Raw genomic sequence first — 72,089 nt, 5'->3', positions numbered from 1 at the left:
TACGGTGACCCGGCGATGCCGCTGGGCGACCACCTCACCCCAGCTACTAGGGAGCGTATTTTGAGGGGTGAGTATGTGGACGTTTTTAGTTTATTGTACAGGGAACTTGAAAAGAAAAGCAAAGAAGAACTTGATGAGAAGGAGAAGGAGAAACTCAAGAGGCGTAGGGTGGATAGAACCTGGGCAATTGGCTGCCAGGTTTCCTTATTTACGCAGGGGTTATTGCCAGGGCGCAGCCCAGTCGGGCTGCCCCTTTGTTACAGTACTGCGATATTATTTACCGGGCTTACTCTGACTTTGCGGGGTCCACCTGGTTGCAGTACGACGAAACGTTCCGGATGAGGGCGGCCATTAACCCTCTACTGCCATGGGATCAAATCAATCAACAGCTGTGGCTGCAGTTGATGGCCCCGGCTAAGCCCAATCTGGGGGACCGGGCTGATAGTGGGCATCTGGAACATAAGCAAGCAAGCACTTCAACAGCCCGCTCTACGGCGGGCCAGCCGGTTCAACCCCGGCTGTTGTATTGGGAATGCACTTCGCAAGGGGTCTGTTCAAGGAAGGCTTGCAAATTTAAACATGAGTGTCCGCTATGCGGAGGGACACACGCCTTTTCGGCATGCAGCAAGGCAAAGCCAAAAGGCGGACCTAAGCGCCCCGGGGGCAGTGGCGGCTCCCAGCCAATGGGAAAAGGGCCCCAGCCCCATTCGGCTGAAGGTCCTTGAACAATTCATTCAGAATTACCCGCGGGTTGTGGACAAGTTTTATTTGTTGGAAGGTTTCACGTTTGGTTTTCGCATTCCGTATATGGGACCCAGGGTCCCTTGCGGGGCTGCCAATTTGCGTTCTGTTACCGGTTTGGAGCACGTGGTCAGGCAAAAGATAGCCAAGGAATGCGCTGAAGGGCGAGTCATAGGCCCTTTTCCCGTGCCCCCTGTTCCTAATTTGAGGGTATCCCCTTTGGGGGTGGTCCCTAAGAAGGCGGCGGGTAAGTTCCGTCTTATCCATCATTTATCTTACCCTGCTGGTGGGTCAGTTAATGACGGCATTCCTGACCAGCTGTGCTCTGTCCGTTATACGTCATTTGATCAGGCGGTTGGAGTCATCCGGAGCTGCGGGCCCAGAGCGGAAATGGCGAAATGTGATATAAAGTCCGCATTTCGGTTATTGCCGATCCACCCTGCTGACTTCGAGTTGCTGGGTTTCCAGTTTGAGGGTAACTTTTATCTGGATAGGGCATTACCAATGGGATGCTCGGTATCCTGTGCAGCCTTTGAGCGTTTCAGCTCCTTTTTGGAGTGGCTGGTCAAGCACAGGTCAGGCTGCCGCGAGGTGGTGCACTATTTAGATGATTTTCTGTTCGCTGGAGCGTCCGGTTCTGACAGCTGCGCCCGGCTGCTAGACCTCTTTACTAGGTTGGCGGCCGAGTTGGATGTTTCACTCGCGCATGAAAAGACTGAGGGCCCAGCCACATGTATCACTTTTCTGGGTATAGAGTTGGATACCGTGCAACAGACTTCCCGGTTGCCTGAGGATAAAGTTTGCCAGATCAGGACCAGGCTCCGCGCAATGAAGGACAGGCACAAGGTATCACTCCTCGAGCTTCAGCAGCTCGTTGGGTACCTGAACTTTGCATGCAGGGTCGTCGCCCCCGGGAGAGCTTTCATCCGGCGCCTATGTGACGCTATGGCGAACATCCGCCTACCACATCATAGGGTCAGGATAACGGAGAGTATACGTGGCGACCTGGAGGTGTGGGAGGAGTTTTTGACCTCATTCAATGGCATGTCCTTTTGGAGGGATGATCTGTTGCTTGAAGCCGACCTCCAAATCTCCTCTGATGCGGCAGGTTCCATCGGTTTTGGAGTCCTGTTCAGAAACCATTGGTGCACCGAGCCATGGCCTGAGGAGTGGCTCCGCAGCGGCATTTGTAGAAATTTGACTTTACTATAATTTTTTCCCATAGTTGTTGCAGTTTTTATTTGGGGCGAGCAGATGGCGGACAAGGTTGTGCACTTCTGGTGCGACAACCTGGCTGTTGTTCACGTGGTTAACTCTTTGACTTCTAAATCCAAGCCAGTTATGTCGCTCGTTCGAGTTTTTGTTCTGCGCTGTCTGCCGTTAAATATCGTATTCGTGGCCAGACACATACCGGGCGCTAATAACGGGGTGGCGGACGCCCTGTCTCACCGGCAGATGGAGCGGTTCCGCCTTCTTGCCCTGGAAGCCGATGCCCATCCGTCTCGGATGCCATCCCACCTTTGGCAACTTGGCAGGCCGAAGCCGGTAGGGCAATTCTTCTAGCGCTGGCCCCGAGTACTTGGAGGGCTTACGACCGCGTGGCATCGCTGTTCAAGGTATTCCGCCAATCCGCCGGGCTGGGTGAGGTATGGCCCATCCCGGTGGCCCATTTGATGCAGTTTTGTGTAGATCAGAAGTCTAAAGGTATGAAGGTCAAAACCATCAGGGGCTAGTTGGCGGCGTTGTGTTTTCTTAGCAAAGCCCAGGGCTACCCTGCCGCTGGGGATGATTTCAGAATTAAGAAGATGCTCGAGGGTTGGTCCAGGGAGCAAGGGTGGAGACTTAATACCAGGGAACCCATATCTCCCACCATTTTGCGGGGGTTTGGGAGGTGAGTGGCCCAAAGTTTGCAGTTCGGACTACGAGATTGTCCTGTTTCATGCTGCTGCCCTTTCAGCTTTTTTCGGAGCCCTGCGTGTTAGCGAGTTGGTCCAGTCCTCATGGAGGGACACATCGGACACCGCGTTACAGAAGGGTGATGTGCTATTTAAGGGAGGGCATGTGTGGTTGCAAGTGCGTAGGTCCAAAACGGACCAACGGGGCAAGGGCACTACGATCAAGTTAGGCCCTTGCTCGGAACCTGGGCTTTGTCCGGTTCAGGCGCTTCGAGCATACTGCCAGTTAAGAGGTTCGGAGTCTGGACCTCTTTTCCGGCATGAGGGCGGTGCTCCCCTCACGAAGTACCAGTTTTGGGCAGTGACTGCCCAGGCTTTGGGTAATCTTGGTCTAGGGGGTTTCCGCTTCGGGACCCATTCTTTTCGGATTGGCGCGGCTTCAACGGCCACAGCTATGGGATATCTTGGACCGGCAATCCAACGGGTCAGGCGTTGGAGATCCCCGGCTTATCGGTCCTATGTTCGCCCATTGTTGCTCCCCTAGTGCGTGGGAGGAGAAGGTTGGGTTGTTGTCTGTACTGACTTTATTTTCTTGTTTCAGGTGCTGTGGCTCGACATGGGAGGCTGAGGATCCTCGTATGTGGTCACGGCATGGTCTTTTGGGCGGCCCATTTCGCAAGAAGTTCGTCGCTCGGTTCTCAGCTCGGGCTGAGCGAGTGGGCCACGGTTGAGTGGTTGGGGCGAAGGGGGCTTCGATGGGCCCAGTTGTTGTCACTGTTGTTTGACAGTCGGCCCCGTTCCCCCCCCCCATTTGTTAGTTATTCACCTGGGTGGGAACGACCTGGGTCTTTTGCAAGGCAGGGCCCTTTCCTTGCAGGCGATATCGGACTTGCGGGTCATCGCGAGGAGGTGGTCCGGAGTCCAGATCATTTGGTCGGCAATTTTGCCTCGGAGGTACTGGCAGTCCACCTGGAACCCTGCTGGGCTTGAGCGGGCTAGGAGGAAGGCAAATCGGGCCCTGCAGTTGGCCCTGGAAGGAGGTCTGGGCACCTTCCTTCCGCACCCGGGCATTGATGTGCACAATGTGGAGCTTTATTGGCCAGATGGGGTCCATCTGTCCAACGCCGGGAATTGGGCCTTTTTGACAGAGCTGAGGCAAGGTCTTCGGGAGGCTTTGGGCCTCCCAGGGGTCGCTAATGCCTAAGCAGAGGCTTGGCATTGCGGTTTGCGGAATTTGCCAGGGATTCAGACCTTGCCGGCGAGCACTCTGGCCTCTGCACCGTGGTTGTGCGTGCGATCCGTACGACAGGCAGATGGGCTTTACGGCTCAATGTCCTGGGATGCGGATCGGGTGCATGTATCCTCTTTTGGCGCCCCTTTCTGGTGATTGGGGTGGGCACTAGGGGATGACATGTTTGGTCTGCCGCCCGGTTATAGCCATCTGGGTATGGCTACGACCGGGGGTTGGGTGGCTCGCCCTTGTAGGACTTGGCGGGGTCAGGGGTGACCCCAGGGCTCGTCCTCACAGTTTTCCTTGCCTGCTTTGTGTTCAGTTAATAAAGTGGCCCATTTCCCAACAACTGTTGTCTGCCTCTTTATTCCGTCTGGGGTTGCAATTCGGCCCCACCCTGGCCGTGCCGCTAAAGCGGCTGCGCGCCGTGGGGCCGCTTTTTGCAGCCCCGCCAGGATCAAAGGCAGCTTTCCCGGGCATCCGGGAGTTGCGTGGGGGCAGGGGCAGAGGCTTTAAGTAGCCTCGGACCCAAATCTCTCCACGCAGTCTTGTGGAGTCGTTGGCCCGCCCGCCCACCCTGCAGTAGTACAGGTTTTACCGGTCGCCTTATTAGGGGCCAGGTAGGAATTTTTCCGCATCACCTGAATTGGCCGATGGTGATGTGTTTTTCGCCTACCTTGTACTGCCAGCAGTGGTGTGGAATTTGTTAGGTAGCTAATTCAGTCACTTTGCGGAATTTGCAAGGGATTCAGACCTTGCCGGCGAGCACTCTGGCCTCTGCACCGTGGTTGTGCGTGCGATCCGTACGACAGGCAGATGGGCTTTACGGCTCAATGTCCTGGGATGCGGATCGGGTGCATGTATCCCCTTTTGGTGCCCCTTTCTGGTGATTGGGGTGGGCACTAGGGGATGACATGTTTGGTCTGCCGCCCAGTTATAGCCATCTGGGTATGGCTATGCCCGGGGGTTGGGTGGCTCGCCCTTGTAGGACTTGGTGGGGTCAGGGGTGACCCCAGGGCTCGTCCTCACAGTTCTCCTTGCCTGGTTTGTGTTCAGTTAATAAAGTGGCCCATTTCCCAACAACTGTTGTCTGCCTCTTTATTCCATCTGGGGTTGCAAATATGGAGCAGAGGTCCATCAGTGGCTATTAGCCGCAGCATATTATTGGATCTGTCTGGGGCAGTGATGCTCTGTATTCTTGGTGCTGTGGGGGGCAAAGTGGAAGGGCTTCTAGCCCCACTTGTGAACCTCCTTTTTTTGGGCCGTTGGGCCATTGGCCTGATCCAACATGGCTTCTCTTATGTTCTTATGTTCTAAAACTATATGAAATTATGCTAATTTGAAATTACATACAAATAATCCATATGATAACCTTTGGTGTTCTTATAGCCATCGCAAGCAAGACAGATCTGATTTTTTAACATCTCTATGGTGGAAAGTGCCATCAAGTCACAGCTGATTTATGACAGCCCCATAGAGCTTTCAAAGCAAGTGATGAACAGAGGTGCTTAGTCATCATTGCCTGCCTCTGTTGTGTAGCAACCCCGGACTTCCTTGGTGGTCTCCCATCCACAAACTAACCAGAGCCAATCCTGTTTAGCTTCCAAGATCTGACGAGATTGGGCTAGCTTGGGCCATCCAGGTCAGAGCAGTAAAAACTGAATCATATCTAGTTCTTTTTAAATAAACTGAACATTACCTCTTGTGCAGTTGTCTAAAACAATGTCCTAACTGTGAGCCTTCCAAGAGTAGGATAACAATCTAAACAAAATCTTTTTTCTTAAGAAGTAGCAGCTCTACCTCCCCATGCCCCCATTTCATCTATACATTATAATAATTTATATTTTTGCTAAATCAGGAGGATGAGGGTAGTTTACCAACACTTTTTTGTAAGACACTTTTGCTCAAATAGTATGTTAAGATTTACAGGGGGGGAAGTTTTAAGGCTGTGTTATGCTTCAAAATCTAATTCAGGATCATCTTTATCTTGGAATTATCCTTTTAAAAAACTGAAGATGCATATGAAACACAAATTGATCATCCTTATTGAATCAGGAGTAAATTCAGTGTTTCCTATAGAGTTGTTCCAGAGTTTTACTAGAGTAGGCAAATCCTGAATCTAGTTCTTTGTGAAATGGACTAAGTGGTACTTTATTGCAAAGGGCAGAAACAGGAAAGAACTTTATCTGTGTAATGTAACACTATACACGATAGACAGCTTAATAGCTAAACCTCTGGCAAGTTGGCTTATTTGGCTTTTAAAGTTCCTGAAAGGACTCCTTGGATGTTCTAATTCTTTGGAATCCGAGCTCCTGCTGTAATGGATTTAAGGGTCTTCTGGTCTCTGTTATACAAACCTACCCTCTCCCCAGGTATTTGTGTGAAAGCTTAACCATGGTAAAATTGCAACCTGCCTCAGAGACCACCTCAGCTGGAATTGGAAAAAAAAAGATGCACATGTTCTGGAGTCACAACCAAGAGTGTGTCTTTTCCATAAGGCTCAGAGAATGTAGTGATATGGACTGGTGTCTGTGAAATCAGCAGGAAAACTACAGCTATAAATATGGAAAAAATCATGGAAAACTCTCTGAAAAGCAAAGAAAGCCACTCAAATTTTAGAGCTGAGTTAGCTTGCGGGGGGAGGGGGGGAAGTGTAGATGACTGGGGAAGGCAATGGAAAACCACCCCTTAAAAAGTCTGCTGTGAAAACGTTGTGAAAGCAACGTCACCCAGAGTCGGAAACGACTAGTGCTTGCACAGGGGATCCTTTTGAAAATTACTGGCTTTTCATTTCTTGCACTGCAAAACAAATTTCCCAAATAGTCTGCTTATTGGATATTATTGCTATCATTTTGCTATCACAATAAGTCACTACTGAATTTCCCTCTGTGACCAATACAATTCTACTGAATTATTGCCATAGTACAATATCCAATGGTGCGTAGTTGCAGCCCAGCATAAGGCAGGTTTTCTACGGGTGCCTTTCCTGGATGGTTGCAATGTGACCTTGTTGAGCTGACTGAATGGATGATAGCTCTATCATGGATTTAGAGGAGTTCCAAATAGAAGTAGAGTGCACCAATGTCACCGCCTAGACAAGCAAGGTTTATGGCTGAATTAGATATGATGGCATCTGAGCTCTTGAAAATGGGCAGGGGAAACAGGCACCCTGTCCTGCTATGCTATGGTCCCAATTAGGATCAACCCCCCTCCCCCAAAAAATTTGTGAATAGAGAAGATTTCATCCCTAAAATGACAGGACTCAGGGATGCCATCCTATGTAGAGCCCTGAGTATATCAAACATTCTTTTCAAGTAACTGCCACCTAGTGGTGGCAGCAGCAGTAGCCAGCAAACACAATTCTGTCTTTTTATCTGCATCTCCGATTTCCTTGCCCATTTGAAAGAGTAGTTATGGCATACACAAAAGCTAAGGACTCATTTCATTTTCCTATATTATTTGCAGTTTCCAGATGACAGGCCAGAGATATTTCCTGTCCTTTAAATACATGCATCCAGTTGGAACACTTAGAAGTGGGGACCAAGGGCATTAAATAATACACACACAATTCCCAGTACATAAAAGGCATTAATACCTTGTTGATGGATGCCCTAATATAAAATATAAAAAGAGAACCGACACCCAGAGAGGACTTAATGCTGAGATAAAGCCTACAGTTGCTCTCTAGCTTTAGCCTTAAACCAGCTCCACTCTCATGTACTTTTTGGAGAGGAGTGGAGTTACAAAATGATGTTGTAAGACAATCTGTGATGTAGGAAAGTGAGAAGGGTCTTTAGGAATAAGCCCTATGCCCAGAAAGTATCTCTGGCTGGGAAAGGATTCCTCTATGAGCTTGTCATGGGATCTTCCTTCATTTGAATGCAGTTTCCTTTACATTTCTCTCGCAGTGAGTCTGTCAGCCCAGGCTGATATCTTTCAGCTCTAGAACTCATTGCATTTCTAAGAAGACGCAAAGGAAGACACAGGACTTGACATCTCATTGCCCTGTCCATCAAACAGGAATCTTTTCAGCAAAGAAGAGAAGCTCCCATAAGACAAGTTCTGGGGTTGGCTGAGATAGGGAGCTGTCCATTTCCTGCAGCTTCACAGGCCTGCAGAGGGAAATGGTAGGGACTTTAAATGTCATGCCAATTAGCAATGTCACTTCCAGCACAAATCCAGGAAGTGATGTCACTACACTAGGACAATGCTCTAGGATTCACTGAAAACTCTGTGGTTTAACCAGAATTCTAAGAACATAAGAACATAAGAGAAGACATGTTGGATCAGGCCAATGGCCCATCCAGTCCAACACTCTGTGTCACACAGTGGCCAAAAAAAATTATATATATATATAAACACTGTGGCTAATAGCCACTGATGGACCTCTGTTCCATATTTTTATCTAACCCCCTCTTGAAGCTGTCTATGCTTGTAGCCACCACCACCTCCTGTGGCAGTGAATTCCACGTGTTAATCACCCTTTGGGTGAAGAAGTACTTCCTTTTATCTGTTTTTACCTGACTGCTCACCAATTTCATCGAATGCCCATGAGTTCTTGTATTGTGAGAAAGGGAGAAAAGAACTTCTTTCTCTATTTTCTCCATCCCATGCATAATCTTGTAAACCTCTATCATGTCACCCCGCAGTCGATGTTTCTCCAAGCTAAAGAGCCCCAAGCATTTTAACCTTTCTTCACAGGGAAAGTGTTCCAAACCTTTAATCATTCTAGTTGCCCTTTTCTGCACTTTTTCCAATGCTATAATATCCTTTTTGAGATGCAGTGACCAGAATTGCACACAGTATTCCAAATGCAACCACACCATTGATTTATACAGGGGCATTATGATACTGGCTGATTTGGTCTCAATTCCCTTCCTAATAATTCCCAGCATGGCGTTGGCCTTTTTTATTGCAATCGCACACTGTCTTGACATTTTCAGTGAGTTATCTACCACGACCCCAAGATTTCTCTCTTGGTCAGTCTCTGCCAGTTCACAACCCATCAACTTGTATTTGTAGCTGGGATTCTTGGCCCCAATGTGCATTACTCTGCACTTGGCCACATTAAACCTCATCTGCCACGTTGACACCCACTCACCCAGCCTCAACAGATCCCTTTGGAGTGCCTCACAATCCTCTCTGGTTCTCACCACCCTGAACAATTTAATGTCATCTGCAAACTTGGCCACTTCACTGCTCACTCCCAACTCCAAATCATTTGTGAACAAGTTAAAGAGCATGGGACTCAGTACTGAGCCCTGCAGCACCCCACTGCTTACCGTCCTCCATTGAGAAGGCTGCCCATTTATACTCACTCTCTGCTTCCTATTAATTAGCCAGTTTTTGATCCACAAGAGGACCTGTCCTTTTACTCCATGACTCTCGGGCTTTCTAAGGAGCCTTTGATGAGGAACTTTATCAAAAGCTTTCTAGAAGTTAAGGTAAACAACATCTATTGGGTCTCCTTTGTCCACATGTTTGTTCACCCCCTCAATGAAATGTAACAGGTTAGGATCGATTTTGGGTTGATCCTAGAGCATTTTCCTGATGTGATAATGTCACCTCCAGTTTTTGTGCTGGAAGTGATGTTATGTGTTGGTGCAATACAGACAAAATTGTCTCCACTCCCAAAAGCCACCACTGGATTGCCAGCTACAATTCTGAAAATCTGTGAGAGCCCCCAAGGTTGCAGAAATTCTAAATCTGACCCCCCCCCCTCGAAAACCTGGGTCAGGGGCTGAAAATAAAAGTTTTACATGCAATGTTTGCTTATGCACAGACAAAAGTCCAGATGTCAAAATGGTTCATCAAAGTGGATGGCGGTCAGGAGGAGAAAGAGCAGGAAGCCGTGACCAGTGGGAAAGCAAGCAAGGAATCCGGAGCTGAGCCAGCATGGGAGGGAGATGGGATTCCTTTTCTTCTGTTAGCCCTCACATATTGCCCTCTTATTTATACTTATTTTGGGGAGGGGCGGTGGCTCAGTGGTAGAGCATCTGCTTGGGAAGCAGAAGGTCCCAGGTTCAATCCCTGGCATCTCCAAAAAAGGGTCCAGGCAAATAGGTGTGAAAAACCTCAGCTTGAGACCCTGGAGAGCCACTGCCAGTCTGAGAAGACAATACTGACTTTGATGGACCAAAGGTCTGATTCAGTATAAGGCAGCTTCATATGTTCATACTTAGGTTTAAAAATGTGGTTAATCAGTAAAACCTGAATTTGAGAATTAGCTATTTGAAAAGTATTCAGATGATCAGCTTGTTTTATGTCTTAGCCCAAAGCCAGCATTAATAAATGAGTACAGCTTGAGACAATGGTTTAAATTAGTGAATGAGCATTTTGATCATTTGTTGAATGCCTCAAAGCCAGAGGATAAAAAAGCAAAGATGATAAAAGACATAAAGAAGCTATTATTCATTTGTTAAGAGCAAACAGTAAGTTTCAGCATTAAGGCCAACATTCAGTTTAAGCTATAACTATAAGGAGTTTCTTTTTCCCTTTAAAATATATATTTCAGAATCAAATTACTTCACTTAAAAATCAATTGCAATATATTAATTTTTCCTCACTTCCTCAAGTATCCACTCTAGATTACCATTCCAAAAACATACACATTAACAAGGACAAGTAAATTGTTTTGGCTGCGCACAGCAATTTGATTGCTACATTTTTGTTCTGTCTTTTAAAAAAAGTCTGTAAAGCAGATTTCACTTGGTATGCTGTGAACACTTCTATAGCTTCTGTCAAAAGGGGCTTAGAAAAACCTTCCTTCCTTCCTTTGTCTCTTAGCTGCACTGCTGAAATATTTGATGGTTACAGTTGTTTTACTGAATGAAATTCAAGCCAGAGGAACATGCAAAGAAATGAATTTATAGCTATTCAAGCCCCTTTTTTCTGTCATAAGATCCTTAAAGTCAACACAGAACTAAAGAGGATAGCCTGTGGGCTATTGGGAGAAACCACAGCGCTAGTGCAAGAATGATACAATTATACCAGAATTCTCATAAGGTCTGTTTAAAAAAAAAAACTTCACATCATTTCCTCTTTTTAAAAAGGAGGAGGGAGACAGAGTGGTTCAAGAAGGTATGAGACTGGAAGCAGGGGGAGGGACGGGGCGGGGGGGGGAAATCATTCACAGCACAGAGAGGCCTCACACAGATCTTGTATGTGTATCCAAAGAATGTGATTGGTGAGCCTCAGTAAAGGTTTAGCCAATGAGAACCCTGAGATACCTGGCCATTCATGAAAGCCAGCATGGCACTGTTTTGTTTAAAGAACAGGAAGTGTGGTGAGGGGGGAGAGGTGGAGGCTGTCTGTTATCACTTTTCATCAAGGTTTCCATTGTAGCTAAGCAAAACTCTGAACTTTACATTCTAACTTCATTTACTCAAGACATCAAAAAGCTCTGTTTCTTGAAAGGTTTCTGGAATAGAGTTCAAGCAGCATTTAATTCTAGGGGGCCACTTGTTTGTATATTGGAAATCAAATTCTCTCTTTGCCAGTATGCTCTTGACATGAAGTCATTTTTTTGTGCTGATTGAAATCATCTGTTTTCAGTTCTCTGACAAATTAATTGAACTTTCCTCTGACTCAGGGGCCTTCTGACTTTTGAAGCAGATTTTGTCTACATGCTGTCTCCCAGACGAACACAATTTAATCTCCTAGACTTTAAATGAACATTATGTTTCCAGAAAGCCAATGAAAGAAGCACTTGTTCTGGTGGTAGTATTGCTGCTTTTGCAAACAGGGAACAAGAATAGAGGTTTATAGAATATTTATTTTACCACAACTGATAACTAGTGCTAAAACATGTTAAATTAGATCCTGCAATGCACAGGGACAACAGTGTTTCCAGTTTTGAAATGCTTGTGTTAAATACAGAAAGAGTATTCTGTAAATGACCAAGTCAACTGTTCTGGCACTCAAGTGGAGCAGCTCTTTAAAACCAGCAACCACCTCATGGTGGAGTTCTTTTCAATTAATCAAATTAAATCTACAGAAGTTGAGAGTTAATGTCTGGGAATCCTGCTCCAAAATGTACACAAATAAAGGCTGATTTATGGTTTGAGTTTTCGAATTGGTTCTGAATCTAATATTGTAGTTTAGAGCTGTTGTTGGCGAAGTTCAGGCTTGCTGCTACCACAAAATTTCTAAATGATGGCTGTTGAGGTTTTAACTTTGCTGAAACCAAAATGTGAGTGTGCTAGAATCTGTTATGTTGAAGGAGGCACCCTGCACATGCTTTATAGCACTTTGTCTCTCTCTCCCCCCCCCCCCCCACCGAGTATTACAAAAAGGCTGCAGATCTATGTCCTGATGAACATTGGCTCAAGATAACCTGATGGGTGCCTGCTTGGAAGTCAAGCAAGCTATTTATATCTCTCAGCGGTATATGCCATGAGATTACTGCCAGAAAGCCGCCCCCTGGCAGGCAAATAAAGCTGAGATATACCCCTTGGGTAGTGTAATGTACTGAGAACCGAGACGGTTTGAAGGCAACATAGTTTATTCAGTAGCACATTACAAGAGAGGGAACAGCCCCCTCATCCGACCAGGCCAATCCTGGTCAGTCAAACTTCCCGCCACAGATCTTGATATGGAGCGACTAGTGAGCTCCATCTGGGGACCCAGGGGGTTGCCTTCAGTAGCGGTCACCATGCGGCCGGGTAACTTATGTTCAATACATAACACTCCTCCCCCCTAGCTCAGGACACATAGTCCCGCAAGTACATGGGGGCCGTGCGCTCCCGGGTAGACTGCCTTGAGATGGCTGGTAGAGTCGGGGCGGTCGCTGGAGCTGCTGGGGCCACGGCCTCTGCTGCAGACAGGGCGACGGTTTCCCCTCGTGGGAGCACCGCCATTCTGGAGTTATCTGCACCTTGCAATGCGTCTGGTGTCCCTGTTCCCTGGGAGTCACCCTCACTACGGTTGGGCTCTACCTCCCGATTGGGTGGAGCGGTCAGCGGTGTTGGGGTAGATTTCTGTGGGGCCGCAGCTGTGAGATCCTCTTCGCTCCGTATTGCGGCCGGTTCTTCTGGCAATGTGCGGCGACATATTTGGTCTATATGCCTCCACAATACATTGCCTCCCACTGTGGACACCTCGTAATGGCAGGACCCTATTACTCGCAGCACCCGGCCTTCTACCCATTCGGGGTCGCACCCATAGTTCCTAGCGTATACTGGATCCCCTGGGAAAAATGCTCGGGCTGCTTCTCTGATCTCCGGGGAATTGCGGATGTTGGTGGCTCGGTCGGGGTGCAGCCTATCAAATCTAGTGATTAGCTTTCGTCCCATTAAAAGCTCAGCTGGGCTTACCCCTGTGACTGGGTTGAGAGTTATCCTATTGTCGAATAGGAAGGCGGCTAGGCAGTGGTCCCAGTCCCCCTGCACAATGTGGCCCAGTGCTTCCTTTGTGGTGCGCACCATCCGCTCGGCTTGGCCGTTGGTGGCCGGATGGAAGGGGGCGGACCTGATGTGTTGTATCAGGTATCTCTGCATGAACTCCCAGAATTCCTGGGAGGTGAAAGCAGTCCCGTTGTCCGAGACTATAGTGTCCGGAATGCCGTGTGTGCTCAGGGCCCTTCGTAGTGCCCGGATCGCCGCCGCCGTCGAGGTTGAAGCTACCAGGATAACTTCCAACCACTTGGTGTATGCATCCACCAAGATGAAGAATGTTTGGCCCTGAAAGGGCCCTGCAAAGTTGATGTGTAATCTAGACCACGGCTTCCTGTGTGCTTCCCAGCATTGAGCGGGGGCGCTGGGCAGTTCGGGTCGAAACTCCTGGCAAGTTTTGCACCTCCGGACCCACCCCTCTATTTCTTCGTCCATCCCCGGCCACCATACATAGCTGCATGCTAAGGCCTTCATCCGTACGATTCCTGGATGCGTTTCATGAAGGGCCCCCAGCACTTGCTTCCGCAGCGGGGGGGGGGGGACCACCACCCTGCTCCCCCATAACAAACACCCCTTGTGCACGGATAGTTCTTCCTTGCGTGTTGTGTATGCCCTGAACTCTTTGCCCTGTTTGCCCTCTGGCCAGCCCCTCACCACCCAGTCGAGGACCCATGCGAGTACTTTGTCTCGCCCCGTGGCTTTTGCTACCTCTGCTGCGTATAGGGGTCTCTCTGGCAGCATTTCGATGAGCATTACATGGTGGGCTGGGGCCGGGTCGGGGTCTATGGAGGGCAGCGGTAGGCGGCTGAGGGCGTCTGCATGTCCCATCGCCTTGACCGGCCGGTGGACCAGGGCATATGTGTAGGAATTGAGGAACTGATTCCACCGCAAAACGCGCTGTGAAAGAATCTGGGGCGTTTGGCGGTCTGGGGCTAGGAGACCCAGGAGCGGTTTGTGGTCTGTGGCTATGGTGAAACATCTCCCATACAGGTAGCCGTTAAACTTGTGCACCCCTGCCACGATCACTAAGGCCTCTTTATCTATTTGGGCATAGTTCTGCTCTGCTGGGGTCAGGGTCCTCGAGTAGTAGGCTACTGGGACCTCCCTCCCGTCTGGGTGTTGGTGACCCAGGACGGCGCCCACCCCGTACGATGACGCGTCACAAGCTAAGATCACCGGTAGGCTCTCATCAAAATGGTGGAGCACATTGTTGGATACAAGCAGCCCTTTGACTGCTTGGAATGCTGCATCCTGCTTCTTTCCCAAGACCCACGGTGCATTTTTGTCTAGGAGTCTGTGGAGGGGTTCTGCTAAGGCGGCTTTGTGGGGTAAGAACGAATGATAGAAATTTAATAACCCCAAGAAACTCTGTAGCTCCACCTTGCTCTTGGGGGTGGGGGCTTCTACTATGGCCCTGGTTTTGTCCGGCATCGGGTGGATCCCCACAGCATCCACCATGAACCCCAAAAACTCCACCCTCGTACCCCAACTCCACCCTTGTACCCCAAGGGAACATTTTTCAAGCTTGACTTTCAGACAGGCCTCTTGGAAAAAGCAGAGGACTTCTCGCAGCCGGTTGCTGAATTCCTCTGCGTCAGGTGCGGCGATCAAAACGTCGTCGAAAAATGGTTGCACCCTGGGAATCCCTTTGAGGAGAGAATCCATCAGGCTCTGAAACACCCCCGGGGCCACGCTCACCCCAAACTGCAACCGCCGCACCTTAAACGCCCCCCTGTGGGTTACTAAGGTTTGCGCTTCTGCCGTGGCGGCGTCCACCGGCAGCTGCTGGTACGCCTGAGCCAAGTCAAGTTTCTCAAAGATTTTGGACCCCGCTAGCTCTGCCAGAACATGGCTGATTACTGGAATGGCATAGGGGTTGTCCTGTAGCACCTTGTTGATGGTGCACTTGTAATCGGCACATATGTGCACCTCCCCGTTCGGCTTCACCGGGGTTACTATTGGGGTCTCCCACGTGGCGTAGGCCATAGGCTCCAGCACTCCCTGGGCTGTGAGGCGGTCCAGCTCTGCTTCAATTTTTGGTTTCAGAGCGAATGGAACCCACCTGGCCTTCAACCTTACGGGTTGCACGTGGGGATCTAGGGGTAAGTAAATGGGAGAGCCCTTGTAGCACCCCGGCACACATTTTCGAATTTCCACAGGATTTTTTTTTTTTGAAAGTCCCAAAGCACGAAGCTTACTGGTCGCAGTCTAGGCAGGCCACGTGGGCACAGTTTCCTTAAGGACTGCTCCGAAATTATGGAGTTGGAGGAACCCGAGTCCAGTTCCATCAGGCAGGGGTTGCCCTCGATCCTCACCGAAACCTTGACCTTTTGGGGGGTATCGTTGGGCAAGTTCATTACCTGCATGGAGGTTGAGGCAATCGAGTGGTCCTTGGTCGACTCCTGGTGGGTGGCCTGGCGGCGGCAGGTACTCTTAGCCCTGCAGGCCCTCGTGATGTGGCCCATCTTGCCGCAGCTTCTGCAGACCACGTTGTGGTAGGGGCAGTCCCATCGCTCGTGTTGGTCTCCACAGCTGGCGCACTTGGTGGCGGCTGGTCTGTCAGTCGCTGGGGGTCACTGGGGCACTCGTGGGCCCATCCCCGTCTGGCAGCGTAGCTGGAGTGCCTCTTCCTCATCTGGTTGGCTGGGGCCCATCTCTTTCTGATGGATGGCCTCGGCCCTCGTTTTGGGGAAGGTCTTTGTGGTCCGCTCGAACGCAACGGCCTCGTTGAAGGCGCTCTGGAGGGTGAGCTCTTCCCTCGCGAAAAGCTTCTGTTGCAGTCTTTTGTCCCTCAGGCCCAGGCGAGATGGTCCCTCAAGGTCTCTTCCAGCTTTTCGTAGCTGCAGTTGCCCACGATTTGGTGGAGGGTGGACACGTAGTCCGCTGCCAATTCTCCCGCCTCTTGATCCCTCTTGTGGAAAAGGAACCAGCGGGCGACAAGTGAGGGTTGGGGCAAGAAGTGCCCAGTGAGGAGTCTGATTATCTCCTCATAGGTCTTCTCCATGATCCTTGCGGGAGCTGAGAGATCCTTTGCGATCTTGAACATGGCCTCTCCGCAGACGCTCAGGAGGACGTCCCTCTTCAGGCTGTCCTCCGTTATCCTGTTCACTCGCAGGTAGCACGCGACCCGCTCCGTGTAGGTCTCCCACCTCTCCGAGGTAGCGGGGTTGAATTCTTCGAGCCGGCCCGTGGTTCCGCTCTGGTTAGCCATGGTGGCTGAGGCGGCAGGCGTGTTGGTCTACAACCGCTTGCCTTTGACGTCTCCGGCCGGATCTGCTAAGCCCCTCTGGAATCGGCTAGCAAAAATCCCACCTTCGTCGCCACTGTAATGTACTGAGAACCGAGACGGTTTGAAGGCAACTTAGTTTATTCAGTAGCACATTACAAGAGAGGGAACACACGGGCCGGGCCCCGCTTATATACAGTACCCGGAACAGCCCCCTCATCCGACCAGGCCAATCCTGGTCGGTCAAACTTCCCGCCACAGATCTTGATGGGCGGGGCGACTGGCGAGCTCCATCCGGGGACCCAGGGGGTCACCTTCAGTAGCGGTCGCCATGCGGCCTGGTAACTTATGTTCAATACATAACAGTTAGTATGTCTGGAAGCAGGTAGCAGTCCAGTGTGGCATATTACAGATATATGGAGCCGAGAGTATTTAGCACTTCTCTTCAGAAGCCATAGTGTTAGAAACATGGAGAGAATCTGGAGAAGTGAGCAGCCACAACAGAGTTTTCCAGGGCCTTTTTGTGTCCTGCTTCTGTCAGGGCTTAGCCAGTGAGCACAAGGATTAGCCATACTAGTCAATTATTGATGTTATAGCCCTGACCTGGATAGATAAGGCTGGCTTGACCTCATCAGATCTCGGAAGCTAAGCAGAGTTGACCCAGGCACCTCTGAGACATCTCTTGGCTTTAAAAAAAAGTCTAGTTTGCCATCTAGTTGTGTATAATGCTAAAAGAGCTAGAACTTCCGGTTGCCAGGCAATCTTAGGATCTCCTGGCTATACTACACACACTACCATATGATGATGATGATGATGATGATGATGATGATGATTGATTGATGGTATAGAAGACCCTCTGGGAACTTCTGTAAGCAAGGAGAAAGATGATGGAAAGGGTGTTGCAAAAGACTGCAAACACATGAATTCCTGAGCTTTTATAAAAGTAAACTGGTATAAACAGGGCAGTAATAAATGAAAACTAAGTTCCTGCTGGGCTTTTTTTTAAAGGCCCTGGCCACCTTCATATATTCCTCAGCTACAGAGATGTCTATCGAGAGCAGAGGTAATGAATCTGAGTAAATGAGAATTTATTAAAATACATCTTAACTAAATGCTAAGATTAACATAAGAAGTATGTTTATAATGTCCAATGTACTCAATATTTCTAGTATATCCATGGTCTCACTTCCCACTCTTCCACTGTGCTTGTTTATTTCACTTTGTAAATAAGTCTTGTTTTTGTTCTACAATTCATGCCCTGGGCTGTGAGAGTTCCTATTGCAAAGCCCAACGTGGCTTTTTTTTTTTTTAAAGATAAGGGAAGATTGCTGGAGTGGGGGAGGGAATTCTCAGTAGAATGCCATATTTTATGCTGACCAAGTGGATTGCTAATTCATTTGCACAATGAGGCTGGTAACAGTATTCCCTTTCCTTGCATGAGTTTTCCTGCATTTGCTGTCCCCTTCCAGGTTTGTCAAACCCCATGTTAGAGACTGACCATGAAATCTGCAGCTGTTCATACTTTTTACTCTCATGTCACAGTAGCTATTAAGGCACACTAGGAGCTCAGCCGAGAGCATGCTGTTAGCCCAATGAAACAAGGCAATGTGACAAACCAACATTGTTTTAGACTTATCCACAATATCTTGCAATGTTAAAACAGTGTCCTGGATCCACCTCTTTTTAACCACTTTGGTAGAATAAAATAAATGCTAGAAAACTATTTGTGTTCTCATTCATAATTGCAAAAAAAAAGGGAGGGAGGGAAAGAAGCAATCTGATACAAGGCAGGAACTTCAAATTCAAGAACATAGATTGAAGAAGATACAAATATCATTTCACAGCAATTGCCCTATATAGGTCCAACTAAGCTTAATGTTTTGGATCAGTTCTGATGTAACACAAAACTAACATTTATTTTTGTTTGTGAAGCCAGGATTCAGCTCAGTGGAAAGGAAAGGTCCCCTGTGCAAGCAGCAGTCGTTTCCGACTCAGGGGTGATGTTGCTTTCACAACGTTTTCACGGCAGACATTTTACGGGGTGGTTTGCCATTGCCTTCCCTAGTCATCTACACTTTCCCCCCAGCAATATGGGTACTCATTTTATCGACCTCGGAAAGATGGAAGGCTGAGTCAACCTCGAACCAGCTACCTGAAAATCCAGCTTTTGCTGGGGATTGAGCTCAGGTCGTATCACTCAAATCGTAGTTTACCTCAACAATTACTAGATTCATTACCTCTGCTCTCGATAGACATCTCTGTAGCTGAGGAATATATGAAGTTGGCCAGGGCCTTTAAAAAAAAGCCCAGCTGGAACTTATTTGCATATTAGGCCACACCTTCTGATGGCACCATAGTTTTGCACATTGCTTTTTTGTGGAAAAAGCCCAGCGGGAACTCATTTGCATATTAGGTCACACCCCCTGATGTCGAGCCAGTCAGAACTGTGTTCCTGTTTGTTCCTGCTAAAAAAAAAAAGTCCTAAAGGTGGCACAAAAGAACAAGCTAGGATTAAGCCACAATTTCTGTGTTTATATATTACACCAGGTTTAGACTAACTGTGGTTAAGCCACATGAAAACATGGTTTCAGTTCCTGATTTGATGGACCCTGCACACAGGTGATCACATTACCCATAGTTAAACTATGGTTTCATATTATGTCAAAATGGAATCTTACTGATTTTCAACATTAAAATCAAAGATTTTAAAATGTCACTGGTTGCAATGGGGAAGGTTCAATCATATGCTTACCATACCAAATAAAATGAATTGGACTTAAAAGAATTGAACTACTACAGTTAGCCCTGTATTAGTGATGAGTGATGTCAGTTAAATAATGTAGGAAATAGAAGTTCCTTTTTTAGAGGAACTTCCTGTACATTGATTTCCTGTAGCTAAACCACAGAATGCTGTTGTTTATGTCCTGGTGTTATCTTTACAAGTATTGGTCACTATATTTTGTCCTTAGCAATTCTTTAAAAATCGCTGGCACAAGAGGGAACAGTTTGGTTTTTCTGAGTCCGTGAAAAGATTTGGTGAATTTTGTCTTTATCACTGAATGGATGTTCAGTTCCATGAAGTCTTGTGTTTCCAGGTTCCAGCCAGGACCAGAAGCAGAAGTAATAGAATACAATCAAAGGGGGAGGGGGTGGAAAGCTATTCTTGTGATACTTCCGGCTATACTGGAAACTGCAAGAACAGGATATCGCATTAAAAAACCCAGACTTCTGTTACATAACTTCCAACCCAGTTTTGCAGGAACAATCATCTTGGCTCAGAGAAGCTTTGCAGTAAGACTGTTTGTTTGCACAAAACCTTTTGGGGATTCACTTATCACTAAATAGTGTTTGCACTCAGATGAGACAACTGGCAGAGATGCAGAAGAAGGCATACATACAGCTCATCTTGAAGAGATCAGACAGCTGCATAAGTACAAAGCAATTATTTCAAAGAACATTGAGAAAACCGATGGATTAGACCAAAGGCCTAGCTAGCCAACTGTCCTTTTTCAAACAATGGCCAGCCAAATGCCTCCATGAAGGTTCCATGACACTCCCATCCCCCTATTGTTTGTGAATCACCCCTGAGACTGAGGTAGATAAATGGAATCCTCAGCTTTATATTTATACTAGCCTATAAATAAGTGGTTCCATGAAGCTGTCATGATCAACAGCCATTGATAGACCAATCCTTTACAAATCTGATTAAGTTTTAAACATTATCTCAATGGCTGGACATTACCATGTTCTATGGTAGTAAATTCCATACTGGTACTTTGTAATGTGCAAAAGAAAATTTTGTTTACTCTGTTCTGAGCTTACTGTCAAATAATTTGGTTGGGTGACCGTGCTGCAAGAGAAAAATGTCCTGCTGGCTACCAACTCATTTGGCTGCACAATGGATTTAGATAATGAAGGTATAGTTTTGAGTTCCTATCCTAACATGAATGTTCCTTTTTAAGCTACTGCTGGACACTGTTGCCTATTATACATGTTTGGCATGTGTTCTATCTGACCAATTTTGCACTCAGCTTACCCCGCTGTCACATTCCTTTTCTCCGTACAGCGTCCTTCAGATTTCCACTATCTGCTCCGGAGCAGTAGCAAACATCGCGGTTTTCGTGGGGCAAACAGAAACTGGTTTTACCAAATGTGTTATTCCAATCTTAACTGTATGTATTGCTCAGTTATCTTTAGTCTAATTAGTCCTTCCTGACAACTAATCCCCCCCATATGTAATAGTTGAGGATGTCTTGTTCCATTGTATCTGAAAAAGTGTGCATGCACATGAAAACTTGTATCTTGAATAAAACTTTTTTAGTCTTAAAGGTACCAGTAGACTCTAACTGTATTTAAAATAGTGTTCTTTCTGGTCACCTCACCTTGCAAACTTGTGGATCTATAAAAGGAGTAGAAAGCTGTAATCCATAAATTTCAAGGGGCTGGGGTGCTTTGTAAGGAAAGGGACTTTTTAGTATTTCAAAAAGAAAGTGTGGAGGACATAACAGAAGCTAATAGAAATCAATGTATGGTTAGAAGCTTCTTAATACTTTATATTTTCTGTAATAATCTAATATGAGTGAGCACTGTGTATCTCACTCATATATATTCTCATTTATATAAATTACTGTTGTGGATTGGAATCATCGGTAAATTGCCTAGGCTATGAAAATATCAATAGAAACTATAAGATTGCTCAGAAATCCTCCAATGACTTTCTGATTAAATAAAACTTGCTCAATTACTGAAAAGAGGATTTTTCCAGTCTGCAAAGAAATTGAGGCAATACAATGTTGAGCCAAGCATTACTGGATCACCTCCCTGGACTCTTGTATAATATGTGCTCCACTTGAGTATGCTAGGGTGGAAGAAAGCAGGCTTAAGAGGAAAGGGGTGGCTAAAGAATGTGTTTTGCACAAGAAGTCCAGTCAACTCTTAGTTTATAATCTGGTTTAGAAATGGTTCCTGCACCTTAAGAGGCTGGAAGTATTTTATCAAGATAACAGAGGATTCTTGAATATACATATTAATTCTACATAGTATTTGCAAAGATATGCAGCAGAACTGTGGTGTAGTAGTTAAAGAATCATACAAGGCTCTAGAAAACCAATACAAGTTAGTTGCTGCCTCTAGAATTTATCTTGCAGGATAGCTGTGAAGCTATGAGTAGGTAAGAGAACCTCCTCAGAAACTAAAGGGAAGAATAAATCGTTGTCTTGTAATGATTAATGCAGAAGATTCTTTCACAATATTAGTATTCATGATGAGTTATAGGTCAGAAGGCATCCACACAGAGACTTAATTTAATATTACTGTTTCCAGTAATAAATAAGACTGGTTGACTCCATTGTTGAAGCTAAATTCAGAAAGTATAAAGCAATTATGCATATCATTAGAAAATAATTAGAACCACATTATTTTCTCAAAAGATTACTAAGTATGCCTCTAAGTGCATGAGCTCCCATGAGCTCCTTTCCCATACACACTTCTCCATAATCTCACAGATCTTCTGACTTGGCTCCTAAACAGCACAAGGACAATTAGTGGAAGGCAATTTCCCTGCACTCTTCCCCTTACTGCTGTGTTCTGTTCCCCCTGGCATTGTGCTCCTGTGGGTCACAGGATAATATGGGGAGCACGTAGGGACTCTGGAAGAACCATAGGGTTGCCAAACTCCAGGTGGTTGTTGGAGATCATCACCTCCCAGAATTACAACTGATCTCCAGGCTACAGAGTTCAGATCCTCTGCAGAAAATGGCTACTTTGAAAAGTGTATTCAGTGGCATTATATCCTGTTGAGGTCCCTCCATTTCCCAAAGCCCACCCTCCCCAGGCTCCATCCCCAAAATCTCCAGGAATTTATTAACACAGAGCTGGAAACCCTAAGGAACCAGCAAAAATCTGTTTTCCCTCTCCCATAGACTGAACAGTCATTCCACTGGAGGAGTTGCAGCTACCCTGATGGAATGGAACCTTAGGATGCAGTCCCTTATCCACTGCCTTGTCATTTGCCTGCTTTGGGAGGGAAATCTCCCACAGGTCCAATTTTCCCACTCATCCTTGTTTTCAGACTAGTGTGAATAGGAAGAGGGGGGTGGACATGACAATTTATTTATTTATTTACGTTATATTTATATCCCGCCCATTCCATACAGACTCAAGGCGGCTAACAGCATAAAATAGACAGTAAACAAAACAATATTAAAACAATAAAACAATCAGATAATAACAATGGTGCTACTTCAGGCAGATCATATAATATTTTCTTTCTCATGCTAGCAGATCCTGGGCAGTTAGTAATCAAAGCGCTCTGGATCCAGATGTGGTGGCAGCCCTCTCCCATTAGAAACAGTTCAGTCTTGCAGGCCCTGTGGAATGGCGATAAATACTGCAGGGCCCTGATGGCTTCTGGAAGGGTGTTCCAAAGTATTGGGGCTGCAACCAAGAAGGCTCTTCCTCTGGTGGAGTTGAGCCTAGCCTCCTTTAGCCCAGGGACAGCCAAAAGATTTTGAAAACTCGATTGCAGTGCTCTCTGGGGAACGTGTGTGAAAACCTGGACATTACATAATTGTAATACCACATCTGGTATTACAATTATGGTATTTTTTTTGGGGGGGGGAGAAGTCCAGAGTATCAGCTGATGCACTGACATCAAGTCTGGGTTTTCATTTGGACATGACATAGATGAGTTTGGTCATCATGTCTGCCCCCTGCCCCAACACAAACCTTCCAGGGCTGGCTGGTGGCCTGGTAACCCTATAATAATGACAGTTACTCTGACAATTAAAAGGTGGTCTCTCATTTTGTGTCACCTTCCTCCTCCTGCTCACCCTCCCCCCCCCAAAAAAAAAACATTACTACAGCAGCATTCAGGGCACCGGGGAATCTGGAAAATACATCCCCCCCCCCCTTCTGAGTTTCATCCCCATAGCAGAAAAGCAGACTTTCCTGCCACAGTTGCCTTCAAGGGATTTCTCTATTCATCTAAATCTCTATTAATCTATCATTAGGAGTCTTTGAGATTGGTACTCCAAACCAAGGAATTATGAATTTTGGTGGCTTCACTAGTAACTGACCATGAAAATCAGACAACAGAGAGCAAGCGAGCTGAATGAGATCAATATCCAACTGCATGCCCTGATTTCAGTGACACTGAACTACCAAGAAAGTATGCAGCCTTTTTTTTAACCTCTCCATTTGCTTTGGAGTTACTATGTAAACAACAAGCATGTGGTTTCTGTGGCTTCATACTGAGAAAAGGGAGTTGTCAGTAATTAAAACAACTCGGGTTGAGAGTTATGTCGGGTCTGCTCCAAACCCCACTGGAGTCAGTGGCATTCTTCTTTGTCAATTTGTGTGATCTCTGGATCTTATGCACAGTGACTTGGGACCTTAAAACAACTCTGCAAAAAGTTTTACTGAAACTTTCCGGTTCAGTTTGAAGATGGACACACATGCTGTCAAAGCGGATGACTCAGATGTAGGGCTTCCTGCAGTGTGGCTCTTGAGAACAAATGTCTTCCCTTTCAGTAAATGATACAATATTTCTGGCCCAGCAACTGCAAGACCAGATTGCATTTTCAGTATTCCTTTGGCAGAGGAGGAACTTTTGTTGTAATGGTCTGCTGAAACACTCAGGGTCTAGCAGGGCTGCCGTAATGGAGCTGCTGTTCTTTGTTTCTCTTGCATGCCTTCAGGATGCAGTTTTTTCACATGTGCAACACTCTGGGGTGTTAGGAGAAGGAACGGTAACTGCTCAAAGCTGTTTGGTTTGTCACTTTGGATTTGTTACATAAGGCTGTGCTAATGTGAATAGGGCCTTCTGATTATACAGAACAGACTGTGGGAGAAATTCTCTGATGTCTGCCTGAAATAGCAAGCAGACCCCTTGATTATTAACATATTGGGGGTTTTATTCCTGTTTCAGGCGTTAGCATAGAAATATGGGAATGGCTAGGAGACAAAACAGGGGTTGGGGGTGCGAATTTGCAGATCCAATCAGAGCTGGGGGGGGAGAATGGAAAACAAAATATCTTGTGTTCTTAAATTGCACTTTCCTTTATGTAAAAAGTTGCTGGATTTTGATGATCCTTGGCAGGCTCTATATTACTCCTGTGTCCTACTGAAAACAATGAAAATTTGTTATAGTCAGTAAAATGAATTTGAGAATTCTAGACATTCACTGATGGGATTGCCAGCTCTGGGGATTCTGGGGATATAGCCTGGAGAGTGGGGTTCAAGGAGGGGACAGACCTCAGCAGGGAATGCCATAAAAGCCCACCCTTCAAAGCAGCCATTTTCTCAGGGGAAGTGATCTTGAGCATCTGGAGATCAGTTGTAATCGTGGGAGATTACCAGGAGCCACCTGGAAGTTGGCTACCCCATTTTCATCAGAATGTGCAGTTAAGGATACCCCACCTGGGAACCAGGTGCTAAAGGCTCTGTTTGTGTTGTGTACCTTGGACTGTAAAACATGGTTTCAAGCACGCAGTAACTCAAGGCAAGTAGGTTTGTAAAGCTTTATGGATCACAAAGTGAGCAGATATACAGCTAAAATCATATCCATTCCCGGAGCTACTCTCTGAAGTAGAACTGTGCAATTACTATTCTATAAAGATTTAATCATTTCCATTGTATTGTATTCACTATGTTCATTTTTATTTTGTTATTGGATTTGTTTTGTTTTCAGTCCCTATTCATTTTGAACAAAGTGAATGGAGCCTTTTCAGCTCACTTTTTTTTTTTTTTACATTTTCACTTTATTGCATTTGTTTGCACATCCCTGTTTCTCAAGATTCCCCTAAAGATCTTTCATTCCCTCCTTCTGCCACTCAGTGTAAGCCAAAATGCCCTCAAAACGAGGTTAGGGAATTGTCAGGTGGGCACCTGGCTTAGTCAGGATTTTTTTACCTGTGTATACAGGATTCCACGTCCAGAAAAGTAATGCTTAAAATATTGGGGACTCTAATTAAGTAAAACAATTATAATTTATTAAGAAAAATATAGGCTTCCATACAAGATAAAATACTCATCAAAACACACATTCAGTCCTAGGAAACATAGATAGAGAGATAGGGGAACACATGGGTAGACAAACAGGGCAATATTTACCTACCGTAGTCTTCCAGGAAGGCTCCAATGGCGACAAGCGAGGAAGTGGGAGAAGGGACCCGAAACTTGGCCTTAGAATCGGGGATGGATCTATGCAGCAGAAATTGGGATACTGCTAGAAGCACACCTGTGGGTAGCTAGTCCACAGATTATAAGGACTCTCTTGAGCCCTCAGGGAATGGGAGGTACGAGGGAGGAGGAAGGTGGTCAGCTGATGCATGACCTCATGAAAAGGGGAGGTTTCGCAGTGACCATAAGGGCTGGACTACTGTGACAACCAATAGAAAGTTCATTGGTGGCACCTAATTGGGTGCTTCCTCTTGACCAATGGACTTACCTGGATCCTGGATACCTGAGTGAACTTTCAGATTGAAATGGACCAGGGGAAGGCTCCAAAATGACAGTTGGGAAGAAAAATAGAGAGATTACTTGGGTGGGGAGATACTTAGGATTATTAGACTTATCTAAAAGGGTGACAATAGAGAGTCAAATCATGGCCTAGGTAACACCCAGTTTGTACAAAGGAACTTGGCTCTGGAGATGGTCTTCCTCTTCTTCTGTCTTCTTCTGGGCACCAGTCTTTGTCTAGACTTCCGTTAAACAAAGAAAATGGCGGTTGGACAATTAACCACTCCTGGGGTGGGTAGGTTGCTTGCAGGCATAGGTGACATCTGGTGTATACGTGAGCCGTCCGCTTCGCTGGAATGGAGTCAAGCCAGGTAGGAAGAAGGCTGTGTGTGGTGTTAGCCCTCCATGGTGGATTCCATGGACAGCGCTTCAAAACCATTCGCCTGGATAGCTCCTGGAGGCGCAGTTTCCTCCGCTTCATGGCTGGGATAGACGTCATACAGAACGACAGGAAACCATCTGTTCTCCTAGTGGGCACTCTTGTACCAGTTTAGAGTGCCTTTGTAGCGTTGTGGCTGCTTGTACTGCATAAGTCCCTTTTGCCCCTGGATAGGTTTACCCACACTCTCTGGCCAGATGTGTGTGAGTCACTTCTCCAGGTGCTCTGGCAGCCAAGCTGGTAATCACGATGTTCTGTAAGGGGGGTTTTCCTCACATCAGGTGCCCAGCCTGTCATCCCAAAATGCATATTTACCTTGCCTCTTAAATGGTTATTTCCCATACTCTCATGGTGGTGTGTGGTGTTAAGCAATCGACTGGTCTTACCTATCTGAAGGAGGTAACATTGATCCACACATGAAAATCCTGATAATGATTGTAATACACTTTTGGGGAAAAGATGCCATATTCATCTTGGAGGATAGTGACTTTTACTATCTTTGACCATGTATATATCACCATGATTTAACAAAACAAAACAAAACTCAGAAGATACTCAGATTTTTAGAGCATGCTGATTTCTCCACAACAATGTTCCCCCTCACCAGTCAAATATAGTCACCATTGCTGCATTCTCTGAATAAACAAAGAGGTGTCTTGACAAATGTGGTTTCGAGAGTCTAGCATTTTTAATATATGAAAGTAAAACTTCTCCAGACTCAAAGAGTAAAGTCCTAAGAACTGGAAACTATTTTACTTCTCCGGCAGTCACAAGCATTTGCAGTCTTTCTTCAAATTACATGAAGGTAAAATGTCTGCTTCAAGGTAGGCACATGCTGGAGTATGTTGCTGATGTGGCCACTCCACCAATTCACAAACACCTCAGAATCATATTTTTCAACCAACAAGAAAATTCTTCATTTTCCAAGCTGTGTTGACAGCCACAGAGCAAAGAATCCCAAATGTCTGACCACACACGAAAATAGTTGCTTGGGACGAGTCATAGCAATCTTAATGTTTTTGGTCGGAAATAGCTTCAGAGGGTATTGGTTGCTGCTGTATCCTGTGACCAGTTCCTTACCAGCTTACTGTGCTTTCATTTTGATTAATAATACTGCACATTTTTGGAAGCCTTAGTCACTGAAGAAGCAGCAAATACTTTTGTTGCTGCTCAGTGTATTCATTCCTCAAGGGTTTATCTAGTGCATTAATTTACTGTTTGTTATTTTTAAGAAAGAGCTTTTACTTTTCTTTAGTTTAGAAGCCCACTCTGTATATCCCCTGGTTGGGCTGAACTTCATTAGATAGGGTATGGACACACAATGTGTGTCACACATACACACTATTGTGGAAATTTAGAAACCAAAGAGAACTTGTCCCATTGCCCAAAACTGAGTCATTGTGCCTCTGTTTGTTTCAGCCAACAGATTCAGAAGTTGTGAGAGTTTCCTGAAGATAAGAGATAAATCGAAGGAAAACCTGGCAGAAATATGACGGTCAACTTTCAAGACTGCAGTTCCTTCAAACCCTCTGCATGCTAATTAATCATTCCAAGCATATTTTCAGCAGCATTAAGGGATTTCCTCATCAAAATAAACTTCCTCTCTTGCTGTCTTCTTCTTTCTAGCCTCTGGGAATACACGTTGCTGTAACAATTGGGGTTAAAGTTCCAAATGTTGCTTGTTTGTGTGTGTGTGTTTATATATTCATTTGAAGTTTTGCCAATATTACCCTGGAATCCCAGTGCCTGATCCAAATCCCATTTCAGTTAATGGGATCTTTGCTGTGAACTTCAAGGGAATGGGGACTGAGCTTCCTAGCTTGCAGTCCAGATTGTTTCACTTATGCTGCATAATGTGCTTGTAATAAATTACAGATGGACTCCAGCCTAAAATTCCAGTGTCAATACATTTCCAAAGCATGAGGTGTTTGTACCTATAGTTGTGTTTGGGCATTATCTTGAAAACAAGCTGCTCATTTAGTGTGGGCACACTACCCCTCCCAGCCAATAAACAGCATTGTCTGATTGAACGATCAAGTCCTATTTCCCAAGGAAAAGACGCCAGGATTTAAGGCTCCTTGGAAGTCATATCTCATGTTTAAGGAAGGCTTCCCATACATTTGGGCATACAGAAAAGGCACATATTCAAAAGTTCATCATTCATATGTTTCAGTGTATTGCTCTGCCATTTAAAAACAAGCTGTATGACTAAGCGTTGGTAAACTCCATCATTAAAAGAATATTCCAGGTTGAACCTTGAGAAAGTCTGCTTTGGGATTAGCCAGTGGCTGACTTTGGATCCAGTTTTAACAGAAGCATTATGAGAAAGAGTATTCTCCAATCAACACTGGGATCATTGCTCACTTGTGGTGATTCCACTACTTAGGATTAGACCAGAAATTTAGGTTGCTTGTCTCCAGTTAATGAACAGGTAAGACTCCCATACATATTGGAATAGTGACAAAGGAAACTGTGGCTCGATTTTAGGCCAATGTTTCTCAGTTTAATCTACCTCATAGAGTTGGTGTGAGGGTGAAATGGGGAAGAGCCTTAGATGGGAAGTAGCATGAAGAAATGAGGAAGAACTATGAAGAGCTCAGGGTTCCTAGAAAAAAAAGGAGGGATGTGGGACATTATTATTAATTCATAAAATGTGCATGCATTTTCCATTCATAATTACACTGGGTGATTATTGCAATACACTCAATAGGAAGTGGCTTATGCACATGGTTCAGAAACTACAATACATTCAAAATGAAGCATGAGTTTGCTAGCAGGCACTGACTGTATGTATCACTTCCTGCCAGGGTTCAAAGAAAGCCACTGGATATAAGTTCATTTCAGAGCTCAGCTGAAAGTGCTTGTTCTTCCCTTTAAAGCCCTAAATAGTCTAGGGCCAAAATATCTTGAGGACCACCTGCTGCTGTCTTGGTCAGTCAGGTGCTTTCTTCATTAGAAGCTCTGTTCCACATGCCACTGCCTTCTGAGGAGGATAGGGATGTGCACTGGGGAAAATACCATCTTAATTCCATGTTGCAATTTAAGAAAGAGAAAGTATTTCAGTTTTAAGAATGCTCAGAAACGTTGTGGTTGTCATAAAGACTCATTGGATTCCATTTTCATTAAGAGCAGAATAGATGTCTGCCTATTGTTTTCCACAGCCAATTTTCCTGAGTGGGATTTAGAGTGGTAAAGCTGCATTACTGGAGTCCAATCTCTGCTCACGACCTGAGTTTGATCCTGGCAGAAGCTGGGTTCAGGTAGCTGGCTCATGGTTGACTCAGCCTTCTGAGGTCAGTAAAATGAGTAACCAGCTTGCTGGGGGTAAAGTGTAGATGACTGGGGAAGGCAATGGCAAACCACCCCATTAAAAAGTCTGCCATGAAAACGCTGTGAAAGCAACGTCACCCCAGAGTCACAAATGACTGGTCCTTGCACAGGGGATTACCTTTACCTTTATCAAAATGTCGGGGAACCCAGATCACCCTCTCTTCTAAAGACTTCCTAAGTTTCAAGTGAATTGGACAAAATGATCCCGTTTTACAGATCCTTGAATAAGGTGCCCCCGTTGCATATTGGAAAAAAGTGCAAAAATGACTGCTGGTTTTCATGAGCAGGGGGGTTTTTGCAAGTAGTTTTTTTTAAAAAAAAAATCTTACTAACTGCAAGCGGGTTTAAAAAAAAAAAAAAGCTTAGTAACTGAAAGTAAAAGTTGTCCTTCCAGAGTGTCTGTCTAGGTGAGGCGCCCACATACCCTGCAAATCAAATTGCAAAGGAAAGGGAGCTTACCTATCCAAACCCAAGCAATGAAAAATGCAACATTACCCCAAATCACTAATTAATCTGCAAAAAGATTTTTTTAAAAATAGATCTGGAAGTTGTTCTGAGAAGACTTTTGCTGTCTCAGATACAACCCTATCCAATCTGATGCAGCTAAGTCAAACAATTTTAAGGGTCAAAAATATCTGGCTGCACACCCATAGAGGTGGATAGCTACCAAGACCTTCTTGGTTGTGGCACTTCACTTATGATGAGTAGGGTTGCCAACTTCCAAGTGGAGCCTAGCGATCTCCCACTTTTGCAACTGTTCTCTAGCTGGCAGAGATCAGCTCCCCTAGAGAAAATGGCTGCTTGGAAGGGTGGGCTCTATGGCATTGTACCATGCTGAGGCTCCTCCCCTCCCCAATTCCCATTGTCTCCCAGATCCACTCCCAAAGCCTCCAGGTATGTTCCTACACAGACCTGGCAACTCTAGTGCACTCTCCTTGTAACTATAAAACTGGAGACAAGTAAGGGTTGCCAAGTCCAATTCAAGAAATATCTGGGGACTTTGGGGTAGAGCCAGGAGACTTTGGGGGTGGATCCAGGAGACATTGGGGGTGGGACCAGGAACAAGGGTGTGAGAAGCATAATTGAACTCCAAAGAGAGTTCTGGCCATCACATTTAAAGGGATCGCACACTTTTTTAAATGCCTTCCTTCCATAGGAAATAATGGATAGGGGCACCTTCTTTTGGGACTCATAGAATTGGGCCCCTTGGTCCAATCTTTTTGAAACTTGGGTATTTTGGGGAGAGGCACTGGATGCTATATGGGTAATATGGTGTTTCTACTTCAAAAAACCCAGCTCCCCCAGAGCCCCAGATACTCGTGAATCAATTCTCCATTATTTCCTATGGGAATAAGTATCCATAGGGAATAATAGAGCTGCCAGCAGACATTTCCCTCCCCTCTCCTCACTTTCTGATGACCCTGAAGCAGGGGGAGGGTCTCCAAACTGGGGGATTGGCAACCCTAAGACAAGTCTCGAGCCTTTTTGAGCTCTTATCCAATGCATTACAGACTTTTATGGAATGTTGGTGACAAGGAATGTGTGGGGAAAGGTGGTCCCGAAGGTATGCATGCCCCTGGGCATACAGAGGTTTAAAAGTAAGAACCAGCACCTTGAAACAAATCTGGTATGCAATGAGTAACCAGTGCAGCACTTTCAGCACAGGTTGAATGTGCTCCCGCAAGGGAAGCCCCAGTAGCAGCCTGACTGCAGCATTCTGCACCAGTTGAAGTTTCCAGGTTTGAGACAAGGGCAGCCCCATGTAGAGGGCATTACAGTCAGGGCCAGCTCGCCCACTAGGCAAACTAGGTGGTTGCCTAGGGTGCTGAGAGGCAGGGGTAACAAATTGGGCTCTCGTCCCCCCATCCGGTGCCCCAGGCAAGCGCTTAGCTTGCTTCCCCCCCCTGCTGCCGCTAGCCCCCTGCGAGCCACTGTCACCCAACCACCCCTCCCGGCGCAGCATCCCGCTCCCCCGGCTCTCCGCTCACCTGCCCGCTGCTGCTAAAAGCCCACTGCTGCTAAAAGCGGCGGTACTTCGCTCACTCGCTCCCTTCCCTCTGCTCACCAGCTAAAAGTAAGCTTTGACGGCTTCACAGCTTGCGCCTGCACGTTTTGTCTCTTAGCAAAATGCACAGGCGCAGGCTGTGAAGCCGGCAAAGCTTACTTTTAGCCGGTGAGCAGAGGGAAGGGAGCGAGTGAGTGAAGCACAAGGGGCCAGCGGGGTAGGCGGGACACCGGGAGGGGGGAGGGGAGGAGGGGAGGAGCCGCAGGGGGGAGCCGCAGGGGGGTGCTTTGGGGGGCACCAGGCAGCAAGTCTGCCTAGGGCGCTCCAGGGCGTCAGGCTGGCCCTGATTACAGTAATCCAGTCTTGAGGTGACTATAGCATGGATCACTGTTGCCAAGTTGTATTCAAGGAAGGGAACTAGCTGCCTTATCAGCTGAGGATGGTAAAAGGCTGATTTGACAGTGGCTGCTACCTGGGCCTCCATTGTTAAAGAGGGATCCAGGAGCACCCCTAAGCTTTTGACCTTTGATGCCAATGTAAGCGGCACCCTTATTTAAAGCTGGTAGTGGAATCTCCACTCCTGGGCTGCCACAACTTAGATACAGAACCTCCGTCTTCATCGGGTTCAGTTTCCGTCGACTCAACCTGAGTCACACACACACGGCTTGTAAAACCTAGGCCAGATTTTCTGGGGCTCAGTCAGACTGGCCACCCACCAACAGTTAGAACTGGATGTCATCTACATACTGATGACATCTCAGCCCATACCTCTGGACAATCTGGGCAGGACATGTAGATGTTAAACGACATTGGGGAGAGAACTGCCCCTTATGGCAATCTGCATATACGTGAGTGTCATTGGGATAGCTGCACCCCTATTGCCACCCTTTGTCCCCGACCCTGGAGAAAAGAGGAGAGCCACTGTAAGGCCAACCCCTAGATCCCAGCTTTGGCAAGGTGGTGGGTCAGTAACTGATGGTCGACCATGTTGAACGCAGCTGATGGGTTCATAAACAGACACAGTTGAACTTATCAGCAATAACTTCACACCAGTACTAACACTATATACTAATTGGTAGGTGGACAGGAGCCATAATACTGCACAACCATTTATCCCACCTCAAAGAAAAGGATGTTGTTAGTTACCTCCAAGCTTGAGAGGAAACAAATGGAGCATAATAACAGGATCTCAATTAATTACTCTTAGGATTACACAGTTAAGAAGGATAAATTTGCACAGTAGTCTCCTATTTTGGCATATTTATTTGCTCCACTGTGTTTTCTCCTTAATTAAATCCAAATAAATTGTGACCATATAAATTTAGCTTGTTATTCCTGTTTGCATCTGTTAAAATATCTTCCTTATGTTGTATGCTAATTTGCTGTTCAACATCTACCCATATGTATGGACTGTTAAGTTCCATTTCAATGTATCTGTGGAAGTTTACATGCGCATAAAAGCTCATACTTTTGTTGGTTTTAAAGGTGCCATTGGACTCAAACTTTGTTCTACTGCTGCAGACCATCACAGCTCCCCACCTGGTTCCATCTGGTAGGTGGAGAGTCTTTGGAAATAGATACAAAACCAAGAAGCTGTTTAAAAATAATTCTGCAAGGTCATGTTTTAATATCAGTCATACAGTGGGAACATGGGCTCTTGCAGAAGTCACGCTGAACATATTAGGGAAGTGCTGGCACCATCATGTGCAATCCACTGCCCCATATATGCATCAACTGTAAGTATATGTAATATGTGTTTACACATCTATACAACTAGGGCCATGCCAATGATATAGTAGAAATATTTTTGGAAATATATGCAAAAATAATGTGTTGAGGACTGTATCTTCATATGTGGCTAGGAAGATGCACTATGACTCAGCATGTGGGAAGGCATCAGTCCCGGTTTCCCTTCCAATCTGGCTTTGGCTCACTGTTCTAACTTCAGCCTCTGCTTTCTTCCTCTTCTGTCCCTTGGGACCCTACTTCTCTGTCCCTCCATCCCCAGGTTTTCTACCATAATCTGCACTATTCCCATGTATGTTTATTTGGAGATAAATGAGTTTACTTCCAACAGATCAACTGTAGCTGATCTGGCCACTGCTCATGTGTCACTGCTATATGTCAAAATAGGAGAGCCAGTTTGGTATAGTGGTTAAGCGTGCGGACTCTTATCTGGGAGAATCGGGTTTGATTCCCCACTCCTCCACTTGCACCTGCTGGAATGGCCTTGTGTCAGCCATAGCTCTGGCAGAGGTTGTCCTTGAAGGGGCAGCTGCTGTGAGAGCCCTCTCCGCCTCACAGGGTGTCTGTTGTGGGGGAGGAAGGTAAAGGAGATTGTGAGCTGCTCTGAGACTCTTTGGAGTGGAGGGCGGGATATAAATCCAATATCTTCTATCATCTTCTTCTTCTGCTCATCTCTGTATTCACTGATGCATTCTTGACACTTCATTTACAACCTGTCAAGCACTAACTTTTGTTCCAGGTGTAGCTGCTCAAAGGCATGCTAACAGACTTAAGTTGACCATGGAAACTGGTGTAATGACAGTTGACATCACAAACCCAACAATAGTTCTGTAACACAAAGGAGAGCAGTGATATTGGACCATATTTTTACTCTGGGGAAAGGGAATATAAATGAGGAGTTCTCTATTAGGAAAAGATGGCAGGTTGCGCAAACACAGCTTTCCTTCTCAGTGTTCAGCAAGGATTCAGAAAGTCAAGCATTAGCACTGATGAGGAATATTACAATGCTTTGTTCCATGCCCATTAATTGTTAGGAAAAAAGAACAAAGAGTCCAGTGGCACCTTTAAGACCAACAAAGTTTTATTCAGTGCATGAGCTTTTGTGTGCATGTACACTTCTTCAGATATAATAATATGGAAGAAAACCATTCAAACTTATGGAGAGTCTGAACCACAAATGAACATATAACATGATGAAGATATGCGAAGACAAAATTGGAATAACAAGTGAAGTGTATAGGGTCAACATTTGTATGGATTTAATTAAGGGGAACAACAGTGAAGCAATAAATATGTCAAAATAGGAGATAAATGTGTAAGAGAATCCTTTCTAATTGTGAGAAGTTAACTGAGACTCCATTGTGAAGCTCCATTTGCCTCCTCTCAAGCATGAAGGTAACAAACAGCATTTTTTTTCTTTTGTTGAGGTGGGGTGCAGTGTTATTTAGAGAAATATATTTCAATTTTCATTGCATTACATTACAATCACTATATATTGTTCTAAATACTATGCCAATATATTGTTCAGTAGAGACGTTACGTCAGAAAAATCTATTCCTATATATCGCATTGCGTTACAAACGCTATTCCAATATATTATTCCAAAAACAAGAAATGCATAAAAATACAGAGGATGTATAGCCCTACTTGGTGAGAATGAGTTTAGCAAATATAATGAGATAAGAAACCAATGTCCCTGTTAAGACCTGAGGGGGTGTTTGTTCAGCAATTTCCCTTTCCATTCTGTTTGAAGTTCCTTTGCAATAAAACACTACTTGGAAGTCACCCACTGAACATTCTGGGAGGTTAAAGTATTCTCCTACTGGGTTCTCAGTCTTGTTATTCCTTATGTGAAAAGTACTGGGTCAGACACTAAAGTGATTCCAGCATAGCTCTTTTATTAGAAAAAAACCAACTGAAAACACATGTGGCTAGCTGCAGCTATAGACACAGAAACTCCACCCACAACACACCTCCAGCAATAAACAATCCAATACAAAAACAGGCGTTCGGAACCCTCATTTGCATGGGCTTTATTCGAATGGATATTACCAGGGCTTTTTTTGTAGCAGGATCTCCTTTGCATATTAGGTCACACATACCCCTCATGTAGCCAATCCTCCTGGAGCTTGCAGTAGGCCTTTTCTAAGAGTTCTGTAAACTCTTGGAGGATTAGCTATATCAGGGGTGTGTGGCCTAATATGTAAAGGAGGAGGGTTCCTGGAAAAATGTAACCCGAAGGAGAAAGAAAATCAGGAGATGTTCTGAGCCTCTGCTGCTTAGCAATAGGTTCTAGGATCTCCTCATAGTAACTGATTCTGAACCATTGGAACAAGGGCTACTTCCCCAGCCTCCATGAAGCTTGAACAAAGTTTCTCATGATCCTGTGGATAAGAAGCTCGGAGCTTCTGCTCCCCAATATAGAAAGAGGAAGGTGGTGGTGATTGGAGACTCCTTGCTCAGAGGGGTGGAGCCCAAAGTGTGCCAACTGGACTTGTCATCCCGAGAGGTCTGCTGTCTGCCGGGTGCACGCATCCAGCATGTGACAGAAAGGATTGGAAGACTTATCAAGCCCACAGATTACTATCATTTCTTGATGATCCACATGGGAATGAATGATACTGCCCACCACAGCCCTGAACATATTAAAAAAGACTATGTGGCTCTGGGTCAGAAGGTGAAGGAGCTGGGCAAACAGGTTGTGTTCTCGTCAGTGCTTCCTGTTGAAGACCGTGGCTTAAAATGAGAAAGAAGAATACTTCAAATAAACGACTGCCTACATCAATGGTGTCGTCAGGAAAGATTCGGATTTCTGGACCATGGCTTATGCTTTTGAGATGGTGGTCTTTTATTTGGAGATGGTTTGTACCTCATGATGGTCGGAAAAGGGGTGTTTGGTAACAGCCTTGCTAACCTAATAAGGAGGGCTTTAAACTAAATTGTGGGGGGGAGCGAGACAATAATTCAAAGCCTCGCATGATGCCAGAAACTGGGGATAAGAACATTAAAGATTTGCAGAGAGTGGCGCATACGCTAGGTAATTTGAACTTGCAGGTTTGTATGGAAACTAAACCCTTGGGAGGCATAAAACATGAATTCTGATGTTTGTACACTAATGCACGGAGTATGGGAAACAAACAGGAGGAACTGGAAGTCCTAATATGGGAAGGACACTATGACATAATAGGCCTTACTGAAACTTGGTGGAATGACACAACTGGAATATTAGGATTCAGGGGTACAACTTATTTAAAGGGCAGCGGCATAGCAGTATATGTGAAGGAGGTATATGCTTGTGAGGAAATATGTGAATCTGAGCATGGCAGCTCAGTTGAGAGTCTCTGGGTAAAAATAAAAGGAGTAAGAAATAACAGTGATATTAAGGTGAGGGTCTGCTATAGACCAGCAAGCCAGGCAGAGGACTTGGATGAGATACTCCTACAACAGACTGCAAAGTTCTCCAAGAGAAGGGATACAGTGATCATGGAAGATTTTAATTACCCAGACATCTGTTGGAAGTCCAGCTCTGCTAAAAGTGAGAGGTCAAATAGATTCCTGACTTGTCTTGCTGACAACTTCCTTTTCCAGAAAGTGAAGAAGGAAACAAGGAGATCTCCTATCTTGGATTTGATTCTCACCAACAAGGAAGAATTGATTGAAGAAGTGGAAACAGAGGGCACCCTGGGCAGTAGTGACCATGTGATTTTGGAATTTACAGTATTAGAGAAGGGAAAAGCTATATGTAGTCAGACTTATAGGTTGGACTTCAGAAAAACAATTTTCAACATACTTAGAACTATGCTGGGTAAAATCCCATGGTCAGAAATACTTAGGAAGAAGGGGGTTCAGGAGGGGTGGGAGTTTCTTAAAAGCGAAATACTGAAAGCTCAATCACAGACGATTCCTATGAGAAGAAAAGCTGGAAAAAGCCTAAAGAAACCGAGTTGACTCCATAAACAGCTCTCTAAAGACTTGAGAAATAAAAAGACTCATTTAGGAATTGGATGGAGGGCCTTGTAACCAAGGATGAATATAAACAGATCACCAGTGCTTGTAGAAAAAAAGTTAGGAAAGCTAAAGCCCAGTATGAGCTTAGGCTGGCCAAAGATGCTAAAAACAACAAAAAAGGGTTCTTTTCTTATATTCAGAGCAAGAAAAAAGAGCAAGGACATGGTGGGCCCATTGCGAGGGCAAGAAAGTGAAATTGTAACAGGTAATGAAGAGAGGGCGGAACTGCTCAATTCTTCCTTTTCCTCAGTCTTCTCTTCTGAGGGAAACGGTGCTCAACATGGCAAAAACAACATATAAGGAAGGTATGAAGTTCCAACCTAGGATCAGCATAGGGGTAGTATACAAGCACCTAATTTCTTTAAATGAAACTAAGTCCTCAAAGCCAGATGAATTGCATCCAATGGTTCTAAAAGAGCTTGTGGATGTAATTTCTGAGCCTCTGGCTATTATTTTTGAGAATTCTTGGAGAACAGGAGAGTGTCGGAAGCTTGGAGGCTGGCGAATGTTGTCCCTATCTTCAAGAAGAGGAAAAGGGAGGATCCAGGTAACTACTGATCCATCAACTTGACGTCTATACCTGGAAAAGTTTTAGAACAAATAATCAACAGTTGGTCCTGGAACATTTAGAAAGAACGGATGTGATTACTAAGAGCCAGCATGGTTTTCTCAAGAACAAGTCATGTCAGACTAACCTGATTTCTTTTTTTGAGAAAGTGACTACCTTGCTGTATCAGGGGAATGCTGTAGACATTGTTTAACTTGATTTCAGTAAGGCTTTTGATGAAGGTCCACATACTATCCTTGTTGACAAGTTGGTAAAATGTGGTTTGGATCCTGTTACCATTAAGGGGATTTGTAACTGGTTAACAGATCGCATCCAAAGAGTGCTTGTGAATGGTTCCTCATCCTCTTGGAGAGGAGTGACAAGTGGAGTGCCTCAAGGATCTGTCCTGGGACCTGTTTTGTTCAACATCTTTAGAAATTATTTGGATGAAGGAATAGAGGGAATGCTTATTAAATTTTTTGATGATACTAAATTGGGATACTAAATACGTAAAAGACAGAAACAGGATATAGGATGACCTTGACAGGCTGGAAAACTCAGCTAAAACCAATAAAATGAATTTTAACAGGGATAAATGTAAAGTTCTGCATTTAGGTAGGAAAAATTCAAGGCATGGTTATAGGATGGGGGAGACTTGTCTTAGCAGTAGTATGTGCAAAAAGAAAGGATCTAGGGGTCTTAGTGGGTCATACACTGAACATGAGCCAACAGTGTGATGTGGTGGCTAAAAAGGCAAATGTGGCTAAAAAGGCAAATGCAATTTCGGGCTGTATCAATAGAAGTATAGTGTCCAGATCACGTGATGTGATGGTATCGCTTTACTCTGCTCTGGTAAGACCTCGCCTGGAGTATTGTGTTCAGTTTTGGGCACCACAATTTAAGGATATAGACAAGCTGGAACGGGTCCAGAGGAGGGCCACAAAGATGGTGAAGGGTCTGGAGACCAAGTCCTATGAGGAAAGATTGAAGGAGTAAGGGATGTTTAGCCTGGAGAGGAGGTGGCTGAGGGATGATATGATCACCATCCTCAATGAGCCAATACGGCTGGATCTGATGTAGCTTTTTTCAGGAGAGGGCGGACCACTGCCTCCTTCAGGGGTGTTGGAAAGAAGCCCTCTGAAAGAGATCTATTTATGATGTCCCATATAGGACATCTTAGCTCTTCCTGGCAAGCCTTAATTAGCCAGAAGGGGGCATGGGTCCAGATCACAAGTTGTTGGGCGTGCAGTAACAAGGACTCTGTTGACTTCCTCCAAGCTGAGTGGGTCGAAGCAGTCCAAGATCAAACCAGAAGACATGCATTGGGCCTTGAGTTCACTTACTGTATCCAAATTGGCAGGGCAGTCGTGACGGAGTGACTGGATTTTGTCTGCAAAAAACTTCGCAAAAGCCTCACAGCCTATCTCCAATTCCTTAACGTTTGGGTTGCCTTGTGGCAATGTAGTAAAATTCCGAATTATCCTAAACAATTGTGCCGGGCGCGAATTTGCAGATGCAATCTTAGCCGCAAAGTATGTTTTCTTTGCGGCCTTGACTGCCATCTCATAGGACCTCGTAAACTTCCTATAAGATGTTCTAGTTGCTTCATCACGGGTACGCCGCCATTGCCTCTCTAGCCGTCTAAGAGCTTGTTTCAGCTTGCGTAACTCCGGGGTATACCACGGGGCCAGCCTAGTCCAAGGTTGTAGAGGGCGTCGAGGTGCAATCTCATCAATGGCCCTAGAGAGTCAGCTATTCCAGGTCTCCACCAGGCCATTGAAAGAATTGCCAGAGGGCCAGGGATCCTGCAGAGCCATTCGGAACCGTTCCGGGTCCATCTGGCTCCGCAGGCGAGCCATAATGAGCTCGTCGCCAAAGCAGGTTTGGGGTGGCATATCTACAGAAGCCCTGAGGGCAAGGTGGTCCGACCATGGCACCGCTTCAGCAATTATATCGTCCACCGTAACCCCAGCCGCAAAGATCAGGTCTAACATGTGCCTGGCCTGGTGAGTGAGGGTTGTAACAAATTGAGAGAGTCCTAGCGTCGCCATGGAAGACACTAGATCCGTCGCCTGACTGGAGGTTGGGTCGTCAGCATGGACTTTGAAGTCACCCAGGATTACCAACCTTGGGTCCTCCAGCACCCAGCCTGTTGCCGCCTCGAGCAGGGACGGTAAGGCGCTTGCTGGTGCATTTGGCTACAGTACACCAGCCAGATCGCCAACCCCTCTCCAGCCTCCCACGCCAGACCAGCACATTCAATACCCTCGATCCTTGCGGCTGGAAGCGCCCTAAAGGAGTAAGCCTCTCGTATAAATAATGCCATACCTCCCCCCCACCCGCTAGTCCACGATTGGCGGAAGACTGAATAGCCCGGGGGAGCGATCTGTGAGAGGGCTACTGTATCTCCCTCTCGTACCCAGGTTTCAGTCACGCAAGCCAGGTCCATGCCCTGTTTGAGTAGGAACTCTCGAAGGACAGAGGTCTTATTATTGATGGACCTGGCATTGCATAGCACCAATGACAGAGGCGAGTGATTCAGCCTGACCCTGCTACCTGTCACCCTTGGGATGGGACACAGATTGGAGGAAGATCGGGCACTATCTTGTCTCAGTCCTCCTCCCTTATGTCATCTGTTCCCACAGCCATACCTCCCCTCCCCAGGAGCACTGGAATCCCTAGACCAGCCATTCCCCGCTGGTGGCAACTGCAATCTTAGCCACCACCAATGCACTACTATCACTAATATTCCCAGTCCACTCCGCCCTACTAGATCCCGATATTCAAATTAACCCAATAAACCCTAACCCTCAAATTTCCGTGTATATTAATTGGTAAAAGTTTAGATCAAATAGCAATAATTAATTATAAATCCCACCCTATTCCACAAATTAATTAGCTAAAAAAATTATACAATTCAGATCCAATATATATACAGTAAGCCAATCAAATGAGTTAATTAGTAAAAACTTTTAAACTAGTAGTTCATGAGTAGGTGGAGGTAGGATGTTATTAAAGTGCAATATGAATTCTTCTGATTAAGACAAGTACAAAGTAAGGTGCTGGGAGTGGTGTATTGTGAGGTAGGATGTTAAAGATGGTAAACTGCGAAGTGCAAAGTCAGACGCCGGTGTCGAGGGAGTGCCGTACCGGATGTAATGCTGGGAGTGGTAGTCCCCAGGTCCAGGGTCCAACAGCTAAGGATCCCGTCCGGTGTTTTCAGCGGAGCCTGGTGAGCCCGTGAAGGGCAGAGACCCCCCTCGTGCTCTCCCGCCACGCAGCAGAACTCCACCGTTCTATTTGTGGAGGCAGCTGGTTCATTCAGGACCCTTGCTCCGCCCATGTACCCGGTCACTTCCAAGGTCGTCTGCATAGGCTCCCTTCTTCAGTACCGGCACCCCAACATTATCTGCCATCACCACCAGACTCCCTCCCGATGGCGCACCTCTCCTGGCGCCCAGCCTCGTTAGCGGCTCAGAGCTCCTCTCGCTCCACTTGCCGCGTCCGCCGCATAGGTGTCTCCAGTCCCCACTCAGGCAGGGATGCCAACTCCGTTCATCCTCCAACGGGCCGCCTTGCGGCCCGTGCCACTGCCTTGCCGCCTCATGGGCCGCACTGCCGCCTCGGCTGCCTCGCAATCCACACCGCCGCCTCGGCCACCTCCGCATCTGCTGCAGGCCCCACTTGCTTGTGTCAGCAGCTGAAGGTTTCAGACTTCCTCTCACACTTTCAGCTGGAGGACCTGCTGCAAAATATGCTGCCGTAAGCTTTCCTGAGCAATCCCCATCCGCTCGAGCTTTTTGTCTGTAAGCCTCAGCAACGCACGGCCAGTTATGTCATGCTGTTTGAATGACTCACTGTAGATTTGATACTGATTTGGGCAATGTTTCTTCAGCCACTTGCACACATCCAGTTGGGTCCACAGTGCTACCGGCTTAGTCAGTTTCACAATGTTAGACTTAGATGCTTCTGGCTCTACTTGCTGCCTCTTTGGTGTTCCTTTTGACTCCGGCAACTTTGACGAGTTTTCCTTCTTGAGCAAGGACGATTCCACCCTCTCGCCTTCAAGCTGCAAGTTAATGCCTTCCGTGTGGACAGAGAGATCGATACCATTTGGATTTAGGCTGCAATGGATAGACATTAACTATTGAGAAAGTTGTCACAACTACAATCAGCACCAGTTAGTATACCTGCATTCTTTTATTCCTCTTCAACTGGGGTATAGTTCACAAGTGAGTAAACAGAGACAAACCCCAGCCTTTACTCTACCTCCAGCTTTCCTGAGCCCTCGAAGGGCATTCAGTTTTTATTTGTTGGAAGGTTTTAAAGTTGGTTTTAGGATCCCTTTTCAGGGACCTCGGGTCCCATTTTTGTCTGGGAACCTTAAGTCAGTTAAGGGCTTAGAGCAGGTTGTTAGAGATAAGATTGCAAAGGAGTTGGTGGAGGGCAGGATCTTGGGTTCTTTTTCACAACCTCCAGTACATACTCTTAGGGTTTTGCCATTGGGTGTGGTGTCAAAAAAGGTGCCTGGTGAATTTTGTTTCATTCACCATCTCTCCTTCCCAGGGGGAAGTCTGTGAATGATAGGATTCCTGAGCACTTATGCTCAGTTAAGTACACCAGCTTCGACCAGGCTGTAGCCGTGGTGAGACGCTGCGGGGTGGGTGCAGAGTTGGCAAAATGCGATATTAAATCTGCATTTCACCTTCTTCCAGTCCATCCTGATGATTTCGAGCTTTTGGGGTTTTCTTTTGAAGGTCAATTTTACATGGATAGAGCATTGCCTATGGGCTGCTCTGTATCATGTTCTCCTTCCTAGTGTTTCAGCACATTCTTGGAATAGGCTGTGTGGGAAAAAGTGAGTTTACAGGACATTGTTCATTATTTGGATGACTACCTTTTTGTGGGTCCCACGGGGACTGATTGTTGTAGGCAGCTGCTGTCTGGCTGTATTGAGCTGGCTGCAGAGCTTGGGGTCCCTTTGGCTCCAGAGAAAACTGAAGGTCCGACCCAAAAGCTGACGTTTTTGGGGATTGAGATTGATACCATAGCGCAGCTGTCTAGGGTACCTCTTCAAAAAATAGTTGAATTGAGGACTAGGATTTTTGACTTTCTTTGTAAAAAGGTTACCTTGCTAGAGTTGCAACAGCTAGTGGGGCACCTCAACTTTCCGTGCAAAGTGGTTGCTCCTGGGAGGGCTTTTCTTAGAAGGCTCTGTGATGCTATGGCAGGGTTACGCCTGTCTCAGCATAGAACACAAGTTACCTGCAGCATGAGGGATGATTTGAGGGTTTGGCAGGAATTTTTGGAGTCCTTCAATGGAGTCTCTTTCTGAAGAGAGTACATGAGGCTTGAAGCGGAGCTCCAGGTCATGTCTGCGGGGTCTTTGGGTTTTGGAGTTTATTTTCGCAGACAGTGCACGGATAGTTGGCCGGACTCTTGGAAGCAGGTGGGAGTGAACCGAGATCTTACATTTCTTGAGTTCTTTTCCATTTTAGTCGCGGTTTGGCTGTGGGGGAAGGATATGGCCAATCACACTGTTCATTTCTGGTGTGATAATATGGCGGTAGTCCATGTCATTAATTCCCTTTCATCCAAATCCCGGCGGGTTATGAGGTTGGTGAGGGCTTTCACTCTGTGTTGTTTGCAGCTTAATATTTTGTTTTTAGCCAAGCATGTGCCTGAGGTGAGTAACGGGGTGGCTGACGCTCTCTCTCATAAACAGATGGAGAGGTTTCGTCAGCTGGCCCCGGGTGCTGACAGAGAGGCGGTGCCAATGCCCCAGGAGCTATGGCTGATTGGAGATCCGAAGCCTGCAGAGCGATAGGCCTAACCTTACTAATGGGCTGTGCAGCATTTTGAAGACTTTAGGGCTGAGGTAGGGTATCGCATTGTTTGGCCCCTCACAGTGGAGCAGTTGCTCCATTACTGTGTTTCGCTTTGAGGTAAGGGATTGGCCGTGCGATCCATAAGTGGGGGCCTGTCTGCATTAGCGTTTGCCAGTAAGGTGCTGGGTTATAGGGAAGAAAAAGCTGATTTTTGTCTTTGAAAAATGCTGGAGGGGTGGGCCAGAGAGGCTGGACCCAGGGTTTGGGACCCACTCCTTTAGAATTGGGGCAGCCTCGACAGCTGCCACCATGGGGTATCCTTCCTCTTCCATTTAGTGCTTGGGCCGTTGGAGTTTGTATTGAATGGTGGGGGCACCGGGGCCTTCAGTGGCCGGGCCTGCTGCCTTTGTTATTTCAACATAGTATGGGCCCTCCTCCTCCAGTTTTAATTGTTCACCTGGGAGGTAATGATCTGGGGCTTTTTAAGGGCAAGGCCTTCGTTTGGCAGGCCCATGATAATTTTCAGTATATTAGGGAGTGATGGCCTGGGACCACCATAATTTGGTCAGCCATGCTGCCCCACCTGGTTTGGCGCTGTGCTTGGGACCCTGCTGCTATTGAGAGGGCCCGGTATAAGACTAATAAGGAGATTAGCAAGGTGTTGAAAGGGGGGGTTGGGCCATTATCTACCCCACTCAGATATTTCTTGGAAATTTCCAGACCTCTACAGAGGGGATGGGGTTCAACTCTCAGAACAAGGTAATATGCTTTTCCTGAGAGATCTCTGGCAAGGGCTGCAGGTGGCCTTGGGGCTCATGGTGGGTATTAAGGCCTAAGTAGAGACTTGGCCCTAGTGCTTGCAGGTTTTTCTGGGTTATGGTACTATGCAGCTAGGGGAGGACCATGAAGCATCCCCCTTTTGGGGAATTAGGGGTCTGGCATGATCAACCCTGGGGTGTGATGACCCGGGGTGGGGAGAATGCAGACCGTCCTGGAGGCTCGACGAGATGGTGCCTTTCACTGAGACATGCATCTGGGGTTTAGATCCTCTGGGGTGGGCCTCCCTGCTGGGCTGGGCTGGTGGGAGCTGTGTCACACAGCTCCAGCTGGGGGCTGGGTCTCTCGCCCACGAATGGCAGGGGAGTGGTCTGTTGAGACCACTAGCACTGACCAGGCCGCTGTTGGGTGCCCTTGCTGGGGTGTTATGAGTTATAATAAAGTGGCCCATAATTTTTACCAATTCATTTGTGTCCGACTCTTTATTCCGACTTTGGGGGGCAAATAACCATCTTACATTTTGTGATTATATAATATTCAATTTCAAGATTTTGTGACTCTGTTATTCTGAAAAACTGTTATTGGCATTATATGGTTGTATTCTTTTCTGCCATACCATGTATAATATCAATTTATTCAATAAATGGAATTTTTTGGGAGGAGGGGGGTGAAATTGGATTAAAACAATTTATTATGATGTAATATATTGTAAAAGCATATTATCATTTGTTATTAAAAGTTAAAACACATATATCACATTTCCTCCACCCCACCCCCCTTTTGATGGCCCCCATCAGTGCTAAACCCCTTTGTAAACACCTTCCTATTACTACTTTTATTTAATTTGTTATAAGGTAATAAACTCTATCTATTATAGAATCTTCCATTAAAAAAAGAGAGAGAAAATACCAAAAGCTATTATTATAGTCCATCTTCATGATAGTCCTTATTTGTTCACAAAGAAACGAAAAGATTATAGTCCCATTTTTTCTACAAACTGTAATCCATACATGATTTCTTTAAAAGTTAACCATTGTCAAAGATCACCAAATGTCCTTTAACGTCCCATTGTTTTTCAATATACTTTTGAAACTTCCCCCATTCAATTTTGTATTTCTCTAGATCTTGTTCTTTCAAGATTCTTGTAAGTTTGTCCATTTCACTCCAATGCATATCTTTCAAAGTCCACTTCCACATTTCTGGTACTTTGTTTCCACATTTACACATATAATGTCCATGCAGCTGAAAGCATAAACCAAATTATCGTTCTATCTTGCTTTTGAAATGTTTCCATTTTTAATCCCAACAAAAAGATATCTGGTGCCTTTTTAATATTATATTCCAAAACTTTCGAAATCTCTTGCTGAATCATTTGCCAAAATTGTTTTGTATTTTCACAAGTCCACCACATATGGTAAAAAGATCCTTCATGGTGTTTACATTTCCAGCATCTATCCGATATCTGATTATTCATTTTTGCCAATTTCTTAGGTGTCATATACCACCTATATAACATTTTAAAGCAATTTTCTTTAATGTTATAACATGCAGATATTTTCAAAGAGTTCTTCCATAAGTATTCCCATGACTCCATCTGTATTTCTTTGTTTATATTTATCACCCAATTTATCATTTGTGATTTAACTACTTCATCTTCCATAGACCATTTCAATAATAGTTTATATGTCTTTGAGATCAACTTTTCATTTTCACCAAACAGCATTCTCCTCAGTTCTGTTTGTTCTTGTCTTATTCCATCATTCTTAATGTCCTGCTCAAGCAAACTCGTTATTTGTTGCAACCGAAACCAGTTGTATTTATATTGTATTTCTTCAGACGATTTTAATTCCACCTTTCCTCCTTGAATTTTTAAAAGTTGTTTATATGATAACTACTTCTCTTCTTTGGTATCTGAATACAATTTTATTACTTCTATTGGAACAATCCAAAGCGATTTCCTCTCATCACCATATCAGGTATTTAACAGATTGCTTCTGACATAGTGATGTGAGAAGAAGCCGTCCATCTTATTTTTCCCATAGTACATGTAAGCATGCCATCCAAAAACATTTCCATGACCTTCTAGTGCTTTCTGTTTAGTAATGTCATCCATTCCTTAATCCACACCAGGCATAATGCATCATGATACAACTTTAAATTAGGCAGTTGAAATCCGCCCCTTTCTTTTGCATCTGTCAGAATTTTCATTTTAATTCTTGGTTTTTTCCCAGCCCATACGAATTCTGAAAGTTTCTTTTGCCATTTATTAAAGTTTCTTTTGCCATTTATTAAATTGTTTATTGTCTTTCACTATTGGAATTGTTTGAAACAGGAACATAATTCTCGGTAAAACATTAATCTTAATTGCAGAAATTCTGCCCAACATAGACAGATTCAATTTATTCCATTTTATCATATCTCCATCAATCTTACGCCAAAGTTTCTCATAATTGTTTTATACAAATCAATATTTTTGTTGTTATTTCTACCCCTAAATATTTTACTTTAGAGGTAACTTCACACTATGTTATCCTCTGTAGTTCTTCCTGCTTACACTTTAACATATTTTTGCACAAAATTTTTGATTTTTCTTTGTTTATGTAAAAGCCTGCCAGTTTTCCTTATTCCTGTATCTTACGAAGCAACAATGGTGTCACTTGAGTGGGATTTTCATTTGTAAACATCACATCACCTGCAAAAGCTCTGTACTTGTAAGAAAAACCTTTCACTTTCAGTCCCTCTATCTCTTTATCCTCTTGAATTTGACTTAACAAAATCTCTAAAGTCATTATAAATATCAATGGAGATAGAGGGCAACCTTGTCTTGTTCCTTTATTTATTGTCATTTTTTCTGTTAAATCTGCGTTAATACAGAGCCTTGCTGATTGTTCAAAATATATCGCCTTTATCATTCTTATAAAGTCTTCTCCCAATTTCAATTTCTCCATCACTGCAAACATAAAGTCCCAATGTACATTATCAAATGTTTTTCTGCAGCTGCAAAAAATAATGCTACTTTTTTTTCAGGATGTTTCTCATAATATTCGATGATGTCAATAACTGTTCTAATATTGTCTCTAATTTGTCTCTTGGGAAGAAATCCTGCTTGTTTTTCTTTAATAAAACTATTCAAATGCTGTTTATTTATTTATTTATTTATTTATATTTACATTTATATCCCGCCCTCCCCGCCTAGGCGGCTCAGGGCGGCTAACAACATTTCACATATTTAACAAAGGATAAAACTTTAAAATTTAACAATTAAAGAAATTAAGCATAAAAACCAGTTAATTAAGTTAAAATATTTAAAATACATGATTCATTACATAGAATAAATCTGGCAGCAGTAAACTTGTTTGGCGCTGGTTCTGCCAGTTTAGATGGTTCCATAGTCGTATAGTAGATGGAGGCTCCTTATTCTTAGCAACTCAGCAGATATCAGCATAGGCTTGCCTAAAAAGAGCGGTCTTGCAGGCCCCGCGGAACTGGTCAAGGTTCCGCAGGGCCCGCACTTCCTCCGGGAGCTGATTCCACAGTACAGGAGCCGCGGCTGAGAAGGCCCGAGTTCTGATGTTTTGAAGTTTGACCTCTCTCGGCCCAGGGATAGTCAATTTATTTTTGCCCATCGACCTCAGTGCCCTCTGGGGTTCATATGGGGAGAGACGGTCCCTTAGGTAGGCTGGTCCTCGGCCATATAGGGCTTTAAAGGTAATAACCAACACTTTGTACTGGACTCGGTAGGTAATTGGCAGCCAGTGCAGTTCGCGCAGTCCCGGCCGTATGTGCTCCCATTTTGAGAGCCCCAATAATAGCGTTCTGCTAGAATTCTTGCATATATTTTATAGTCATTGTTAAGTAATGAAATTGGTCTAAAGTTTTTCACATTTGTAGCGTCTGTCTTCCTTTGGTATCAAAGAAATTACAGCTTCTTTCCATGTGTTGGGTATTTTCCCATCTGTTCATCAATTTCTGAAGTTTTGGTAATAACGACTTCGTGAGAACTTTATAAAATTTAGCCGTAAAGCCATTTGGACCAGGTGCTTTTCTTAACTTCATTGAGTTAATCACCCCCTCTATTTCTCCTTTCTCAGTTGGTTTATTCAACACGTTCTTTATATTTTCTGTTAAGGTTTACCTTAATTTCCTGTAGATACTCATCAATTCTTTTTTTAATCTATACTTTGGCTTCTAAACACCTTGGCATCGTATTTGTAAAATTCCCTTTTAATTCCTTCATGATCAACAATGTCTTTTCCTCCTGACACAATTTTGTTGATTGTTTTATTCTCCCTTCTTCTTTTCATTTGCCAAGCCAGGTATTTTCCAGGTTTGTTCACATCTTCAAAAGATTTCTGTTGGAGTCTTTGTAAATTCCATTCCACTTCTTTATTCAGCAAATGACTTAGTTGACTTTGTAATGTAGTAATCTCTCTTATAATTGTCTTTTTCCCAGGTCGCTTTTTAAACTCCTCTTTTTTTCCAATTTCTTTCTGGATATCCATCATTTGCTTATTTTTGGCTCTTTTGTCTTTATTATTCAAAATGCCCTTCATTACTGCTTTGTTAGCATCCCACACAACTTGGAATTGAGTGTCCTCATTTTCATTTATTTGGAAGAAGCATTTAGTTTCCTTTTCCAGAAACACCACTATTTCCGGTTTCTGTAGCAAATCCTCATTTATCCTCCACCTTAGAGTCTTTTTCCCTGATTTTGCAGACCACAGTGTTGGATTGTGGTCTGCTCTGATTTTTAAAGTATCTCTATTTTTTTTTTGTTAAAAGTCCAAGATTTCTTGTGGTCCAAATCATATCAATTCTTGAAAAAGAATTATGCCTCACCGAAAAGTAAGTATAGTCACATTCTTTGGGGTTTAATTCCCTCCAGATGTCTTCTAGGCTCTCTTGTTTTACCAATTCGAAGAATGATTTTGGTAATTTCCCTTCATTATTTTTTTTTCCAGTTCTGTCCAAAGTATTTTTTACTGTTCCGTTAAAGTCTCCCATTATCATAATTTGTTCATGCACCACTTGGTCTAATTGTTGCATTATATCTTTAAAGAAAGAGTCTTTTGCTCCATTTGGAGCATATATTCCCAGCAACAAAGTTCTTTTGTAGTTCAATGTCACTTCTACTGTAATATATCTGCCATCGTCATCTTTAAAAAAATTTGGGTCTAATTCTTGTTTCATGTAAAAAAACTACTCCCCTTTTCTTCTCCTTGGCCAATGAACAAAATTCCATACCAAGTTGTTTGTTCCATAAAAATTTATAATCCGTTTGCTTGATATGTACTTCTTGCAGACAAATTATATTACATTTTTGTTTCCCAACCCAATGAAAAGTTGTCCTTCTTTTTGTGGTGAATTAAGTCCATTTATATTCCAAGATATTAATTTGTAATCCATAATGATTTTTGTTCTTATTCTTGATCTGTTTCCCCAAAGTCTTTATGTTCTCTCAAGAAATTTGTCATTTGCTGAGTATTCGTAATAGTAAATCTCCGTCCTTTGAATTCAAAATCAGACCTTCTGGAAGTTCCCATCTGTATCTCATTTCTTTTTCTCTCAACTTCTTTGTCAGCTTTTTGTAAAGTCTCCTGTCATTAATGACTTTCCTTGGCAATTCTTTCATTACTCTTACTCTACTACTGTCCACTTCCAGAGTGCTCCTGAATCATTTATTAAGAATCCATCCCACCATATCTCTTGTCAACAATCTCACCACCGCATCTCTTGCTAATTTATTTCTTTTGGCGTACTCCGAATTCACCCTGGAAATGTAGTCAAAAAAAGGTCAATTTCATCTGGGTCTTCTTCAAGAAGTTCAGCAATAACTTTAATTATATAAGACCTTAAGTCGGTCTCAGAAGACTCAGGCACTCCTCTTAACCGTATCTGGTTCTCCATTAGTTTACAGTCCACTAATACTGCTTTCTCCTGCATTTTTTGAATAGTGGCATCCACTTTGTCTATTCTTGTATCTTGGTCTTTCAACTTTTCCTCCACCTTTTGAACTTTCTGTAATGCTGCTTGAGTATCTTTTCTGAGATCTTCAATGTCTTTTTTTAATTTCTTCTGTGCTGGACTCAATATTTTTAGGTCTTTTTTTAGTTCTATTTTTGTTTTTCTCATTATCTTTACCAATCTTGCCTCCATAGCATCCATTGTGTCTTGCCATCCAGCGTTGGCCATTCTTTCTTCTTCAAGTGACCCAGCCCTCATTCTAATCTGCTTTGCTGCAAGTTTTTTCTCTGACATCACTGTTTGCCTATTGCTTAAATAGGTTCAAAATTTGACCTCTCAGATTCGAATTTCGAGTACACAGTTCTGTAGATTAGATCATGCCCTTTAATATGAACCCAAAATCGCCGTTCTCTGATGTTCCTAGGTTGAGATATTACTTTAAAAAAATATTCAAAATGGCCACCACGGTTTTTCTGTCCTTTTAAAAAGTTTTTTTCCTTTCCCCCCCAAAACTGCACCAAAGTTAATTCTAAGTATATAGACCAATAGATTTGACCATTTAATAACAATATCTGCCGGCTGTGCAATTTTTCAATGTCCAATTTTCTTGTAATTAATTTTTAAATTTTTGACCTTCTTGTAATGGTTGCTTTTTAAGTCCTAGAGAGGGCTGGGAGGCTTGTTGTTTCCTTTTCTCCTAATGGCTCCTTCCTTTACTTTCCTTCCTTTCTTGACACGAAGTCTTGTTTTCAATGATTATGAAGTCTTGCGTTGTTTCAATGACGACATTTCCTGTATTATATTCACCAGCTCAGCATTCCTTCTTGGAGGAGGTTGTCTACTCCAGACCACAGGTATTCCAAACAAAATTTGTTTTTCCTCTTCTAGCATTATTTCTCCAAGTTCACAAGTCCCAATTTTAACCCCTCCTTTATCTTCCTTAATATAAAATGTTATATCTGGATGCAGACCTTAATTTTTGCTTTTATTTCTTCTTATATCAGTCCCGGAGTGATAGATATAAATCTTTTACCTTCTTTTCCGATATCCTTCTGCGCACTGCTCTCTTGGTATATTAGATGTTAATCAGTCTCAAAGAAGCTTTGTATCCTGGTGGATTTAAGCCAATTTAATGACCTCAGGAATCCTCTGTAGATTATTGAATGCAGTCCTTCTCGGGGACTTCCGGGGTTGAAGCTTGGTGAGCTGACCTGTTTCCTTGTGTGGAGCAGACCAAGATCTTTGTTTTTGGACAGAAAAGGCTTTATAAAGCCTACTGTCTTCTTTTTCCAGTAAAGGAAATTGTCTATGGCATGCATGTTTATTTCGAGGGGGATTCACTTTGGCTGACGAACAATCCCAGGAGGGGTTTTTTCGGCTTTGAAGATTCCCCCGATGAAGAATTGCATTCTATCGCCTACAAAGAATCCTTGGAGTCATTAAATTGACATAAACTCACTAAGGCTTCAACTTCCTATGGACTATAACAACATCTGAGATAAAGTGGACGGTATAATGAGAGATTAGACGTCGTTAATAAGGTAAAGATCCTTATCTGCTACTCCGGGTTTAATTTAAGCTTGTTAAAAGGGAAGATCTGGGACTCAGAACTATTTTTCAAAGTGGAAAATCAAGGAGAAGTGGAAGGGGGTAGAAGTGGTTTCTTTAGACTCAAAAGAAAGCAGAAAAGTGCAGAAAAATACTTGCTGTTATGAATTCTTGTGGCTTCGAAAAAAAACCCCAGTCATAACAAAGCTGCAGACTCTCTCCTTAAAACAGGAAGTGATGTTTTCTGTAATCACTGTGAGATTTCAATGCTAGAGAGTCAGGAAGTAAGTGTGGAGTGAAGAGGAGCATCCAAGTATCCGGATACTTGCAAGAGTCAGTAACCATGGAGAAACATTGGAGGCCAATTACAGAAAGGCCAAAATATTTTCACTAAATAACTTGAAAGTGGACTATAAAAGGATTCAAAATATATATAAACAATCCCCTAAGGGCTAAATAACATGGACTATGTGCTTGAAAATGGGAAATAAGCCCTAGAGGGAAAAAGGAAAACTTTTTAAAAAGAGAGGCTTGGAACTTTAAAAATTAATATCTTGAGCTAGGAAGCTCTGAGGACAGCATTTTTAGGCTTGTTGAAAAGGGCATACTCTGTTCTGTTAAATGCAACTATCAGATTGGGGATTGAAAATACCAATTAAAAACGCATTATTTGTAATGGGCAGTCAGTAATGTCTGAGTAGAAGTTGGAATCAAGAGTTACAAGGTTAAGAGCTGCCTCAGTGGGAGAGGGCAAAATGTCTAAACAAGTTCATGAACAACTGGACGCTATGGAAGCAAGAATTTTGCAGGCAATGAGGGATTTAATAACTGGAAGTGAGAAGAAATTAACTAAGGAAATAAACTCCAGTGCTGAAGAGGTAAAGAAAGAATTTAAGAAGGAAATTGATGACCTATGGAAAGAGTCTCAAGCAATAGCTAAAAAGACTGATGAGATAGAAGTGAAAATTAGAGATCAAGATGCCACCATTAAGAAAATGCAAGACAAAGCAATACTACAAGACTGTAAGTTGATGGAGAACATGATTCGGCTAAGGGGAGTGCCTGAGAATGAACAAGAGGATGTGAAGACTCATATTGTCACAACTATAGCTGAATTTTTGGAAGAAGATCTGGAGGAGATGGAGCGTTTATGTGACTATGCATATAGAGTCAATTCAGAATTTGCCAGAAAGCGTAAACTACCCAGGGATGTAGTGAAACAATTTTGGATAATGATTCAACAGGAGATCTCGAAAATCTTGGGTTATAATATTAGGAGAGCACCAGATGTCTTTCTGGTGGGATTACAAATGGAAAGCTTTCCGAAGCAAGACAGAACATTGTTGTGGTATTTGCTTTCAGCTGCGAGAACATTGTAAGCGCAAATGTGGAAGCAAGACAGAATACCTGAAAAATGGGACTGGGTCTTAAAGGTTCTTAACTGGAGTAAAATGGACAAACTTACTAGAATCTTAAAAGACAACAATTTGGAGAAGTTTAAAGAAGACTGGAGTAAATTCCAAAGTTACGTGGAAATATAATGGAGGGTGAAGAGTCATTTAGTAGTTTATGACATTAATTGAACTTTAAATGATAAAGAAGAATCATGATTATTGAGTTAGTAGGATATAGTTACATGGTAATTATACATATATGAGTTAAGATAAGATTAAGACAGCTGGAATACCGGAGTTGATTTTATAACTAGGAGTTTTGTGTTTAATAAATACCAAGTGAATTATAGAGAAAAGGTTATTGAAAGATAACTCTTTGTATAAAATTTTTAGAATGGTGAAAAGATATTTAGTAGTGTTTGACAACATTAATTGAACTTTTAATGATAAAGAGGAATTGTGATATTGTGATAAAAGCATTAGTAGAACATGGTTATTTGGTAAATATATATATATGAGAGTTAAGATAAGACTAAGATAGGGGGAACTCTGGAACTGAATTAATAATTATGAGCGTTGTGTTTAATAAGTGCTAAGTGATTATTAGAGAAAAGGTTAGTGAATGATAATTTTTTTCTTTCTAAAGATTTTATAATGTGAATTTACCTTTAATATGCTTTTAATTTGTTTTAAGTACCGGCGGAGGTCATGAATAAGAGTGTAGGGGGGGAGGAAATTATGTAATGTATTGGAGAAGTATATTTGAATTTGAATAGGTGAATTTATTTCAATATATTGCAAAATAAAAAGTTTGGTCATAAAAAAAAAAGAATGCAGTCCTTCTCGGGGGACTCTTCAAAGCCAAAAAGGAACCCCACTGGGGTCCCTCGTCAGCCAAAGTAAATCCCCTCAGAACTTAATATGCATATCTTGGCCTTCTCCTTTCCTGGAAGAAGTAGGTAGCAGGTGTTAAAATCAACTTCCCTGCCGGGGGGCGTGGCATGCTCAGCTGAGAGGAAGACGTGTTTTGTTTGAGCTCCCGGTAGAATGCTAAAGGGAATTAAGTATTCCTTCTTCTGGTGATAAAAATAACAAAGCCTTGAAGACTTTAAAATAAGTCGGTGATAGTTGTGAAGTGGGAGTCTGGAAGTTGGCCAGAGGCTAAAGTCAAAACTAATTGGTGCTGAGAGAAACGGCAATGGCGACCTCGGACTCAGAAGTTGAAAGTGAAGATAAGGTAATGAAACCAAAAGACTTTCAATTAGAAGTTAAGAGTGCTGTGGAAGCTGCCAAGCATAGCATTATTAAGGCAGTATCAAAGATTGTGGATGAAAAAATAACTAATTTAGCTGAGGCCGTTGAAGCCATGGCAGAGACTGTGAATAGTGCATGGGAAATGGCGCAGCTAAATGAGAAGAAAATTAACTTGTTGCAAAAACAGTCCAGACAGTTGGAAAAGCAAAATAAATACCTTAAAGATAAACTGATGGACTTGGAAAATCGGGCCAGAAGGTCAAATTTGCGGTTGAAAAATATTCCAGAAACGGAGGACATGGATAATGTGATTAAATGGATGGCTGAAATGCTCCCAGACTTAGGAATTTCAAGGGAAGATTTGGATCGTATTCATTGAGTTGGGAAGCAGACAGCTGAGTGGAGGTGGCCGAGAGATGTGATAATGTGTTTTGGAAAATATACATTAAAGGAGCAGGTGCTTAAAGGCATGAAGGCCTTGGATAGGCAAGATAAGTTACTGTATAATGATAAAAAAGTGTTGGCTTTTGAAGATTTATCACAGGAAACAATCAACAGGAAGAAAAAGTTAAGAGTGTTTACCAAGGTGCTGCAGGATAAAGGAATGAAATACAGCTGGAGAATGGCACCCTTTGCTCTGAAAATGGTGCATGAAGGAGTAGAGCTGTTTGCAGAAGATCAGAAGCAGATGGAGGAGCTATTTAAACGTGTGGGACTGCAGCTGCCTAAGGATTACAAGCATTCCCCTGACTGGGACTCAGAAGGGGAAAATAGTTTGGAAGAGCAAATGGGGAACACTCAGAAACAGAAGAAGAAGAAAAAGGAGGAAAAAAAGACTTGGGACTTCAGGGAAAGGACTAAGACTAAGAAATGATTGAGGGAAGATGGATTAAGGAAGAAGGAAAGAAGATAGAAGGACCGGAATAGCTCAACATGAACAGTTTTTTTGGTTTTTTTTTAATTGTTGCTGTTGCTCTTTTTGAGTTTACAGTGTGGGAGAGATGTCTTTTTTCTCCCCCCCCCCCCAATATGGATGTTAGTGGTAGCTGGATGTCTGATGTGTTTAGTGGTAGGATTGGGAAGAAGATGTGTAGATGGTGGCTGATTGGGATGATGTTGGTATGTTTGGATGGTGTGATTGGGGTATGGATGGATAATTGGGACCTAAGGGGTGAATGGGTGGATTATGAATGGAGTAAGAAGGTGAGTGAATGCATATTGGGTAGAATTCTTTATACAAGAGATATGCCACGAGCATTGGCATATTGCATTTTTCTTGGATGGGCAGAATTGGTAATGGAGGGTAGGTGGAGGGTAGATAAGCAACATCAGGTGGGGTTGGTTAAGGGTGATTGGGATTTAGAATTCCAGGCTGGTAGAGAATAGAAGAGATATGGGGAAGAGCTATGGTTAGGTATAATATGATAAAAAATGTTAATGTTATATGTACAACTCTTAATGTTAGAGGGCTAGGAAATCCAGTGAAACGGGCAAGAGTTGGGAGATATATTCAAGAGTTAAAAGCAGATGTGCTGTTCTTGCAGGAGGTATATAATGGGGGGGAAAGAGAGATGAATTTCCCTGGATTTGGGAAAGGTAAGAAATTTATTGCTCCAGGCTCCTCAAAGAGCAGAGGGGTGGGAATAGTATTTAATTCTAAAATAGATTTTGTTGCAGATAAAGTAATGAGAGATAAGGATGGAAGGTTTATTTTTGTACAGGGTCATTTGGAGGGAGAGCCGGTGGCTTTAGCTTCTTTGTATCTCCCTAATGTGCATCAGTTGAATGTATTGTATAGATTTTTGCAGAAGTTTGAAAAATTTTCACCCTATACTAAAATAATAGGGGGGGATTTTAATATTAACTTGCAGGGGAAAGGTAATGTCAAAAAAAGGAAGGCGGAGAAATTTAAAAGAATGTGCGGGAAATTTGGTCTGCTAGAATCATGGATGGAAATGTTTCCTAATGATGATGTATATTCTTTTTACTCTGCCGTGCATGGAACTTACTCAAGATTAGATGGAATCTTAGTCTCTCAAGAAATGAGGAATTGGGTAAAAGATATGGAGATCGGGATGATTAAGATTACTGATCATGCCCCTGTTTCAGCCTTTTTGCAAATAGGTCATTGTAATAGATCGTATAATTGGAAGTTTAATCCATGGTTAGTGGCAGATGAAGAAAGTAAGTGTAACATTAAAAATGCAATGGAAAGATATTTTGAAGAGAATAGGAAATCAGATACTTCATTAACAATAGTATGGGAAGCAATGAAAGCCACTATTAGAGGTGTGTGTATACAGAATTTGGTGAGATTGAAGAAGGGTAAAGATAAGAAAATTAAAGAAGTAGAAGAAGAAGTTAGAGTATTGGAGGAGAAATTTAGGAAATCTAAGAAGAAGGAGGATAAAGAACAAGTAATTAGGAAAAGGGAAGAGTTGAATGTATTGGATGTTAATAGGACTACGTTAAAATTATGGTATAACAGACAGAAGTATTATGAGTTTGAAGGGAAAGGAGGAAGAATTTTAGCAAATAAAATTAAGAATTTTCAGGTTAGGAAAAATATTAAGGCAATCAGGAACGATATAGGGTTTTTGGAAACTGAACCTAAAATGATACTGGAGAATTTTATAGAATTCTATAACAAATTGTATGCAAACAAAGGGATTAAAAAGGAAGATATAGAAAAATTCTGTGAGGGGTTGGAATTTTTAGAATTAAGTGAAGATAGTAGGAAAGAATTAGATAAGGATATAACGGAAGAAGAAGTTAAGATGGCTATAGATTCTATGAATATGCAATCTGCACCCGGACTGGATGGTTTTAATGCGGTATTTTATAAGCATTTTAAGGATATATTGGTGCCTCATGTGACTGAATTGTTTCAAGGAATTTTGGATGGATCTCCTACACCGCCTACATGGTTGGAGTCGAGATTGGTGTTAATTCCGAAACCTGGGAAAGATCAGACTTTAAGGGATTCATATAGGCCAATTTCAATCACCAATATGGATTATCGAATATTTGCAAAGGTTATGGCAATGAGACTCAAAAAATGTATTGCACAATTGATAGGGAAAGAGCAATTTGGGTTTATGCCTCAAAAATATTTAGTAGAGGCAGTTAGGAAGGTGATGGGTATGGTTTATTTAGCTAAAAATAAGGATTTGCCGCTTACGCTTTTGGCGTTGGATATTTATAAGGCCTTTGATTCTGTGGATTGGACATACATGAAGACTATATTTCAAAAGTATAGGTTTGGGGAGAAATTTCAAAATATGATTGAGGCAATATATTCTAAATCTAAGGCGTTGATAGGAGTTGGTGGTTCAGTAGAGGGATATGTTCAGGTATTGAGTGGTACGAAGCAGGGATGCCCTTTATCCCCTATGTTATTTATTTTAGCATTGGAACCGTTAGTGAATAAATTAAAAAAGGATAAAAGAATTATAGGCTTTGAAGTTCCAGGGAAAGGGAAAATAGATGGGAATCTCTTAACAATGTATGCAGATGACATGATGGTGACAATTAAGGATGTGGAGCCCGCAGTGGCACCTTTAAAAAAGATACTACAGGAATTTGAGGAAGTGTCAGGGTTAAAAGTGAATTTTTCAAAATCTTCAATGATGTGTGTTAATGTAAAACCAGGGTTACAATTAGCAGCTTCAAAAATTTTGGGTATTCCCATAGCAAATAAAATGGTGAAATATTTAGGGGTTAATATTCCTAGGAATATTAAAAAAATATTTGAGTATAATTATAAAAAAATCTGGAGTGGAATTCAAGTTAAAATGAGAGACTGGAGGAAGAGGAAGGAGTCAATTAGTACAAGGAATGCCATGGTCAAAATGTTTCTAGTTCCTAGGTTGACTTATTTATTTTATGTATTGCCTTGGCATATACCAGAATACGTACTGAAGAGATGGCAAGGAGATATAGATAGATTTGTTTTTGCATCAAAGAAACCAAGGACAGCCAATAGGTATAGATATTATGGTATTAAAGATGGGGGATGGGGGATTCCCAATATAATTTACTATTATGATGCATATCAATTAAGGCACTTAATGATTTGGTTGGAGGGAGAGTTAGGAGAAGAGCTGAACGGGATAGAAAAGGAAAATTTAGAGGTAGTAGGAGGAAAGGAAAGTTTATTTGATAGAACGAAAAGGAGGAAGAAGATAGGTGATAAATTATCAACCTTTATAGGGCCCAGTAGGGTATGGGAGAAGTGGAAGAAAGAACTCGCTCCGGAGATATCATCTATTATTAAAATGTGGTACTATGATAAATTTGCTCCATTAAGGGGATCACTGTCAAAGGAAGTAGGAGATAAACTGAAGAGGATTACGATTCAAGAATTGAAAGAGGTTTGGGGTACTGATGGGGTGAAGAAAGAGGAGTATAATATTTTGAATAATATTAATTGGTTGTTAAAAAGTCAAATCTCCTCATTGCTGAAGGAGGAAGAACTTAAAAATATTGGTAAAAGAATTAATACTCCCTTTGAAAAATTGGTGAAAGAGTATAGAGAAGATAAGTCAAAAATAGTTTCAAAATTGTATAAGATTTTATTAGGTACAGGGAAATCCCCGAGAGAATTTTTGAAGGAACATTGGGAAACAGATATTGGAGATAAAATTTTAGATGAAGATTGGGAGAGGATGTTTAGATTACCTCCCTTTGTTACAACATCTAGGTTAGTGCAGGAGCAGGGATTGAAGATGATACAGAAATGGTATTATACACCCATTAAGATGTATTATATTTCTAAATCAGGGAGTAAAAATTGTTGGAGGAAATGTGGAGAAATTGGAACTTTCAGTCACATGTGGTGGGATTGTCCCTTAGTGAAAAAATTCTGGATGCAGGTTGGCATAGAGATGACAAAGATTATGGGATGGAAAATAAGTATATCCAAAGCAATGGCAATTATTAATTTGGATGGTGTGGGATTAAGATCAAAAGAGGATAGTAAATGGATTAATTTGATGTTAGTAGCAGCAAGACAAGTGATAGCAAGGAATTGGAAAGAAGCTGAGGAATTGACAATTAATCACTGGAGGGATAGAATGAATAATATAATTATTTTGGAGTATTTAACGATGAAGATACGAAGAATGAATGGATTAAAGGTTAGGGAACAGGAGGAGGGGTGGTTTAGGAAGATGGTGAGATATTTGGAAAAGTTTAAACAATTTAAGACGATTGGTTGGTTAATAAGAAAATGAATGGATAAGATGTTTAAATAGAGTGACGGAGTTGTATTTGGACGAAATGTTAATAGTTATAAATTTATGGAATATTATAATGTATCTATGGCCTGGGACTCTCACAGAGGTGGATTGGTGGTGGAATACATAACAATAAAAATTTTTATTAAAAAAAAAAAAAATCAACTTCCCTGCCCAGAACAGAGATTCTGATCTGCTTGACGACTGAAGAGCAGCTCAATCCACCATGATCAAAACCCGGAAGTGCCGGGGGGGGGGGGTAATTATGAACAAACTAAATAGCACCGCTCACAGTACCAATTCTTGTGGGATCCCACTGCTAACTTCCCTCCATTGAAAGAACTATCTATTTCTGCTCTCTGCTTCCTTTCATTTAGGTAATTTTTATTCCATAATATGAATTTATCAATTTATCCCATCAATTTATCCCATGACTGCTAAGCTTACTCAGGACTAAATGGTGAGGTACCTTATTGAAGTGTACTGGGTTCAAAGCATGAGGACGCCCGAGAGATAGTGAATTCAGCTCTTTATTAAGTGATTACAGCATAGTGGTTGGAAAACTGAACTGACTAGCAGGGCTAGGGGCCCTGCTTATAAGTATGCAAATAACCCCACCCCAAAACCCATCACACACAACTATAGGTACACGGCTAGCCTAAAGATTCCTGATTGGCCTCCTCCCAGAATCCAGGTAGCTATTGTTAGGGACCTTCAAACTCAGCCACGTCCTTGATTGACCCTAAGGCCAAGTTACAGTTCCAATACATGACACTCTTCCCCCCAAAGTTCCCAAACACCTAGCAAACATATTCTTTGAGGCGCACTGGTTTGCGACCATTGCAGCACTCTGGGAGCAGGTGATGCGTTGAGTTCCCATATCGGGGTTTCTGGTGCTGTACTCATGGAGGAGTGTGGCTTTGGGGTGGTCAGAATATCTGCTGCTGCCAGCAGGAGTTCTTCTGGCTCCAGGCAGTCAGGCTGGGCACTGATGGCTTCTGGCTCTGGCTGTGGTGGTGACTGGGGTTGCTCCATGGTGTCTGGAACTAAATCCAGTTTGGCAGGAAGCAAGGGGTGGCAGAGTTGGTTCACATGTCTGTGCAGGACTTGACCCCCATCAGTCAATACCTTATATGAAACTGGGCCTGTGACTCAGATGACATGAGCCGGGATCCAGGCAGGGCCGCTGCCAAAGTTTCAGGCATATGTGGGGTCACCCGGGAAAACCCTCATGGTGCTTCCTGGCACTCTGGTGATGGCCAAGGTTCTGGGGCTCTATCTGGGTGAAGCCGGTCCAGCTGGGTCATCAGGTAGTGGCTCATGAGGAGTTCTGCTGGGCTGCAACCTGTGGTTGCACTTGGGGTCACATGATGGCTGGAAAGGAATGCAGCTAGGTGATGGTTCCAGTCCCCATGAATCAGTCTCCAGAGAGACTCTTCGGTGGTGCTCACCATCCGTTCTACTTGTCCATTTGTGGCCAGGTGAAATGGGGTGGAGTGGACGTGCCTAATGAGGTAACGGCCCAGAAACTCTTGGAACTCTTCTGAGGTGAAGGCCATTCCATTGTCTGTGACTACCATGTCCAGGATGCCGTGGGTGCAGAAAATCTTTCAGAGTGCTCAGATTGCCACTTGGGTGAAGGTGGAAGTGACGGGTACTACCTCCAACCACTTGGTATATGAAGGGCTGCATCACACCATTGCCAGTTTGATGTAGTGGTCAAGTGTGCGGACTCTTATCTGGGAGAACCGGGTTTGATTCCCCACTCCTCCATTTGCACTTGCTAGCATGGCCTTGGGTCAGCCATAGCTCTGGCAGAGGTTGTCTTTGAAAGGGCAGCTGCTGTGAGAGCCCTCCCCAGCTCCACCCACCTCACAGGGTGTCTGTTGTGGGGGAGGAAGTTAAAGGAGATTGTGAGCCGCTCTGAGACTCTTCGGAGTGGAGGGCAGGATATAAATCCAATATCTTCTATCTTCTGCTTCTGACCCCAGATCCAGGGGACTTTCTTTTTGAGGAGGTGGTGAAGCGGCTCCGCGAATGTGGCTTTCACGGGCATGAAGGAATGATAAAAGTTCAGGAGCCTCATGAATGCTTGTAGCTCTGGTTTAGACTTGGGTTCTGGAGCGTCTATGTGGTGCGGATTTTGCTGGGAGCCAGATGGATGCCCTCTGTGTCAACCAAGAATCCCAGGAACTCAACCCATGTGTGGAGAAACGCCATTTTAGTCAGTGGTGGTGCTTCATTTGGCAGGGGTCAGTAAATCCCTCAGCAGGCTTTGTAGCCTTCCCCTCACTCCCCCCTCCCTTCCAGAGCCAAACCAACAACGCTAGGGGGAAAATCTCCTAGAGAGGCAGGAAGTGCTTTTGTTCTTGGCATGTGTGTTAGCAGGAAGAGAAGGGCAGTTGGAAGCCAGCGCTGGAGCGAGCATGTGGTGAGCAATGGAGGCTCCTGCCTGGGAGGCCCCCAGGCAGGCAGACTAAGTAAGTAATTCACAAGACAGGGCAAGTCTAGATCAGGGCCAGCAGGACGTGTTTATAACACATTTTGTTTGTCAGGCTGTTTGCTGTGCGTGTGCTGTGCTGTGCTAACCTTTTAAACGCAACTGTTTTTGTTTTGTTTTTCTTTTCCTATCGTTTTCTCTTTTTAAATAAATATATATTTACTGTTTAAATGCTGGCAGTCAATCTCTGTACCACCTAGATCCCCAGACCGCTTTAGACCACGCTGTGTTGAGAAGGGGGCCCCGGGGAAGGCATGCAGTTGGATAAGGTGCCAATCCTCCAGGGGTGCCCCAAAGAAGCGCTGAGGTCTCTGTGAAACCCAAGTGCAGGGTGGCAGAGGACCTTGAGGCCTGGCCTCACAGCTGGAGAGGGGGATTGGGAGTCCTGTTCCTCTCAATCTGAACCCCTAGACTGAGCAGGTGGTGGCAGCGAGCCCAAGGGGCAGGAGGAGAAATAGCTCCCTCCAGGAGTTGGCGACTCAATAGGGAGCTGACGGGACCGGGGATCCAGGGGACTTTCTTTTTGAGGAGGTGGTGAAGCGGCTCCGCGAATGTGGCTTTCACGGGCATGAAGGAATGATAAAAGTTCAGGAGCCTCATGAATGCTTGTAGCTCTGGTTTAGACTTGGGTTCTGGAGCGTCTATGTGGTGCGGATTTTGCTGGGAGCCAGATGGATGCCCTCTGTGTCGACCAAGAATCCCAGGAACTCAACCCATGGAACCCCCAGGCAGCACTTTTCCCACTTCACCTTTAGCCCAACTGAATTGAAACATTGTAGGACAGTGAGGAGACAATCGATGAAGTCCTCTTCCATCAGGGCAGCAATCAGAACAACATCAAAGAAGGGCTGAACACTGGAGATACCTTTTAAAAGAGAGTCCATCAAGCTCTGGAGCATCCCCGGGGCCATGTTGACCCCAAACTGCAGTCTGTTTACCCTGAATGCTCCCCTGTGGGTTACAATAGTTTGCACCTCCGCGATAGCAGCAGCAGCAAGCCTTATTGGCATAAAACAGATTTAGCAGTAAAATAGCAATATAAATAATATAAAATCCTAGATAATAGAGTATGTAGGGAGCTAATATACATAAAATAAGTAAAATATATATGAGTCAAGTTTAGCCAAATTAAATAATTAAAACAAATAAAATGTGGTCATTCCAGAACCATTCTCTGTCGTATTTCCATGGCCTGTTGAAGAAATCTAGCAACCGTTAAAGTTACCTCAGAACAAGTGTCATTTAAAAGTTTGTGGACTTTGCCTGAATCAGCACAGCCCAACATATCTGCTAAAATATCTTTCAGGTATATACAACGAATATCATCATAAAGGGGACAGTTCAATAATACATGGGAAATAGTTTCAATACACTTTGAGATTACAAAGACAATGTCTGTTAGAGTACTCAATCCTGTTAAATTTACCAAATAAGATAGCAGATGGTAATGCATTACATCTCGTTAACGAGAATGCACGCCATTGCTGTGGAGCTTGCAGAGAGGAGAAATATGACGCTAATTCCCCTACTGAGAGAGGAAGTTCAAAATTCAGCGGGGAGCAAGACTTGTTGGCCAGGCTATATAACGTTTGCATTTCAATATCTAGAATTCTGAGCTTAAGTTTTAAAAATGCATCTTTTAGGGATAGCATAAGAAGTGAATCTAAATCAATGCCCATAGATTTAATTTTCCTCTCAATAAATACTAGCCAATTTGACATATTAGATTCTGAGAGCAGTTGATATAAAAGGCTCTCCGAATCAGAGTGGAAATGTAGTCATAACCAATATTTAAGTGACATTAGCCATGCTTGTGTTTCCATAAGATTCGTCCCTGTTTCTAAGCATAAAATTGCATATGGTACACACTATGGGAATCCCAGGATTTTCCATAGGAATTTTGATTGGACACCTTCAAAGTTGTTATCCAGGGCTGTGATCCACACTGGGACCCCACATAAAAGCTGTGGTATCACTTTAGCCTTAAAGATTTTTAGCGCGGCTGGGATAAGCTGATTGCCTCTTATGTTCTTAAGCGCTGGATAGCTGCAACGTTAACATTGACTGACTTAATTATACAATTATGGTGATTAGTCCAAAGTGTGTTATATTGGAAATGAATTCCTAGGTATTTATAGTATTTTACTTGTTCTATCTCTTTGCCGCCTATTGACCATTTAGTTGGTTTCCAAGAACTGGAAAATACAACAATTTTAGATTTGTCATAGTTCAATAGGAGTTTATTGTTGTTAAGGAAGGTGATACAGCGAACAAGCAAACGTTTTAATCCAATTCTGGAACAAGATAGTAAGACTGTATCGTCCACATATAACAGTAAGGGAATGTGTCTGGCACCGAGTTTTGGACTATGATGGTCAGTATCTGACAAAAAGGGAGCAAGATCATTAAGAAAGAGGTTAAACAAAAAGCGGGCCAATACACAACCTTGTTTAACCCCCTTTCTCAACGGGATTTTTGACGTAAGATTGCCTGATAAAGAGCATTTGACTTGACAAAAGTTGAAAGTATATAATTTTTTTAATGAGCATAAGGAGTCTTTTATCAATATTTGTTTGTTCCAGTTTGGCCCAAAGCAGGTTTCTGTCAATTGAATCAAATGCTCCCTTTAAGTCTAAAAAGGCTACATACAATTTCATCTTTTTCCCAATAGTGTATTTGGAAATTAGATGGGACAAAGTATTACAATGATCGAGAGTACTTTTGCCTTTACAAAAACCCAGTTGTTCCGGACCAAGGATTTTTTCTCGTGTCATCCATTGTTCAAGTTTCCTCAGTAGATTCTCTCCTGGGACTTCTTCTATTGAGTTGAGAGAGCTTCAATATGTGCCTTTGATCGACCTAGATCAACAAGATCCTCCTCACGCTTCAATTTCCACTTGCCCTCCTTTAACAAACTCGAAAGTGGATAATACGATATCTATTCTTCCATCTGAGATTTCACTAATCACTTACCCCCAACCTGAAATAAGGCGGACTTCGGAAAGGCTGGTCATTGCTGAAATCCATCCAGTGCCCACCATGTCTATGGACAATTCCATCAATCCTAAGGGTAATTTCATCTGGCCAAGCCTTTGTGAACTTAGCAAAAATATTTCTAGGGGCCTCGAAAACAAAGGTATGATTTTTGTTTCTCCCTGCTTGCCAAACCAATTTTTCCAAGATGACTGACTGAGATCTTCTTCAGTGTCTTCAATTCCAAATATTTCTCCATTATCGGATATTAAGATCATCTTGTGGAACGTGGCTGGTTGGTGAAATAAATCCAAAGATGCAGAATTTATCAGTTACCTTAGGAACTTTGATGTCATCTTACTCCAAGAGACTTGGTCCCAAAGTCCGATTCATCTTGAAGGTTACAAGTCCTATTTGCTCCCAGCCTTTAGAACCAACTCAAGAGGCCATTTTCAAATGGGTTTGTCTATATTTGTGTCTCTTCTTCATAATTCTGTAGGCATCCCCCTACAGGCCGGAGGCGTTATGGAACAAGCTATCAAGCTTGTTTATGGGAATCTTTCTATGATTTTGGTAAACATATATATCCCTCCTGCCCTAGATAAATCGTCCCTTTTATATCATTGGGAATGTTTGAATGCAATTGTGAGTGAATTGGAAACCAAATTTCCCTCCTCTAAAATAATAATAGCAGGAGATTTTAATGCAAGAGTGGGCAATGATGATAAAATCTTTTTTAAGGCCCTTAAGGTCTGGCTAAACCTCAATCTAGATGATACCTTACCACTTTTTTTTTCCTATAGGAGGCAATCTAAAGATGGCTATTCAAATTTGGCAGGCATTTGCTTTGCCAAATTTGTATCCAATACAATAAGGTCTGGCTAAATGGCTTGGAAAGGTTTTCTTATTCGGGGGATTTTACATTCATTTCTAAGAAAGTTTGCTGTATAATTAATTATATTACTGTCCCTTTCTCACTAGAATTTTATATAAAAGATTTCTGTATAGGTGATCTCATTATCAGCGATTACCTTCCACTTATTTTGACCCTTCATACAGAGTCTTCCCCAGACTTTTCCCTTAATCCCTCTATACACTTGACGGAGTCTACGTCCTTACCAAAAATCTGCTGGAATAGTCAGACTAAACAAGCAGCTCAGTTACTTTTAACTTCTCATTCCCTTTTGAATCTTAGAAGGGTTTTAACCACTGCAACGAATTCTTCAGTGCTAACAACAGCCTACCTCCGCGATAGCTTTGTCAACTGGCAGTTGTTGGTAGGTCTGGGCCAGGTCCAATTTGCCTAAAATTATCATGCCAGCCAGAGAAGCCAAAACATGGCTGACCACTGGGACCAAGTAGGCGTGATCCTGTACCACCTTGTTCAAAGTACATTTATAGTCCATGCAGATGCGGACGTCTCCATTGGGCTTTATGGGGGTGACTATCGGGGTTTCCCAGGTTGTGTGGGGTATGGGTTCTAGCACCCCTTGGGCCACGAGGCAGTCTAGCTCCACCTCGATTTTGGGTTTGAGCATGAACAGGATGCTCCTGGCCTTCATTCTAACTGGCCGCACTTGGGGATTTAGTTCTAGTGACACTGTTGGCCCCATGCAACAGCCCAAGCTTCCATTGAATTCATTGCAAATCCTCATTGCAAATCCTCCCCAAGTCTCCAGGGGTTAAGCTATATACTCCCATGACTGCAAACCCCAATGACGCGAACCACACTAACCTCAACAAACTTGTGTGTTGGCCCCCAACCACCAGAAAGTCTCATCAAACTGTCTGTACTACACCCGGAACTTTCCCCACCCCTTAATGTCCACATCATTCTGGGAAAAGTCTCTGAGAATGAACCCCACGGGCCAGAGACAAGGCCATCCATTGAGACAGAGTTCCCTGAGGGTCTCCTCCTAAATGACTGAAATGGAGGAACCCATTTCCAGTTCCATTATGCACGGGGCCCCCTCAATATTAACCATCACCTTAATCTTGTTGGGGGTGTCCTGAGGCAGATGCTGTACCTGAAGCGGGTAGAGTGGAGTGAGGTGGAGCTCCATCTCATGTGTCTGCTCTTGGTGCACAGTCTGGCACCTCCTGGTTCTCTTGGAGCTGCAGACTCTGGCAATGTGGCCAACCTTTCAGCAATTCTGGCAGGGGACGTCGCAGAAACAGCGGGTCCTCTGCTTGTGCAGTTCTCCACAGCTGGCACAGGGTATTGAAATGGAGGTGCGAGGAGTCATGGTGCTCAGGTGTGTGAGGTTGCGAACTGGTCAGGGCAACTGCAGAACCTCTTCAGCCTCATTGGCCAATTCAATATAGTGGATTGCTGTGGTGGCCTCTGGAAAACTGGTGGACTTTGTGCTTGGTGGACCTCAGTGGCGAACTGGTCAGCGACCTCTGCAGTGAGGGCCTCTTCCATCGCAACCTGGAATGTGAGGTCTTTTTTTTTTTTGCAAGGAACCTCCATTGGATTCTCTCCTCCCTGAGGCTGCACACCAGCCGGTCCCGGAGGGCTTCCTCCAGGTTGCTGAAATTGCAGGGGTGGGCCGCCCTCCAAAGAACCATAACAAAAGCGGTAATTGACGCACTGGCTGTCTGGTTCCTCCCATAGCATGCAAATAACCCCACCCCAAAACCTATCACACACAACTATAGGTACACGGCTGTCCTAAAGACCCCTGATTGGCCTCCTCCCAGAATCCAGGTGGCTATTGTTAGGGAGCCTCAAGCTCAGCCAAGTCCTTGATTGACCCTAAGGCCAAGTTACAGTTCCAATACATAACACTTGTCAAAAGCCTTTTGGAAGTCCAAGTATGTAAAGTTTGCTGGGTTACCATTGTCTACATGCTTGTTCACTTTCTCAAAGAACCCTAAAAGGTTGGTGAGGCAGAACTTCCATGCTGATTTTTCCTCTGCAAGCTTTGTTCATTCACATGACCAATAGTGTATCTTTGATTCCAGTTTCTACTAATTTGCCTGAAGCAGGTGTTAGAGTAAGTGTTCTGCAATTTCTTGATTCCCCTCAGGATCCCTTTTTAAAATTGTGTGTAATGTTTGCTACTCTCCAGTTCTCTGTGGGGGTGGGGGATCCCCTGCTTTCATCAGCTCCCACCCAAGCTATCCACTGGCAGGAAATTTCACCTCAAAAACAACATCATGCACAGCGTGCTGAAATAATCTGGACGTGGCATAGGGATGTCAGTGATATTAGGAGGCAACACTTTGGTTTTTGAGTAAAACTCTATGGTTTAAGAGCAATTTTATCATAGAGTTCCCCCCCCCCCCAAACCTGAGAATCACCCCTGATACATGACCATGTCACTTCTGGGTGATGTATACACATTTTGTGTTATCTCCACCCACTTTCAGAATGCTCCCTCAGTTCACTCACCAGCGTGACTATTGGACCTGGCAACCCTAGGTACAGTGATTATAGTCACAAGTTATAAATACTGGTTAGCGGATCAACAAAGCCCTGACCTGGATGGCCCAGGCAAGCCTGATCTTGTCAAATATCAGGTCAGCCCTGATTAGTACTTGTATTGGATGCCATCAAGGAAGTCCAGGGTTGCTATGCAGAGGCAAACCACCTCTGAAGTCTCTTGAAAGCACTTTACACACAGAGACCAACAAGTTTGGTGCTTGTGGATCTTTTTTTGCAAAATCTACACTGCATTTTAACCTAGGCCATTGCCACATGGACAATCTGTCCTGAATTCAATGCTCTTGGGAAGCATCATATTGCAGTTGTATATCTCCAGCTGCATTTGTATTCCAGTGTTTCTCCAATCTTTTCAAAGCTGGTTTTGTCTGAAGTTTTGAAAAAAAAATTTCAACAATACAACAATGTGGCTGCTTTGTGAATGGAAAAATCTGGATTTTCTGGCCCAGATAGCAACCATTTTCCCGAACCCTGTCCTCATGGCAGACATGTTCTCCTACCACTATCACATGGGAGTGTGTGTGTGTGAGTTTTGTTTAAAAAATGGCACTAGAATGAACCATTATATTGCTATACCACTGTAACTGTAGGTGCAGCAGTTTCTCCAAATTCTCAGCTTTCATTTTTTAAAAAAACAAATCCTCACTTGGTATAAGGAAAAAGACATATTTCCTTTTTTAAAGAAAAAACTGGAAATTTAGTGAGCTTGCTATACCTGGTGGCTCAGGCGAAGGTAAGTGGGACTTCCAGGGGATTGGGAAGGGAAACTGCAGGAAAACCTGCCATGTGAAAGCCCCATTGTTGTGCTTTATCTTCAGCTGCACCAGCAATGTTGGGGGAGAGTACAAAATCCTGTCCCTGTGTGGAAGTCACCCTACTGATTGTTTTTGCTAATTTTTCCACTTCTGTGCTTCTGTAAGGAAAACCTGATATGCCAGAATTGATCTTAGTTATCCTTACATCAACCAACACCCCCCCAGTCCCCGATACACAATTTTTTTAGAAACATATTTAGAGATTAGATACATCATATTTAGAGATGGATTCCAGCTTAGAACTCAGTAGAAGTATTTTCCTTTCCTATGCAGGAGAGAATGTTTCCCCTTAAATGTTGCCTGCAACAATGAAGTGAGTTCTCTAGGGAAAGCCTACAGTTACATTGCTTGCCCCCACTTCATATTGTAAATAGCTTTCAAAAATAGTGATTTTATAATCAGATGAATCATATGCTTGGTTTCATGTACTTGTGCACATGTTGCAGATGTATTTAGAATTCATGCTTCAGTCCATGACAATGAAATCAGAGGGAGTATTGAGGAGGCAGCTGCTTAGATCAAGTGGCAATGTCTGTCCACCCCAAAGCTTGCAGCCAAAATCAACAGTGGCCCTTTATGCAGGGAATGATGTAGGGAATGATGATGTTACATAAATTAGATGTTTGAACTAATGACTAAATCAAATATAGTTGGAGGATCTCCCCCAACCCAAGAAGTTCAGCTGATGCAGTTAAGCGGCAGTCATTCTTTGTTATGTAAACTGAGAGACAATGTGCAGAAGATGGAAGGTGGGTTTAAGAAATATCTTCCATTCCCTTACTTCATTTTACAGTCAACTCTTGATAAGTCATCAAAAAAACAAATAGGGACTCTTGGAGTCTTATCCAAGAATGTACAGTTTTCACTGATTTGGAGTCAGCATCCAGTGTCCCCAGCTTTTATTGTGGATCGTCTTCAAAGAACTATATTTAGACACTGAAGAATAAAGAGGAGTCTTTAGGCACCTTAAAAACTAACGTATTTTTTACTCAGGTGTAAATTTTTATTAACTAAAGCCCACTTCATCAAATGCTAGTTCCACATGATGACAATTCTCCACATACCTCTTATTGACAGTGCAAATACAGGGGTGTCCATACAGCAGTTTCCCCTTCCCTTGTGAGGAAAAAACTCTCCTACAGAACATCGTAATCATCAGCTCGGTTGCCAGAGCACCTGGAGAAGTGACTCGTACACGTCTCGCCAGAGAGTGTGAGCAAACCTATCCAGGGGCAAAAGGGACTTATGCAGTACAAGCAGCCACAACGCTACAAAGGCACTCTAGATCGGTACAAGAGTGCCCACCATGAGAGAGAACAGCTCCCCGTCGTTCCATATGATGTCCATCTCAGCCATGGAGCGGAAGAGACTGCGCTGCCAGGAGCTATCCAGGCGAAAGGTTTTGAAGTTCTGACCATGGAATCCACCGTGGAGGGCTAACACCACACGCAGCCATCTTTCTACTAGGCTTGACTCCATTCCAGCGAAGCAGACGGCTCACGTACACACCAGATGTCACCTATGCCGGCAAGCAATCTATCCACCCCAGGAGTGTCTAATCGTCCAACCACCACTTTCTTTGTTAACGGAACTCAAGACAAAGACTAGTGCCAAGGAGAAGACAGAAGAAGAGGAAGACCATCTTCAGCCAGGCCATGATTTGACTCTCTATTGTCACCTTTTTAGATAAGTCTATTAGTAATAAGCATCTCCCCACCCAATAATCTCTCTATTCTTCTTCCCAACTGTCATTTTGGAGCCTCCCCTGCTCCATTTCAACCTGAAAGTTCACTCAGGTATCCAGGATCCAGGCAAGTCCATTGGTCAAGACCAAACACCCAATTAGGTGCCACCAATGAATTTTCTATTGGTTGTCGCAGTAGTCCAGCCCTTATGGTTACTGCAAAACCTCCCCTTTTTGTGAGGTCATGCACCAGCTGACCACCTTCCTCCTCCCTTCCATCCCCTAAGGGCTCAAGAGAGTCCTTATAATCTGTGGACTAGCTACCCACAGGTGTGCTTCTATCAGTATCCCAATTTCTGCTGCATAGATCCATCCCTGATTCCTGATCAGTTTCAGGTCCCCTCTCCCACATCCTCGCTCGTCGCCATTGGAGCCTTCCTTGAAGACTACGATCGGTAAATATCACCCTGTTTGTCTGTCCGTCTGTCTGTCTATCTATCTATCTGTCTATCTATCTATATTTCCTAGGACTGTATGAATGATTTATGAATATTGTATCTTGTATGGAAGCCTATATTTTTCTTAATAAATGTTAATTGTTTTACTTAATTAGAGTCCCTAATATTTTAAGCATTACTTTTCTGGACG

At 43.7% G+C, this 72,089-nt stretch overlaps 1 protein-coding gene across 1 annotated transcript; it reads right to left on the bottom strand.

Moving 5' to 3' along the window:
• Window positions 1-41,551: 41,551 nt before the first annotated feature.
• On the bottom strand, window positions 41,552-67,056 carry LOC132589637 (sterile alpha motif domain-containing protein 12-like). Its single transcript, XM_060262380.1, is given in 2 exon segments — window positions 41,552-42,163; window positions 66,739-67,056. Coding segments are annotated over 2 exon segments (930 nt in total).
• Window positions 67,057-72,089: the final 5,033 nt, after the last annotated feature.

Source organism: Heteronotia binoei, chromosome 21 (genome assembly GCF_032191835.1).
Source record: "Heteronotia binoei isolate CCM8104 ecotype False Entrance Well chromosome 21, APGP_CSIRO_Hbin_v1, whole genome shotgun sequence".
In the NCBI taxonomy this organism is placed as follows: Eukaryota; Metazoa; Chordata; class Lepidosauria; order Squamata; family Gekkonidae; genus Heteronotia; species Heteronotia binoei.
The sequence above is the reverse complement of the archived record's forward strand: the minus strand, read 5'-3'. Positions and strand labels throughout refer to the sequence as shown.